Source organism: Xiphias gladius, chromosome 20 (assembly GCF_016859285.1).
Source record: "Xiphias gladius isolate SHS-SW01 ecotype Sanya breed wild chromosome 20, ASM1685928v1, whole genome shotgun sequence".
Taxonomy (NCBI): Eukaryota; Metazoa; Chordata; class Actinopteri; order Istiophoriformes; family Xiphiidae; genus Xiphias; species Xiphias gladius.
This window is the reverse complement of record NC_053419.1, coordinates 21,872,201-21,926,018: the sequence shown is the minus strand read 5'-3', so window position 1 is coordinate 21,926,018 and position 53,818 is coordinate 21,872,201. Positions and strand designations below refer to the sequence as shown.

Here is a 53,818-nt window from a genome sequence, read left to right as displayed (position 1 = left end):
CTTGGATACAAAAGTGAGTGTGCGTGTGTGTGTGTGTGTGTGTGTGTGTGTGTGTGTGTGTGTGTGTGTGTGTGTGACTGAGTGCTTGGGGTTGCGTGTGTGCTTGCTCGTGTGTGCGTGCGCGTGCATTTGTGCACATTTAAGGGTGGGTGGCGGTGGCGGTGGGGGGTGGGTGGGGGGCAAGGCTGTATTATTTCTATGTAAATAGCACTGGTAATAAAACCTTCTCTTACAACTTGAAGAACTGCCTTTCTCCTTAAATATCTTCAGTCAGTGTGTTTTCTGTTTTCTTCAGTGTGCAGTGGTGGGAAGTCACAAAGTCCATTTACGTCTGCAAGTACTGTGTCAAGGTCAAATTTAAATGAAGCTGTACTTTATTTCAAATTTCCTTTTTATGCTACTTCATGATTACACTTCACTGCAATCCTAAAAGAAAATATTGCACCTTTTACTCCACTTCATTGATTTGACAGCTACACATACTACTTACTTTGCAGATTAAGATTTTTTAAACAAAACATATAATGAACTCGTAAAATATGATGCATTTTTTATAAAATAAAAATACCCCACAGTAAATAAAGTGGTTTAATTGTTGGATACCACTTTATACTACAGCATATGCTATAAATAGTTTATGAATTGTAATTAATAACTATATTTCTATTTATCGCTTATTAAAGGTTAATCATAGAGCATTAATAGTGACAACTTTTGGGTTGCCAGATCGTAAAAAAAATCCATTTGGCTTGCACATCCATTTTGCATACAGTAATCCCTTTATTTTACGACTTATTTGACTGGTAATACTCATGGCCCTTTATTTAAATCTGCATTATTTAATTTTGGACATTGGGAGGTAGCGCAACGAGCTGAAACCACAACACTGATGTATTATTAGCTTATAAAGTTGGTATAGTGAACAGGCTAGCAAACAGTTGCCTATTTGCCTATCGTCCAGCAGGCACAGAGCAACATTAGTATTCATTTGGAGAAGTGGCTCTGGGTACTTAGTGAATGTAAGGCCAATATTTACTCCTATTTTATCTCGGTTTTTCCTCTCTACCTCAATTCCTGAGGGAAATGTTTGTCTCTTTGCTCAGTGCTTCACTGTGTTCACCAGCTAGGTGCTAATTTTTTCCGTCTGTCGTTTAGTGTTGTGCAGGTAGCATACAGTGGCTTTTACAGAGATTTTTTTTTTAACAATAATCATCTGCGGCTGGAAAGAATGAGAGCGGCGAGAGTGAACCAAAACAGTAAAGTCACGGTCCACAAACAAAAACAATGAGCTAAAAGATGCTAAAACGCTCAGTATAGCAGAGGGGAATCACAGAGTGGAGTGATTCTCTGTGGGTGGGTCATTGGTAGCAATCCCTTGCGTGTTACATATAGTAATATGATCCATCGTTAATAAAAAAATATTGATTAGTGCAGCTTTAAATTTTAAATGTGTTACTTTTCTTGTTAAATCCAAAACTTTCTTCCATCCCTTTAACCCTGGTAATAGCAGTAGAGTCAGGGTTTTTTTTCTGAGGCCCTCAGATACAGACCCAGGACCACAGGACCAGAAATTCCCTTTTTCCATGAAACTGACTACGGACCAGTGCCTTTGGGCAGCCCTGTCCCTCACTGGGTCCCTCTGACCCCCCCCACCTCCACATCCCCTTATCCTCCTCTTTATCCCCCTCCTCTGGCTCCACATCCCCGCCTCTTGCTGTGGGGCCAGGTGGGCAGAAGGTGGCCCAGGTCTGCAGTAATTTTCCCCCTGACTGGTTTTAATGTAAAGGGTAATGTGAGTGGAGACAGGCAGACACTTTGTGTGTGTATATATATACACACACACACACACACACACACACACACACACACACACACACACACACACACTGAAGTGGATGTGGTCCTCAGCATCTACCCGTCCATTACCAAGAACCTCTACATCGTCTTTATTTATTTCTTCTTTGCTCCCTCTGTTTACTCTCTAGAGTATTTTCCTCAATTCCAGTTCTTATCACTCTATCTCAGCTGCGTTTCTCCAACAGAGCAACACACAGAAACACACAGAAACACACACACACACACACACACACACACACACACACACACACACACACACACACACACACACACACACACACACACACACACACACACACACACACAGAGACATTTCCCAGAGAGAGCAAAGGAGGCAGGCTACTGGAATTAGCCTGTTCTGTTAGAGTCCGAAAAAAAATCGGCTGTATGCCCGTATACACACGCGCCTGCGCTTAGCCACAAACATGTACACACACAAATACACTCGCACACACACAGGCACACACACACACACACACACACACACACACACACACACACAAGCATGTACTCTAGCACTGGGACTTGAGCACCAGTAAACCCTCAGTAACCTTCACCTTCCTTTCACCCAGTAGCATCTGGTTATCACTCTCAGACACACACATGAAGGTGAACACTCACACTTGTGCAGCCTCTGCATCGCACACACTCTCTCACACACACACACACACACACTGGGGCATGCACGCACACACACATACAACAATCCCATTAACATCAGTACTTTTGTAATGGATGTGTTTGCAGTGCTGCTGTGGGAGAAAGGAGAGACCTGGAGTAGCTGTTATAAATCATTCGCTTGTTCCCCCTCCCCCCTATCACACACACACACACATACACACACACACACACACACACACACACACACACACACACACACACACACACACACACACACAAGCACACGCACTTGCACACAGGCCCTCTATTGGCATCAATACATGGAGCTCCCATTCACTTACTCTGCAAACACACACTCTGTCCCTCTCTCTCTTGCGCACACACATACAGTACGTACGTGCAGTCCCGCCCCCCCCCCCACTCTCTTTACCGCCGGGGGTGGGGAAATCCTATTACCCTATGAAGAGGAGGAACACATCATTAATTACACTCACATGCTCCTTTACACACACAAACATGTCTATATGCCAGGTTCAATTGCAACACACGTTCACTCACTTAGATCACAGCTACTCGTTCTGACACAAAACTCCAAAATAAGCTGTATCATGCTGAAATATTTTTCTGTGTTTTTCAACTGTCAGCTGCACCTTGACAGGTGACATCAGAGCTGAGCTGGTTTATCTGATGGCACGCGCGCACAAACGAACAAACAAACACACACACACACACACACACACACACACACACACACACACACGTATCCTCTGCTTCGGCGCGGAACATGTCATAATGCGTGAGAGAGTAAGGTTACGATCACCGAGAGAGATTCCAGGCAACATGGACAGGCAGATCAGGGACTGTCAGAGTGTCGCCCTCAGATTTATCCACAGCCTCAACAGCCTTTTCAAGGTTTAACAGATAGATGGATGCCATAAAGTGATACATGCACACCATAAAATGAACAGAGGAGAAGTAAGCCATGCATAGCCGGGCTGTCAGGCGGAGTGTTTATGCACCCAGGTGGGCAACTTTAGGACACATTAAGTCATGGCTGTCAAAGCAAAAATAGAACAACTGACTTGACTTCAATGAGGGAAGACAAATGTTCTTATGATCCCGAACAGTCATTCGTAGCATTTACTGCATATGAAAATTTGAAGGGTACAGAGTAACGTGTAAATGCAAAAACTGATTAGAGCAATGACCTTACTACCCCTGTGCCTATTACGCCTACCATCATCCCTTTACATTAATTTGTACAAGCTACACACTCAAAAAGAGAAAAAAGTAAAAAAGTAGTTAAGCGTGTTTACAGTCATTTATATACGGTATATATACACGTGCACTTGCACACACACACAAATGTGCATGTTGTTATTTATCTGCAACAGGATAAGTAAACAAGAAGTCATCTGTCATGTACACGGAGTGCGATGGGATGTCATACAATCATCTTATATTTGTTTATTACATTGTTTATTTATTACAACTGAGTTATACTACAGATTTTAGATCATCCACAACATTGATCCATATGAAAATATAGTACATATTATATTTAAAAAAAACATAATATAATAGACACAATATTTTAGGATACAGAAGACAATAAGATTTACAAAATACACAATAAAACAATATTATAGGCCGTAAATGAGCACAGCGTAATAAAAATATCTAAAATGATAAACGTCTGGCCATAAGGAGATCACTTCCTGGTTCATAAGGAGATCAATTTCAGGTTAAAAACAAGGGTTAATGCTACACGTATAGATACATGTCTAAAGTAGAATATATTCCAGTTTAATAGTTTTTTAATAGAACAGCTATCAAACTATTCAGATGTTAAATGACCTTCTTTCCATCTCTCAACACTTTCCCTCGTTCTCAGAGTCAAACCTGTGGGATCTGAAAATGAGGGAAAGTGACAGTTTTTGTCTGGAATAAGACAAAAGAGAAAGCGGTGTTTCAGAGGAATATTTGCACAGCCACAGCGCCACCAAGTGGATCCAGACCGCCACTGTGCAGACACTAGTAAGGTCTGGGTCTGTCTGGTATGGCTTCGAGAACTGTATTTAGCAACAATGAAGAGATCCAAGCTGCAATTCAAGTCTATCTATATCTATATCTGAAGTGGGGTTTTTTTTTGGATCCAGCACGGCCCAACAATTTCTTAAGAACGCGTGCATTTTGGTACCAAGGTCAGGGAATGAAAAAACGGTGGCAGAACATCATGTAAGTGGTTCGTGTGAAAAAGCCAAACCAGAGAACTGAATGAATTTTTCCTTTTTTCTTTGTTGTTACTATACGTTACTGTACATGCAGTATTTTGTCTCTACCAGAGAGAGTTTTATCGTCCCAATATCCAACCTTTCAGCCATAATCGTAGAAAAGTACAGGAAACCCAACTGGGGTTGATAGTTTTTTCTAAATTCTGCTGAAGAAATTTCACCTATTGTCACATGTCTTACATGTCTTTCTAACGTTCCTTTCTTCCAGATAATGGGGGAATACCTGTGAAGGGGATTTTCTTTAACGGACCATTTGTCAGCCTCAGCTCCGCTATCAGGCACACAATCACCCCGAAAGAAAAGGGGCCACATCAGGTGACATGTCGTGGCACACACTGCGTGCTGACTACGAATGAGGAGTGAGCAGTCACATTATACAGGGCACAAGGCTAGTTATAAATACACAATGAGCTCTTAAAGCAGTAGTTAGACATTTGTCATTTTTACACTTTGGTTTCTACTGATAAACAAACAAGATAAAAGGTGAATTTTTTTTGTTTTTGTTTGTTTTAACCTTGGACCTTGGAGCCGGCCTGGCTGTTTCCGCCCTGCTCCCAGTCTTTGTGCTAAGCTAAGCCAAGTGTCTCCTGCCTGTGGCCCAAGATCTAACAGACAGATATGAGAGTGGCATCAGTTCTCCCATCTAAGTCTTGCTGGCAAGAGGGAAAAGTTCCCAAAAATGTCAAAATGATGCCTTCGACAAAATGTTGGCTGAATAATAAAGTGTTCGAATGGTTAATCGCTCTGCACAGAAAAGCAATAACACACTGTGATAGCTGAAGACGTAAGCCACTCTTCCCCTTTACATGGTTCATAAGGAAAAGGGTTTAGGAAAACGTGAATGCGCACAGTCAGTGGTGATTTTGCGTCGTTCTGGAGAAGTTGCTGTTTGTCTCTACAGTTCTGTAATTTTGTTCCAGTGAGGGGTTATAGTTAAACTGGGCCTGGAAATTACGTTTACTAGTTTGTTTCGCCAGGTGTATTTTGGGTACAGCATATAAGGAACAGGCAAAGTGCAGGACCTTGACTCCGGAAACCAGAACTTGATATCTGTGCTTCGTGCGCGGGTATGGTTTAAACATCAAGATCGCTTTGGTTAAGGTTAAGTAAAGATCTTGTCTGTGGTTACACAGACACGTACTGTCTTCAAGTGACTGTTGAACATTTAATCGAGACTTTTGATCTTTCAAGTGCCCAAACCCATCACCGATAAAATGTCAATCATGCTTTAGCTGCGATGAATCGATACTGTGACGCTAGAGCAGCCTTTGTGGGAAACAAAGAAATGTGTCTGTGTTCATTAAAAGCACTTCCGTATTATGGTGATTAAAAAAAATTAAAATTGGGGCGGTGTTATGTTTCTACGAAATTGTATCTGCTGTTGCAAAATATTAGTTTATAAATGTAACTTTCTAGGAGTCAGGTTTGGCTGGGGGTGTCAAAAAGCATTATAAACAAACCTTATCAATCTTGTTTCTTGTCTAGGTTTTCTTTAAACTTGCTAAAGAAACACGGAAAAGAGATTTGGGAAGACAGGGGGATCGTCACAGGGATCAGAATGTTCTTATGAGGACAGAAAGTTGACAAGACAAAGGTTTAAATGAGGGTAAAAGCTCAGGTAAGATTTGGTGTAGTCTAGAAAAGGACGTGCGTGTGTGCGCGCGCGGTTTATGCCTGACACTACTCGGATGCTGCTACTTTCTCTTTTGCTCCGGAGAACCAGAACCACTGTTCGTGTACAGAGTGTTTAAAACCTGGGTTAATCCGGCTCAGTTCAACCCAAACACATTGTCACGAGCGCGAAGCAGTTCACCACCTCTGCAGGAAACTGAACTGACGTAACGAGGTCCTAAACTCCAAAGTGCTGCGGAACAACAAATTGTGCTCTGGAGGGATTTTATGCTTTATGTAGTTGGTGTTGCTCTGTGCGGGCACGTCTTCACCGTAAAACCAATCATCACGACCTTTGGGTTCCGGGGCATCTTAAAATCCAAATGTCCAAACGTGATTCCAACAAAAACCAGCTGATTAATTGAATACCACGTTTCGTACTCTAAATACCAAAGTGTATTGCACAGTATTTCCCTTTCTCTAGAAAGGTCATCTTGGAAATACTATAAAGTGACAGAATATTGGGGGTGACCCTGGTAGCCTTCAAGGACTGTTGTGGTAAATCTTTCTTCAGCATTTCGTCCCTGCGTGGCATTCACTCGTGGACACTGTACTAGGACGTACAGCTCGTGCGCCCGTCGGTAGTTTGAAATCATCAAGTCTATTGATTAAATATCCCTCTCCTCTGATAAAAAATAAGTTGTTTACTTATCCGTTTTAGCATCACCAACCACAACACAATGCAAACATTTATTTTTTTCATTTGATTCTACTGCTCGTAGCAAAAACGCACGAGCTCGGAAGCAGCATTTCGTAACATGCTGTCCTCATGATTCAGCTTTTGAAAGTATGAACTTCTCTTTGTGAGTAACAGAGTTAACAAGGAAGTGGTCAGGAGCTGCACACTGGATGTGATCTGGCAGACATTATTTGAATATTTAGAACATCACGTGACTATTGTATTTGTTCGTTGTGTTCCTCTTGGAGCATGGGAACCACTAATCACCTGATAGGTTAAAATATGCAAAAGCCCTTTCATCTTTCAGTCAGTTTGAATGGAAGAAAGGCTTTGAATTATCTAATAGAAATAAAGCGCTGTCATGGAGACAGAAATAAACTGTTTGGATAAATACCGTGCGCCCGGCTGCTTGAATCAGCCATTAATCTGTTAACTACATTATACTCAAATGGAATTTTACATTTTGTCTGAGGAATGTTGACGCCGAAAACTGTGAAATCATGTGAAAATAACTGCCGCAAACATTTATACGAGCGGATATGCCATTTGTTCGTGTAAATGTTGCAGTGATCAATGTGAGCCAGACCCCTCTCTCACACACGCAGGCAAAAAAAACCTAATACACATGCAACCAAGTTAAAAAAAGGGCTGGTACAGGATACATGCTGTCCCAACAGATTGTGGATATTACAGTATATGAAAGTTACACAGCAACAAAACAAAAGCGTTCCTTGTTTTCCTGCATGGATGAGAAAACAACTGTCTCCTTAATTTTACTATGCATTCCATCGTTGCACTTTTATGTCATGTTGCCTCTTAGTCCTGGAACTGTGGATTTCATTGTTTTGTGGTTAAACGTGCAGAATTTTATTTTGCTGATGAAGTTAGAGGTGTTTTCTCTGCTGCTTGGATCCGGCACCGGAGGAGGTTTGTTTGGTGGCTTTCCATCAGTTTTGGCAACACGTTGATTAGCTTAGCATATTAGTTGGCTTTGGCTGGTTAGCACGGCTGTACTGGCTTGCTAATGATTGCTGTGTACATTTGAGCCCAGAGTTAAGAGATATACCAAAGATAAACTGTTAAATATCACTGTTGAGAAATAAAACAACTCACCCTTTTATGACACGACAGTGCGGTGGTATAGGTTTGCATAGGTTTAGGCACAAAAAGAACATGGGCTGGGTTCAAATAATTACTTCCTTAAGGTTAGAGGGCCTTTGTCATCATGGTTACGGTGGTTACATCATTGATAAACACGTGGTTAAAGTTATGAAACAGTCAAGGAAACAACAATGATTGTCGTTTGGAAACGGGAAACAAACAGCGGTCTCCCTTGTCAAAGTCCAAAATTTCCAAGACCCATCCATCCACCCCGACCTCCTCCACACAATGTCACCGGACTGCCCTCTTTGCTCCTGTCATAATCACTAGCGGTTATATCTCCTGTCCGAACATGTTAGTGTTACGACGTGAAATGCTATGATGAAGTTTAACGAGTGGATAATGCATTTTACGGTGCTAAATTTGTCATCTGATGTGAAATAGCGCGCTTGGCAAACAAACTAACAAGCTAACAACATGCTGATCTTCATACTGTGCTGGGCATTCTGTTCCCGACTATAAATGGCTTCGCAGAAATAGACGCAGGCCTCCTGTCCATCCTTCCTCCCCCCGGCACAAGGCATTGTCGAAGGGTACTAAATATGCCAATTTAGCAAGTTCAGCTCAGTTCGATCAAGTCACACTAACAAATGTGACATGTGTCTCAGAGACTGATGTTAGCCAAAAGGTGTAGCTTGTTTTGCAGAGCTGAGGGGGGTAGTTCCGGGGCACTGGCGTTGCGCCTTCCTGGTGTTATGTGCTCAACTCAAGCAAACGCCAGTCATGGAGAGGGGGCCCACCTGATGACCCTGTGGTCTGCACTCTTACACGCCTCATATTGAAACCTTTTTTTTTTTTTTTTTAAAGTAAAACAGGCCCAGGGGCATGACAATTTATTTAAAGGGAAGTTCCTGATACCAGGGGGCTTGCTAATTAGTGGCTATTTGTAAGACTGGTTGAACGAGATAAACAGTGAGGGACTACTGAGCGGTTCAGGGCCTACCAAACCAGCTGGACCTGGTTGGATTTATACCAACGACAGGGCCTAATGATGGCTCAAAACAGAGTTTTTAAGGAATGTTGAGTTTCCATTTGCGACAGCTCTCCCGCTGTGTCTCTCTACCTGTTTTGCTCTGCCGTGTTTTTCCACTGCAGGTAGTTGTTGCTGCGGAGTAGGGAGGCATGTCTGCTCAAACCTAGAGCATCTTCCCGAGATACTTCACTGTATATTTAAGGGCTTCATGGGGCTAAAATGATCGTGCAGGTGTGCGTGCATTAGTTGTTATGTTTTGTTTTCTTCAATCCCCCTTTTCAGCTTCCCCTCCTCTCCAATTTCTGAAGCTGCACTGACATTGTACACGATAGACGCCTAAAATTTGCCAACTTGAAGTATAAGGGTTTGGAAATTCTCTCAAATAAATATGAGCCATACTGGGTTGAAAGTCATGAAGCTGGTTGTCAGATTTAGTTAAGTACTCTGACAGCAGTGGGTCAATATAACCTCAAAAAACTCCCACGTTCCCCTTGTGAGATGATTTTCACAGTTCCTTCAAAGAAGACCATCACTCAAAACGATATCTGTGACAGCTGCAGCGTAGGCAGCTCTGTAGTCCGGCTATATGCCTGGATCAGGTCCTGGCTTGGGAACCTTGGTTCAGGAGAAAAACAAAGTTGCTAGACTCATCAATTCGGCAGACAACAGAAGGCGACTCGGCAAACAGTCAACAACTCGCACCGTGCCCATCACTCTGAATCCCAGCCTTGGTTCTGGCCGTCACCTCAAAAGAATGTACAACCCATCCTCTGTCTAGCACAACCGGCCTCCCGACCAACACAGAGAGGGGTTTTTTTAGTGAGGCTTTAGTTTTGAATGTGCAAGAGTCGACAAAAACAATCTTACCACAGGACCCGCTCAGCAGCCGTTCTGAAGTTTTCAATCATAATTTCCTCAGAGCTGCTCAACTAAAGGCCCGAGATACTTTCTCGCATAACAGAAAATCAGCATTCAATCAAATTTGGATTGGAAATATCTACCATAATAACAAGTTAACATAAAAGGCAGAATAGGAGATGAACATTTGCATTTCTAAATTTATAAATTGTGTGCGTCTTTGTTTTGTTTTTTTTGCCATAGACTGTAAATAAAGTCTCTTAACATACAGTCTACGGTTTTGGCAGACAGGGCAGCTATACGCAAAATAATGCAGTTCACACTAAGGCCAATGTGAGGCAGTGTGCTGCAGTCACTGGAGGAAAGTGAACTGGTGGTAAGCGTCAGTTTTCGGAGACAGTGCCGTATTCAAATAACCACATACCTCCCTTTATAGCTAAATACAAACCTCTTAACCCAGCTCTTGAAATGACAACTGGACTGCATCAAGACACGGTTGTTAAACTAACAAACACTGTTCAAGCGCTTCTCAGTAAGAAGTGGTGACACTTTTATATCGCTCTCTTTGGTGTAAATGTAAAATGTCATGAATCTGGTGAAACAACAGGTGCTGCTCCACCTTTGGAGAGGGACTGTGTAAACTTCGGGCTGATCTTTGAAGCACTGAATGTAATATTGTTCGACACCTGTCGTTTCATTGTGTTACCCAGCTGCCGAGTTCCCACTTTACATGACTCCGAGGTTTCTGGCCTTGACAGAACAGACACAGCGCTAGACTGCGCGAACAAACGTTTCTCACCTCATTTTGACCTACAATGGTTCATTTATACGCGGGATTTTTAAGGGTGTGGCGCCTTGGATGTGGTCCTCCTTTATTGCAGAAAACAGACTTTCACAGTCAGGGTCAAAATCTTTGAGAAAGACTCAACTTGCATCTAAATGCATTTCTGAAAAATACCACACAATCACATTAAAACATTATAGTGAAGCAAAGAAACCTGCTTTCCTACCGCTGCACTTTCTGTAATAGTTGTCAGTCTGAATAGCAGAGATCAGAGACAAAGTCAAGCTGTGAGGGTTCAGTGGGAAATGTGTCACCGGGGCCTAAAAGCTCCTTTTCAGGGGGCGACATCATCCTCTTGAGGGAGGGGGAGCAGTGAAGGCTTTTCTGTGGCTGACCAGGAAGTGCAGCTAATGGGTCCAGTGTCCAGCTCCGTCTGCATACAAAAGTGTCGATGATTTACAGATGCGTGTCCGAAACCGAAAGCAACCAAATGGATGCAACGAAATTATCCTCTATAACTTGGGAGAGAAAATCAGATGACGTTGTACAGTAGTTTGAAACACATACAATACTCTTGTGCTCAAAGCGGAGAACTGCAGCTTGGACAGAAACCCGACACTTTTGAGAAACAAGGTTAGCAACCAAGAGCTATTTAAGGGTGTTGGCATGGATCACCTTTTTTTCGAAACCACCAATCGTCTGTAGAAAAAAACACTCAGCAGCTGGATTTTTCCAAACTCTAACCTACACTTGGGTAGAGAAGAACTGATTGAAACTAACCAGTTTGAAGTGAAGAACAGAGAAGAAGTGCAGAGTTAAACGGCCAGACCTCAATTGTGTTTATTATCCTGAAAAGTTATTGGAAAGGACAGTGTCAAAAAACTGGAAACAGGCAATCCAGGAGAGGTCACATGAGCGCCACTGTGACGACAGCAAAAATGCCAAGAAAGATAAACTGAGCAATATGTACGTTACATAACATTTTCCTGGGAATGGAGAAAAAATAGCGACATTTCTGATAAATACTGTTGCAGGAGAAGAGAATAAGAAATGCTGTATTTGAGACTTCAGCTCACCGGCAGACTACACTCGGCTCTAGTAGTTGAGCGAAATCCCAAAATAACTGATGTGTGAGCGCTAAATGTCAAGCTAAATATGTTAACTCAGCAAGTCTCAAGTGCTGCCGGCTGCGGGAGGGAGGGAAAAGAATATAGCATGATACAGGTACCACATAAAGATGTCTAATATTAACCTACACCTTTTTTTCATTAATATAAGTGAAAAAGTCTGTATCAGCATGTGCTGAAAGCTATTATCAAAAATGATTTATTAAACGTATATTTGGTAGGTACAGCATTTGCCTAAACCACAGCTTGCACAAAAGAACTTGCAACTTTTTTACTGTGTGGTTAACACTGTGTACATCACCGCGATCAATGGAAATGTCAAAACATCCCAAATAGTAGAGTAAATGTTTCCTCCGGTTAGTTTTCACACACTGTTGTTATTGTCTTGTTACACGGAGAGGATGCAGCAATTAAATACGAACTTTTATTTGATCGTATATGAGGTTTTCTCAGTCTCAAACACTGAAGAATTGACATTATGTGACTCGGAAAGTGCTTCTCCTCCACCGCAGTGTGTCTGACGTTTCGCTTGGTCATTGTTGTAAGACTGTGTCCAGCCCTGTTGACACATCCTCAGATCACAGCGATGAAGGGGGTGAGTGAAATGTTATTACAACCACGTGGAAGGAAGGACCAAAGTATGAATTAAAAAAAACAAAAAACTGGGTCGTAAAAAACGGCCGGTGATTTTGCAAACTCTGTGCGAGGTGGAATTTGAACCACTTACAATAAGAGTACAGTCGTTTGAAGTTTCATTTCAAACAGAACAAGGACCAGGAGTGTTTTAACTGTCCAAACTTCTGTCCAAATCTTCTCTCAGAAGTCAACATCCCTTCAGCTGAGCCAGGTTTTTTTTTTTTTTTTACGGCACACTTGTTCATATCTGTTACAGGTCCTCTCTCACTTTGTCTGTCAGTCTTACAGCGGCCCCATCACCTTGCACCGCGAGCCTCGCCTAACTGCCAGTAGATGAACTCCGATCACGGTGGCTCCTTTCTTCGAGTATCAGACACAGCTGCTGTTGCTTTCGCAATAAGACTACTGGGTGACATATCTCGCTGGCAACGTAGTTAAGAGGTGATTCTTCACTGGTACCAGTTCTATATATGTTTATAACACTTTGAGGCAAACCTGCGTCCGTTTTTAACTGGTTACCGTGAATATTACTTAAAGCCCCTGAAAACTTGGCTTCAAATGACTTAGCAAGGAACAATTAAGGGTTTATGTTTTTTTTTTTTGTTTTTTTTTGATCACACAAGAAAGGGGAACAGAAGAGTTCATCATCCTGTCTTACTAGTTTCTGGCTGGAGGACTAACCGCTGACACTAACACCAGTCAGTCGCAATAGTTTTCGGAGCTTCTTTCTATTTTCACTGAACTTGGCCGTTTATTCCCCCCCCCCGACAGAATTATACATCATTTTAGTCAACAAAGAATTGCTGGTGAGGGGAAAAAAGCTGCTGAAGAGGTTTGTTTGCTGACACCTCCCATGCTAACAGCCGGCTAGCATGTTTGCGTGTTGGCCCGGTCAGCAACAGGACAATAAGATAACACGTTTTGTTTTTTTTCAAAAAAACATAGTATCCCATTGACTCCTGTCTCATATCTGTTTGCAACCGTCCTTTTGTGGTGCAGTTTATACTGAGACAGAGGAAGGTTAAAGTGAATGGTGCGACACAGCTAATAAGCTGTAATAGCGTCCTCCATTTTGGACTCCTGCCACATGTACGTGGGGCACATAAGTTCACCAGAGTTGCTCGCAGCAATTCCATTGACATGAACTGAATTCAGGTGATATTTTTTCCATTTTAAATGCTGGTGTGACCAGACCTTAACACTGGAAAACTAAATCTCAGTCTGCTTCATCAGGACTACGTGGGTGGGATTTGATCAGATTTGATTTGACAGGGACAAAACAACCCACAACCTGCCATCACAATTTAATTTAATCATGACTGGTACACAGAAGTATGTGACAACGAGCCCCACGCAGTACAAACTAGAGAAAAAAACCCGGAAATCTCGTATGAAACCACCAAAACTGTTCGGACATTGGCAGGAAAGTGCATTTATTTAGGTTCCCATTACCTAAAGTAAAAAGCTGATAGAGAGAATAGATTTTAAGGCCTTTAAAGTCCCTGTGTTCTTCAATCAGCACTTTAACAAAGTGGAGACATTCAACCAGTCCTCCGCCTGTCAACCTATTAATCATGTTTTCCTTTCTTGTAGTGCCATTCAATGTCTAAAAATATTTCCGGCTCCACTAACTTGTTTTTCAGCCCACGGTGTTCACTACCACTAAGTGGCGAAACATCTAAATGTCGTGCAGTGACTGTTGGTCAGCCCCGACCATCAGCCATTATCCATATGACGTGTGCCGATAATTAGGGGAGTCAGACCTCGTAAGTTTGAGTCCTATCTTTCACTGCTACGGATTGTCCTCGATGATAACTTCACGATACAGAGAGGGACCACGAACTGCGCTTTACGACTGATAGTGACAAAACACTTGAATCTGCTCTGAGATTTATCTGTTCTCCGTAGCTTTTTTGGTATATTTTCAGAGTACTTCCTGTTTTCGTTGTTGTAAAAACAGTGTAATCGTGTTATCTCAGTGGTACACTGAAATCCCAAGAAATAAGAAGTTTGCTTACACAAACAGTGCTTAGTACAACTACAATTGGGCTGTTAATGCTATATTTGAGTCATTTCCTCCCATGTAATGCACTAACCGCACCTACAGAGGCTGAATCCAAACGCACTCGCTCATGTAGAAAAAGTATGCTGTATGCTTGTTTGTCAACCTGTGCACCGCAGGTCTAAACCCCAAGGTAATAGATTTCTCGACTTATAAGTTCCAGTTAGGCTCCAAATGGCAGCTATTTTAGAGCGATTATTACGTTGACACGATTACAGGACTTAGTTGATTCATCGCGATACGTTTAAGCAGTTACTCTAAAATATCTTCGGTCTTTGTCTCTCATCATTTTTTTTTAACTAAATGAGAAATAAACCACAATATGGGGTTATATGAACAAAAACACTGTGTATAGATGATATGTTTTGGGGGTCGATGGAGGCCGAATAGCCTTAAATCTCACCCAGAAAACAAATAAACAGATTTTAATGATTAACTACTTTGACTGTTAATAACTGACTAAGTATTATCTGTATTGCATCCTGAGTAATGTTTAACCCTGGGGGGGGGCGGCTGTGACTCAGGTGGTAGAGCGGGTTGACCAATGACTGCAGGGTTGGCGGTGCGATCCCCGGCTCCTCCTGTCCACGTGCCGAAATGTCCTTGGGCAAGACACTGAACCCTGAGTTGCATCACACGTAAGTCACTTTGGATTAAAGCGTTGCATAAAATGTAATGTAGTGAAGGCGAGTTGACAAGCTTCACTGGAAGAAAGATTACAGACTGAATACACATAACTACAAGGTATTGATGTGTAGGTTCTCCCACCTGCTTATCTGAATTAGTGAGACCACAGATGAGCTACAGCTGTTCCCACACCCATCTCCCGAAACCCAATCGATGAACACAACTTAAATCACACAGCCCTGTTTTCTGTTCTGAGAAGTACAAAAAAAAAAAAACAGCAAAGGAAACAATACAACCATTTTTGCACATTTGCCCTTGATGCAAATACACAGAGCATCGCAATTTATTTATAATTACATTGCAAAACTCTCTCTTAATTAAAATGTTTCAACATGGGTCAGAGGGATTGGAAACGCATAACCAGGTTAGGTCGTGTTAGGTCTCAAATGGAGCCACTCTTTACATTCTAATCACCATTTATTAAAGTCATTCACTCAAATTACAAAACCAAACATATTTTCTCACTTACCTCTACCTGTAAATGAGAAAATATGTTTTCCTTTTTGTTGGGGACCATTCGTTTCTTTGAATGACATTTGTAACTACCGTAAGCACCACAAATGAAATTCCTTTCACCTCCACTGATGTGGCAGAGAGGGCAATCTAAGAGACAAATATCCCAAAGCCTGGACAAATAAAACCAAAACTATATGCGTGGATACAAAAATGATCACAGCCTTTTTGAAACTTGCTGAATTGAGGCTGAATGTCAGTGAGAAAGAATCCATTTCTGATAAACAACGTACTGCTACCAAACCTTACTGTCGTAGGGCTGCAAATAATGATTATTTTCGTTAAAAAATTTAATTTGTTTGGTTATAAAGCACCGGAAAACTGAAAAATGCCCTTCACACTCCTTAGAACCCAACGTTATATCACCAAATGTCCAAAATCCAGAGAGAATCAATTTCCTAGAAATGAAAAGACAAGAAAAAGCAGCAGATTCTCACATTAAAGAAGTTTGGCATTCCCCCCTCCCCAAAAAAAACCACTCAAATGGTGAAAGGCTTTCATAATTGTTGCAGATTAATTCTCCGTTGATTGGCCTGTCATCGCCGCTGTACAGGATACCGTAACTTTGGTTAACCCTTACGACAGATTGGGGATGCCACTGATTGGAATGACTTTTGTTTTTCCTCCAGCTTCTCCTCAATGCACTGAAGGAGAATGGAGTCCACTTTGTGGTCGAACTTGTTGGCAAACCAGTGACCGTAGTTGAGTAGCCAATGCATTTCTGCTGCACCAAATATGCAAACGCTGCGAACGTGCGTCCCTGTGCAGGGTGGGTATAGGTTGTCCTCCAGGTACTGCCACTTCACCAGCCGGGTCTTGCTCATCAGGTCGGTGATATCGGGCTGGGATCTGGGCACCTCTCCGGGTACGCCTGGCAGTCGAACAAGCGTGGCCCAGAAGTGCTCATCTGGGGAGTAGGTGTCCTCGGACCAGGCTAAAAAATCTCTCACCACAACCGAGGAGTTCAAGTACACGACAAAGTCCCGCGACAAGACGAAATAGGCACTGCCAGAGAATACCTGGATACCGTGAGGTGGTGGGGTCTTTATCTGCTCTGTTCTCACTGGCAGTTTTTGGTATTCAAAGTTGGCATCGGTCAGCTTGTGGTGAAAGGTGAACCTCTGCTTCTTATGCTCAGTGGGTCGGCATGTCTCCAGCATATTAGCACCATTTAAATTCTTCAGTTCTGTCACCAGCTCGATATTGGACCGGAGGGGGAAATCTTGGCCACAGAGGTTGATGACATACTTCCACTTGACTTCCGACCCCAAGAGGTCGGACAGACAATTGAGATCAGCTCTCAGTCGACTGATGCTTGCATAATGCACAGACTCTCGCTTGGAGGCGATGAAGACATTGGGCAAACAGCGGGCCAGGCCCTCAATGGCTGAAATGAACTCAGCTGAGGACTTCTGATCATAGTGAATACAGTAGATATTACTCGGCGAGTACAGCACTTTGATCAGTCTCTCCACTGCCCACGCAGATTTGTGCACAACCAGGGAATAAGCAAGAGGGAAGTCTCTCTCCTCCTCTAAGACACACACATCATCATAGGCTCTGGACTTGATGAATAATGGGCAGTTTGAGGTGAGGTTTGCAAGAGTTTCATCCTTATCCTCCACAACTTTTTGTCTTTGGATGATCAGAGATTTACCCACCTCCACCGGGTCCATGTCATATATCGCTGAGCAGCTGATATTGTACTTGCGGAGCGTCTGAATGTTTTCTAAAAACGCTGGGGGAGGTAAGGATTCAGCGATGGAGCTGTATTTTACGCTGACCAATAGCAGGGCGCACAGAGTCAGCAGTGACAGGAGTGAGGTTATGAACTGCCTTCTTCTTAGTCTCCAAAATGAGTATCTTCTATTCATTCTGTGGCAAAGGGGGAAAACAATGACGTGAGGGAACGGGAACCAGAACTAACTGTAAATTTTAAGCAAAATGACAGGTAAACCTAAGAGATGAGAAAACCCACATAACACCCGTAAACGAGAAGTGTGGCTCTGACTATTACACAGGCCTGCTGTAGAATTATTAAATACACTCTCACCCCGATCCACAGGTGCCGGTCTGCTTTGCAGACCGTTTCATCACTCTAAAAGTTGCAAAAAGGAGGATACGTTCAGATTATATATGCAGCTGTTTCGGTCCTCGCCTGCTAATAATGAACAACTTACCGGCGTCAGAGGAAACGATACGCGTGGCCATTAGTCTCCTGTGCCATTCCACTTTTACGCATGACTGCTGCGACATCTATTGACACCGTCGACTTGACAACACCTCGCCATTAATCGCGTCCCGGCATTTAATCTGCCAACACGGCCACCCAGAGCACGAAGAGGTCAAGAGGCACAACGCGCTCAGAATCTCTGCTCGTGTTGTGTCTCGGTGTCTTGTTAAGGAGGAGAGGGGGGGGGGGGGTAAAAAAAAATAAACCCGGAAAGAGGGAGGGGCTCAGAGACGCTGCTATATGCACTAATTATCCATAACACAGATGAGAGCTGGAAAATGTGTCTGTTCGTGCTTGATATGCCGCCGCCTATTCGAGCCATTGTCGCTGTTACGTGCGGCACAAGTTAAAAGTGACTATGGAGCGCGAGCGAAGGCGCGGAGCTGTGCGCAAATTACGGACATCCCCGAGAGCCGACGGTCCCCTAATAGTGTCCCTGCATCTGATTAACGAGGATGAATGAAAACCCCGTGGCCGGAGTCATCTGAACTCACTGAGAGAGAGAGAGAATCCGTGGCACTCAGGGAAAACTCGAGAAGTTGAAACTGATTTTTCTCGTCTCGCAGAGTAAAAATCTTTCTCCTTCTCTTTTCTTTTGGTAGAATGAAAGTCTGGGGGAGATGCATGGATCGGTCGGCCCGGGTGGGGTTCGGGCCTCCGGAGACGCAAACGTCGAGGAAAAAGTGACCGAAGCCCTTTATGGAGTCGGTAAACACGATCCACTCACAGCCGGACAGCAAAGGGGTGGCGCCTACACCCACTCCGTTCTCCGAGCTCAGAGTAACCCGAATATTTATAGGATGGAAAAATGAAACTATAGACTGAAAAGCATTTCAGACTCAGCTCCATAAAAAAACAAAAAACAAACAAACAAACAAACAAAAGAAAACAAAGTTTTCGGACGCAGTGTTTTTCAGGAGTGAACCCTAAAAACTGATGCGATGATCCATCGGTTCGGTGTCGCTACGTGTCGCCGCAGGGGAACTGAACCGACTGGATCACTACACCAGTCAAAAGCTCGGGCCTCTCCGTACATTGTCGGTTTATGAAGTCATCTTTCCCGTTTGTTTTACAAGAAGCATAGCCCGCAAACGGTTTACCGTCAGACGGGTTTGAACACGCGTCTGAGGGTCTTCATTTGTCAAATTCCGCCTGGAGTTTTGGCCCAGAGGAGAAGCTGAGATTCGAGCTTTGCGTTTCGTCCTTAACGAGCAGCTAAAATCTCAGCCACACAACATAAGGACGCGTCACGTAATGCTTTCTGAAAGTAACTCGGTCTAGGCCAATACAATAAAGCATGCTTGAGAAACACGTCCGGTCGAGATGGATGCTCTTAGTTCGTACAGCACAGCATCAGTGCACATCCCGCAGGCCCCGCGGGCAACCCTGTCGGAGTCTTCCGTACAAAGTCATCGGTGGCATTGAGTGCCAGAGGAGGACTAGTGACTCCCCAGCGGGCGACTCGGGTCGATCCGCGGCTCGCACGCCCACAAAGGCCGAGTGAAAACGAGTAAACGACGGTCACAGCGGCGACGCTTGGGAGCCGGCAGGAGAGAGAGACCCACGGCTTTCCGCGCGACGAATTGTGCAGCCACACCGGCTGCCTTGCTGCTTGCTGAGCGTGGGGCGAAGGAAAGCACAGACCGTTGTCACAGGGTAAAGTCCGCACCAAACATTTCAAGCTGCCTCAGACAACTGCACGCTCTCTTAAGAGCGGATGCTTCGGATCGTCTCTTTTTAGCCACCGAGGAAGCACTAAATCAGGAACAGGGTATATCTCAAGGTGTGTTTCATGCAAAAAAAATTCCAGATGTGTGATGTGCCATGCCCGAGATTGCAATCGTGGAGCCAGGTCATCATCTAGTCAGCGTTATCTACTTTCTAGTCATAGCGAAAGGACGTGTTTCATTTGATTACATTTAGGATTCAAATGTCCGCATGCCGTGAAAAGAACAAAAGTGGCTTTACTGGCTCCCCTCTGTGAAACTAACAGGCAGAGTTTGCATAAGTCTCGTTGGCTTCACACTGAATCCTGCGTGTTAGTCTTCTGAATGGCCTATTGTAAAAAAAAAACGTGCTTTGTCCCAAAACGGGGGTTAGAACCCAGGATGGAAAATCCACCTGTGAATATTGTATAAATAACAAAGCAGCATTTCACAGTAGCCGAGCACCACCGGTGCTCTTTCGACTGTGTTTTGACGGTATGAATGAATTCAGCTCAGCCCAAGAAATAGTGCTACACTCCGCCTTGGACTTATACCGGTAAGTTGACCTTTTGCCGAACGGCAGTGAGCGTCTATCCTGGCCAGTGGGACCTTAAAGGGGGCCCCGGGTGGGGGCAATGGCGTTTGCCCTTGGGCCGTCTGTGCATTGTTCATACTCCTCCAAGTTCCTCTTCAAATTACAGGCTGGCCCCCGGCCCTTCCTGGGGCCTTAAAAACCACCTTACGGGGGATATGGACCACGTGAGCACAGTATAAATGGAAAACGATTAAGGTGGTAAAAGTAGATTTGTGATCAACTGTGTGACTTGTGATATTGGCGACATCAATAGAATTGAGTTGACCGGACCACCAGGTCAGGTAATAATGCAGGACCCTTCATAACAATACTTTAGTGGTGAAAGTTTTTAATATTTGTAACAAATTTGGAATTACGGTTTCTAAATGACCGAAAACCGAATGACACCCGGTGAATCTCTTCGGGTCCCACGGTATTTAACATTTACACATTACTGCATGAACGTTGACTTGTTTAGTTTAGTTTTTGAAGTATGTCTGGAGATCAGTGCCCTGTGGTGCTGAGCTGAGCCCGAGAAAGGCTCCTCCAAGGGCACAGCGAAGTAGACCACCGTGTGAAGGTTTTAGGGACTCCAGATGTTTAGATCCTCACTCGTTCACGCGATACTACGGTCCCAGGTCGACTCTGCAGCATGAGACAACGGCCCCCAAACACACAGCCAGAGTCATAGAGAACTGAATTCAGAGACAAAAGAACAGGGAGTCCTCCAAAAGGTGGTCTGCCCCCCCCCCCCTCAGCATCATGAAGTCAGTCTGGGATCACAGGAAGAGACAGGAGACACTGAGACGGACTAAATCCACAGAGGAACTGAGACAAGTCGTCCAAGACACTCGGACAACCTACCTGCCGAGTCGTGAAAAAAATGTGTGCGAGTGCACCGCGGAGCACTGGTGCCGGTTCAAAGGCGCAGGGGGGGGGGTCCGGCAAATACTGCTTTGATTTCGGTCTTTTTTCTGTTTAATGCGCTTTGTAGGGCGTGAACTGATGAATAAAAACCGCCCATGATGCTTTATTTTCTAAAGCCTCCTCACTTTATTTTACTGCATGGACCCTTTTGCACAGTACTGTACTTCTCATCTCATGTCCCGGGTCATTGTGATTCATTGTCTTTGCATATGGCAGGAAAAACTGGAATCTAAACTCCCCCGGCGGTCGAACAGCTTCGAGCTCTTTCTAATATCTAAGATAAAGTATAGTAATGACACTGCATGGACACACACACACACACACACACACACACACACACACACACACACACACACGCACACACACGCACGCACGCACACACTCACACACACACGATGAATCCGCAACAGCGTCACGTCTCACCACAGCCCCCGACGTATGACGTAAACATGACATCGGCGCTTCCGCAACGCCATGTTGGTTTTTCGTTACATCAGGACGACGTAGCCAGCTGGCGGGGCGATTTTGGGGAAGAGGCGCCGGCGTCATGGGAAGGACTCTCTGACCACGACGAGACTCACCTTTACAAGTGAACCATTTTAAGATTCCGCGTCTTTGGGGTGTAACTACCTAGGTGTTGTAACGCCGGGAGGGAGGCGAGCTGACCCGCAGACGGGCTGAGGCGCTTAGCCCCGGGGCGTGACAGCGAATGTGGCTAATGCTAACCGAGGCTAACGGCAACTCTCGGCGTACGGCCACGAGCTGCGGGTCTCACGCATCGTCTTAAACGTCGTTGTTACCGGTCTCTAGCGGGCGCCGAAGAGAGCAACCGAAGCGGTCGGCGAGCTGTGAACCAAAGGCGTATGTTTCGCGGTAGTTAGCCATCGAGAGGAAGCTATGTGTTACAGCTATTAGCTAAACACACAGACAGTGTTTAGGTTTGGGTCTGGCCATTATCACCTAAAAATACAGCGGCTACATCTTCTGTCTCTCACATTAGCTGGATTACATTTTGTCTCGTTGACTGGAAACGACGTGTCAGTATTCTTCTCCTCCTTTACCCACAGGCGAGGCTGTGACCTTCGCTAGCAGGAAGGCGATCCCGGGGCCATGTTGGCACGTCTGTTCAGGCTCCACGGCCTGCTGGTGGCCTCCCACCCATGGGAGGTCATCGTGGGCACCCTCGCCCTCACCGTCTGCCTGGTGTCCATGAACAGCCTGGCAGCCAGCAGCCAGCTGTGCAGCTGGAATGGGTGCCCCAAAGTCGAGGAGGTGAGTCCCGGTGTGAGAGGCGGGGGTGGCAGGTCATCTCACTTACAGGACAGGGGGGGGCACTCAAGTTGTGTCTGCGTGCTAACGGGAAGACTTGCCCTCACCTGTTCTCTTGCAGAAAATCCACAGCAGCGACATAATCATCCTTACGGTCACCCGCTGCATGGCCATCATTTACATCTATTTCCAGTTCAAGAATCTCCGACAACTGGGATCCAAATATATACTGGGTTAGTACGGTGAGATGCTGCGGAAGGTGCAGCGTGTTCAGCATCGATCTGTAGTAGCACTACTTCATATCACCCAGCATTGCTATGAAAATGCCAGACTGTATATATTTAACCTGCCAGTTTATTCTATTTTTTTCTCATTCTACAGGTATCGCGGGTTTATTCACAGTGTTTTCCAGCTTTGTTTTCAGTACAGTGGTCATCCACTTCTTTGGGAAAGAGCTGACAGGCCTTAAGTGAGTGTTTCATATGCACTAACATGTGTCTCTGCAGCCAGATGGTTGAATACTACTAACAACTCGTATCCTAGTCCATAGTCTCTTTTGGGGTATTTGTAGTAGAGGTTACAAGCACCAAGTGCTTCTTAGAGGGAAAATGAATCCCCCGTCTGTGCTCAGAGTGCTTGAGATTATTGTCACATTACTTTTGTGAGTACATCTCATCCGGGAAGGCGTAGCGACACCTATTAAGTTTTATTATCTCTATCTTACCTTAACAGGAAGCCAACTTTTTAACACTTGTAAATGTTCTGAGGAAATGTTGCTCCCTTTTTTTTTTTTTTTAACACCAGTGCAGAGTTACCACCCACACGCCACTAGATGTGTTGTCAACACAGTTTTTGTATACAGAAGGTGTACACAAGACTAGTAGTATGCTGGTGAGATCAAACTATTGATGAAAACTGTCTGAAGTGCAAGTCAAGGGTCAGTCAAGTGACATAGTGTGCCCCTCCAGCCCTTTTTTTCAGCTCTGTGCAATCGGACTAAGAATTACAGATTCAGTTTTAAGATGGATCTTCAGTTGCAAGATCCAGGGCTGTGCAGCCCGTTCACATTAACCATGATTCATTTGATTCGGTGTTAATGTCAAAGATAACACTGAATTGATCTTTAATTTTAAATTTGTCAGACTACACCTTTCCCCACCAAAAACGTCGGTGTCACTTGTGGAACCTGTGGCTTTTCTACAGTGTAGACTGGGCTGCAGTGAAATATCACACTTGTCTTTTCGCGTTTTTCATTTGACTCCTTTTACTCCAGCGAGGCCCTGCCGTTCTTCCTCCTGCTCATAGACCTGTCCAAAGCCTGTGCACTGGCCAAATTCGCCCTCAGCTCAAACACTCAGGTAATATCACACACCGTGTGCATATGTGTGAAGTGTAACTGGTAAAAGTAGGTGGGCTGTCACCGACTGGTGCTGTGTCCCTGTGTCTTGTGTATAGGAGGAGGTGAGGGAGAATATTTCCCAGGGCATGGCCATCCTGGGCCCCACCTTCACCCTGGATGCTCTGGTTGAGTGTCTGGTCATCGGGATTGGCACCATGTCAGGTAAGGACTGTACCTGCCAAACAGTGACGGCTATGTTCTGAATATTAAATACGCCGTGGTGATGGTATATTGATTGGAAATTGAACTCACTGCAATTCTCTGTTGTTTTCCAGGTGTGCCTCAGTTAGAGATCATGTGTTGTTTCGGCTGTATGTCCGTCCTGGCCAATTACTTTGTCTTCATGACCTTCTTCCCTGCGTGTGTCTCGCTGGTCCTGGAGGTAAGAATGATGGGTGACTTTTAGGAGAGTTACAGTTGAGTCTTGACAGGAGTCGGTCGGGGCTTAATGCGTCTGACAGTTCATTTTTCTGTGAGCGCTTTTGTGTGTTTCTGCGTACAGCTGTCCAGGGAAAGTCGCGAGGGTCGTCCAGTCTGGCAGCTGAGCCACTTTGCCCGCGTGCTGGCTGAGGAAGAGGACAACAAGCCCAATCCTGTGACCCAGAGGGTGAAAATGATCATGGTGGGAAACTGTATCCAGCTATATTACCACAGACGTTAACAATGTATAAGTTAATTAGCTCACTGTGCGGACTTTTAAAATATTTCGCCCGCTGTATAAACATAAGTCTAAAAGTGGCTTTTTTGAAGAAAGAAGAATGAGGTGTGTAAACGGTCTAACCGGGACATTTCATGGTATCCCTCTCAGTCTCTGGGTCTAGCCTTGGTTCACGCCCACACTCGACTGGCAGCGGAGAATCCAGGTCAGAATCGAACGGCGGAGGGGCCCATAGCTACGAGACCGAAGTCTGGTCGTACCATGGGTACCAGGTAAAGACGTTAAAGAGGGAAGATCGCTCATTCTGTAATTACATCTGACTTATTGATTCCTGCGCAGTAACCCACCGATCTCACGTCTTCCTGTCTCTTCACCTCCTACCAGCATGGACATGGAACAGGTGATAACCCTCGGTCTTGCCCTGCTCCTGGCTGTGAAGTACGTCTTCTTTGAGCAAACGGAGGCAGAATCCTCCCTGTCCCTGATGAGTCCAATTATCAGCTCTCCTCCAACCCAGAAGCCCAGGGTGGCAGGGGACTGCTTCAGGAGGGACCTTCTAGCCCAGAAACACCAGAAGACAATGAAGGGTATCTCAGCAACCAACCCCACCTCCCCAGCCGTCTCAGATTCGAAGCTTTCCCCCGAGGCTGACACGGTGCTCAGAGAGAAGGGTGAGACTTGTTATTGGCCCTGCTAGCTTTAATGATGCCTGTACTCACCGGTGTAACTGCTTGACCTGTGCGCCTGTCCCGATTCTTCTACAACAGAAGTCACTCAGGCTCCCGCAGTCTCGGTGAAAAGCGGCCCTTGCGCCGGGGAGTCTCCTGCTCAGACACCTTCTGTTCCTCTAAGTGGCTCTAATTCGGGTGCCCGGACGCTGGAGGAATGCATGGCCGTCCTCTCAGATCCTCAGGTAAGCTGCCAGTGCAGATAGAAATCCTCCATGGGCACAAAGCACAAGACATCTTAAGTTCTGTGTGTGTCTTAAGGTTTAATACATCACTGGTTTGTCCTTGATGCTTTCCAGAGAGGCGCCCGTTTCCTCAGCGACGCAGAGGTGATAAACCTGGTAACCTCGCGCAACATCCTGAACTATAAACTGGAAGCGGTCCTTGAGACTCGGGAGAGGGGCGTGGCTATCAGGAGGGAAATGTTATCACCCAAACTGCCTGTTCCCTCTGCCTTGGCTTGTCTGCCTTACAAGGACTATGACTATTCTAAGGTAGTGGCAGCGTGTACTTGTAAAATGTGTAGTCCTGTTTATTTTCTGCCAGCAGATTCCTTTTCTTTGATTTTTTTATCTTTTTATTTTTGACAAATGAAATGTTCCCGTGTTTCTTGTTGCAGCTGTAGCACAGCTTTTATTCAGCCTGTATTTATGTTCTGGTCCTGTAGGTGATGGGTACCTGCTGTGAGAACGTCATCGGTTACATGCCGGTGCCAGTAGGGGTGGCTGGTCCTCTCCTGTTGGACGAGAAGCAGTTTTACATTCCTATGGCGACCACAGAGGGCTGCCTGGTGGCCAGCACTAACAGAGGATGCAGGGCGCTTTCTGTACGTGAGAAAGATGCAGCTCTGGCTGTGGTTCATTGTGTGTGTGTGTCTGTGCTGTGCTGACTCTGTCATCCTTCCTGTCCAGCTGAGCGGGGGTTGCCGCAGCAGGATCCTAGCCGACAGTATGACCAGGGGTCCTGTGGTGAGACTGCCCTCGGTGTGCCGGGCTGCAGAGGTCAAAGTCTGGCTCGAGACCTCGGAGGGCTTCAGCCTGATCAAAGAGGTCTTTGACCAGACCAGCAGGTCAGAGGAAATGCTGTATATGGATGAGAAAAATAGAAGGATGGATGCAGAATCACGTGTATGAAATGATAACGTGGACACACGGATCACACGTGAATATTTTCTCTTGCTAGGTTTGCTCGTCTGGAGAAGCTGTTGGTGGGCTTAGCTGGGAGGAACCTGTACATTCGCTTCCAGTCTCAGACCGGAGACGCCATGGGCATGAACATGCTCTCCAAGGTATGACCGACTCTTGCGAGGTAGTCAGCTGTCCGTGCAATGTCAGTGTAACGTTTTCTCCAGTCTCTAGGCAGCTCACTCTGTCACTGAACTGTGTGCGCGCTGTGTTCTCCCAGGGGACTGAGCAGGCTCTGCACAGACTCCAGGAGCTGCATCCAGACATGGAGGTGCTGTCGGTCAGTGGCAACTACTGCACCGACAAAAAGGCCGCTGCCATAAACTGGATCCTGGGCCGGGGCAAGTCGGCCGTGTGTGAGGCCACCATTCCCGCCAAGGTGGTCAGGGAGGTAAACGCCTGCAACTTGACTCCTACTCAGCATTTCCAGTCGTAACATCGGGAAATGTCTCCGCACTAGCAAACAGCACTCGCCAACAAACCATTTTAATGTATCTGCAGGTGCTGAAGAGCAGCACAGCTGCTCTGGTGGAGCTGAACATCAACAAGAACTTGGTGGGCTCGGCCATGGCCGGCAGTATAGGGGGCTTTAATGCTCATGCTGCCAACATTGTAGCAGCCATATACATCGCCTGTGGACAGGTAATCCGTCACTCCGATCATTTGAGCCTTAAATGACTGAATTCATGTATGAAGTGTGAAGAGTTTGTCAAAAAAAAAAATTCCACAACAAACCAAATGAGTAGCTGTGATTGCAGAGAAGAAAGGTTTCGCAACTAAGGAAATGAACAGTGAAAATAATCTCTGGACTAATTGTGGTAGTTTACATATCATATTCAGCTGTAGCTGAAGTAGCAGGAGACGGAAATGGTATGATTGAACAATAAACTCTGACAGCTGTATAATCAATTTATCTTACTGACATAAGGTAGTAGTTAATGTGGTGATAAAAATTAAGTTTAAAAGAAAAATAACTTACTGTCAGGAAATGCTTGGACAATATTTGCGTGCTTGTGACACTTTGAAAATGATGACATCGGTGCTGGTGATCAGCGTAGCCCGAAACATTTATCAGTACATCGCCACGCTTACCGATTTTAATATTGCTGTGTTGCGTTTGCAGGATCCTGCTCAGACAGTGGGGAGCTCCAACTGCATCACTCAGATGGAGCCTACTGGTCCGGATGGAGAAGACCTGTACATCAGCTGCACTATGCCCTCCATAGAGCTGGGTACTGTGGGAGGAGGCACCAACCTGCCGCCACAGCAGGCCTGCCTGCAGGTAATGTCCTCCACACTTTTCTACTTTTACTTCTTCAAAATGTATTTTTTCAGTTTTATGTCTCCATACTCCAGAATTTTAATTTCATGGTACTAGTTCATAAGAAGTTTGTCTGAGTGACACCGGACAAGCAAGCCGTTTTTTCTTGAATCCTTGTGTTAATGTCCTTCACTTTACAAATGGATTGAAAGTACATCAGAGGAGTACTGATTTATTAAATTCACAAATAAAACTAACAAAAAAAAAAAATCCTTTATTAAAGTTGTAGTAGTAACAAAACACTAGAGAACTAGTGGCGGTGGCCCTGGCTCTCCAGTGACTGTGTGATGAGGCAGCTGATAAATAAGGAAACACAAACTTGACTGGACTTAAATAAAGTCTGACGAGATGAGTAGTGTAGAAGAATACAACACATCCTTTCAGTGAACTTTTACAGCCAGGAGCACACAGGAGAAGTGCCTGTGGTTATCCAGTCCCCAGATGTTTTCCTAATATAAAGCCCTCCCAATAAATAGTCGTATCCATTTCCTTCCCGTCTTTAGATGCTGGGTGTCCAAGGTGCCAGTCCAAACCAGCCTGGCGAGAACGCCCGTCAGCTGGCCCGTGTAGTTTGTGCTACTGTCCTGGCAGGAGAACTCTCCCTGATGGCCGCTCTAGCTGCCGGGCACCTTGTCAAGAGCCACATGACCCACAACAGGTCAGATATTTTACTCATGTTCTCTGTGGTCTGTAAATCTTGTAGTTTTTCCCCGTCAGTGCTGAATTTGTTCTGTTTTTCGCTCCTAGATCTACAACAAATTTGTCCAAAACACCTTCGTAAAAGTCAGAGAACAGCTTTGTGGCGTTAAATGCCGATGGCCCGTCTTCAAGTCAGCCAGAGTAAAACGCTCCGGATACCGGCACAAAACTCCACTGTGAGAACCGGTAAGGGTCTCCTAATGTTGGGTTCTAAAGGGAGAGCTGTGGGTTGTGGAAATCCAGATGTTAAAGACTAACAGGCTAATAGCCAGACCCAACACATGCTGAAGACCACAGCCAATGTGCGCCTGCTTTGTGTGTGTCGCCCGACTGATTGCAAAAAGACTTTTCTGGGTTGAGTTGTTATGTTGCGATTACTCATTCGTGCCATTTGTCTGCATCTAAACGCTGCAGCGGCGTTTGAGAAAGCCTTCACTGTTGGTAGGCACTGACCTTTCAGACAACTGGGAATCGTGATGGGGTTTGGGTTGGTCAGATCCGCCGTGCTGCACAAAGTCTTGAACAAGTATCCTGTGCCTCTAAAGAGTCGTAAAGCCAAAAGCCAAGAGCTTTTCCTGTCACAGATGGAGAGACACAGCTTCTACATAAATTCTAGTGTGGTTTTTTTCCATCCAAAATGCATGACGTGAGATCCTCAGACAGCTATAACCTGTTTTTTTTATTTTTTGGAACAATTAATGTTTGCACTTGCCAAAAGCTTGCTTGAGACAGCACCGTTACTGTAAACTGACATTTGTAGAGGTTTAAATTGCCAACTCTCTGCCTGAATGTACGTAGTACTACATCAGTGTACGTAGGATATCACCTGCACAATCCTTCCTGAAGTAAGGTGCTGCTGTATACTGTGTATACTGTAGAATGACTGTGGCTGTTGGACCTCTTGGTCCCAGGGAAGAAAAGCCCGTGCCCTTAGATGGTCCTGGTCACAATGTGGTTTGTTCAGACTCTGGATCAACCACCTAGACGAATTGTTAAAGGCAGGTTGCTTTTTTGCGTTAAGGCTAATAGGAAAACCAAAGCCATATTAATTAATTTAATAAACTTTTATGGTACACTGTTGTGTGTGTGGAACCACTGATTTATTGGCATGGTGGAGGTAAGAGGATGGGCCAGCCCTCAGTACTGGCTACGGGTACTGCAGGTTCATGTATTCTCATTGTCATAAAGCAGTGAAGCTCAGAAGTGGCCTTACATACAGTCTGTCTTAGAGAAGCTGAGCCTTAGCATGCTCTAGTTAGAATATTCAATTATAAAGCTATTTATGTCAAAAGATTGTACAATGTTTTATTTAAAAAATAAACATCACGCTGAATCTTAATGTCTAATTTGTCTTTCTGTAATATGAACAAATGGCTCCAAACGTGGAAAACTGGAGGATAAACTTATTTATTTCACTCTTAAAACAGGGCAGAAGTGCCACGTTGTCACAGTACATTTGTAAGTTGATCCCACAGGATTAGTATGAACAAATTATTTACAAAAATGTGTTTCTGATTTTAACAACCTGCAATAACTAAAGTTATATTACAAATGTCTGCTTTTGGGTGAAAGAGGTTCAGCCTGGCGTCTGTCCACTTAGCTGAAAGGCTGAGTATCATCTGGCTTCACTTTGTCTCTCACCCACATCTTTCAGCTATAAGCTCTAAAATCAAAAGGCTTAAGAGTGAAGACTGATAAAACGGCTACAAGTCTTTCATCATTAAGAACGACCCGAGAAAAAACATTTTGTGATGTCCACAAATCGAAATAGTACCCAGGTTAGAAGTACGTCTGGAAAATGATTCAGGTAACAAACCAAATGAGTTATGCTTCAAAAACTTCAATTTCTAAAAAAAAAAAAGGTCCAAAGTCCAGAATTAAGGTTTTCCTCTTAAAGAACAACACTTTAAAAATGTATTACAATGAGCAACTAAAGCTTCGATTAAGGAATTGTAAGTACATAATTCCTCTAAAAATCAACTCGAGTACTTACTAAACTTGGCAGCTCTGCATATGTATTAACATTAGACGGAAAATACATGATACAAAGACCTGACTTGACTATATTAACAATGGTTTCAGCGATGTAACTGTCAGAACACATCACATGTAACAAACACCAGAAATACTGACAGAAAGGTTGAGGTGGCGATACTTAAATTAAATTTGAGTGAATCTGACATTTTCATAACACCAGAACTTGTAAAAATATCCTGCTAGCCCTCAGTAAATGGACTGTAAATTGACTCAAAATGGAGAAAAGACGGTAGTATGGGGAACATAGCCTTGAGGCACTTCACTAGTGATTTTATGGGTGCGCTAACGGCACCCTTTTCCCATCTGAAGCTACATCTTCCTGTAACACTAAGGCATTTGGGCTCGACTCAGTCTCAAAAACGCTTCGCAGACCTTTGGTGGAAATGTTAGTGACACTATTTACAATTCATTTAACATTCAAAATACAGGATGTGCTATGACACTGGACCATATTAACAATGCACACAAAACAAAGCCGAGCAAATAATCTACATGAAAAGAACAAAAACAACATCTGTTTTGTACATTAAATATATGAAAAACTCTTCGACCTGTCCCTCCATCAGCACCAAGATGAGGTGTTTTCATGAGAGAGACAGAGTCAAAAAGGTCAAGTCTTATGTCATAGGGGTCATGGGATGATGACAGCCCTCTGGACTTAATACAAACAAGATGATAGTCATCTCAAATCAATCAATCAAACACGTTTTACTCGCCAAAGTTTGCAGCAGCTTAAAAAGAAAGCTTGGAAATGACTAATTAGGAAAAATATGAAAAAGCAACATAATATAGGAACTAAAAATTTCAGTCTATAAGCGAAGATCTGTTTATTTTTACAACCTCTTATGGAACATACATACATTTATATATTAATATTTGTTAGAAAAGAGACACAACCTGACATGATGGCTACTCTTACAGGTCAGTCCTCTACATGAGCATGAAAGATGGCATCGACTGTGGTATTAGGAGCTGCTGCAAGAACTTCTGGGGAGGGAAAGTAACAGGCCCACTACTTGGTGTATTCATTCAGGAGGCAAATAATATCCTTTTGAATAATAGAAATTTAGTATTTTATCAATAAACCACAATGACGGGGAAAAAAACAGGTCAAATGATTATGATAAATCACGATATCTCTGCCAGGGTTCAATTAACTTTCTTTTCATTTGAATATCTGTTAGGGGTAGAGGGTGTGTCACAGATGTCTGAATGCAGCCACCAGAGGGCGCCATTGTTACCCTTCCTCCACTACTGGAACTAACTTGTAACCAGGAAGGAAAAAAACAAACAAAAAACAGCCCTCTGAGGAGCTTGTCCCATCATGGCAGCAGAGCAGCTTTCAGTCTGAAGATAGTGGGTCCTCAGAGCTTCAGGGGAAGATCTGTCCTTGTGTCTCAACACTGAAAAAGATGGAAAACCTTCACATTGTCATTTTGCAGGGTTATGACAGCGGTGACACATGAAATCATAGAATCAGATTAGTAAACTCCTGTGACTCGTGTTACCTGGGAGCTTTAGAATAAGATGGGTTTGCCAGCAGTTTTTTCCTGGACGTAGGAGGTGAAGCGCTTGAGGAACTTGGGGTACTCTCTCTTAGCCACGGCCCTGAGCACGGAGGCAGGAGCCCAGCCCCCCGGGTTTACTGCACACACACGCACACACACACACAATTCCAACTTCACTAAGCTAATCAACACTTTTGGTCACATAATTTGTCAGAGCAGATTTCCATAGTTTGTCCTTCCAAGGTCAACATCACATAATATCAATTTAAAGAGGGAAAAATATGCCCCCAGCCATGGGTAGGGTGTTGGCATAAGACATCCAATACCAGGTTCTCAAGTGGATTGTTAAAAATGAAAAGCCTTCAACAAAAATGGCCTAATACATTATAAAAAAAATACACCACTGCATTTGAGCACATTTGCCTTTCTCAGTGCACAATAATTCCACAAGTATAACGCAAAGCGAACACCCTGAGGACTGAAAGTCAGCCGATACGCTTTGGTGTATTTCTGTAATATACTGGCCAGAATTTATAAAGGATTTTTTTTTTTTTTTTTACTGTCTACTTGAGTGACTGGAATTGGAGCTTTTATGCCAACACGCTACCCATGGACGAGGGCATATTTTTTCCTTTTTAAAATGACTAATTTTCCCCTCCGAGAGCACCACAGGTTTTGGCTCCCGATTCCTTCTTTTTCTTCACAGGCCAGTTTGATCATCAGGGTTTCTGCAGGATTCACTAAGTTCACAAGACTCTTTAATACCCGTTTAATACTGCATAGAATACAATTTAACAGTAAAAAGTATGAAAGTATAATGGAAAACCAGTAAGGATGATATTGCTTAGAATAATATAGGAATATTATGCCAGAGCTCTTCAGCATTGCCCAGCAGTCTATAGCGATAATCCCTCCTGATATCGTTAACTACATTAACGCAACTGGACCTGCAGGAGTATCAGGAAATGGTTGCATGGATTAAAAATGATTCATTTATTTGCAGTGATTGAAGTTTTTGCTAGAACCGACACTTGCTCACTATGACACACGGAGCTTCCTAGCTAATGTAGCTGGTGGTAGTGACAGTATTTGCCTCAGGTTTGACGGTGCTGACTGAAACGCCACGAAATATGAATCTACAGCCTCCTGCAGCCAAAATCCACTGTCGCAACAGTCCCACTTTTAGTTTGTAGGCTGACAGACTGCAAAACAAAAACGTGTCCTAACTAACACTACTACCTTCAGCAGGCAAGAGAAAATATTTAAGATTTTCATGATTTACATTTAAGACTTTTGATACCTCCTAAGACCCTTTTTTTTGGGGAAGGATTCAATTCCGTGGTTTAAGACTTTTTAAGACCTGCAGACACACTGATCATATGGCCACTGAACCCATGAGCACAGATGCACACTCACCATTGGCCACATAGGTGATTTTACACAGGATGTTGTCTCTGCTGATCTCTTTATCTCCCTCTGGTGGACTAACCAGGGTCTGGCAGATCATGGCGATGTTGATTTTGGCACGGACACACCTGTTGGTTGGCTGTGGAGAGAGTGACAGGACGCAGAATAATGAATGAACACTGTAAAAGCTGCAGACGTGATGCATTTCCTGCTTGGGTCTGACGGGACCCGATGGCTCACCTGTGCATCGTCGTGATCCACAGAGAAATTGCAGACCAGCCAGGTGTCGGGGTCATTCTCGTTGTTGGCCAAGATCTTTCTCATGGCGGACAGGTACAACACGTCCCTCTGAGATGCAGGCCACACGCGCTGTGACAGATTAGTTTCGTCATTTCAGATTCGACAGATCGTATACAAAGGGCGACGATGACAGGCCGATCCGTTCCAGTGTGGATCAAGCGTGTGATTTTGTCTATGATCTTGTGGCACTTACCTTGTGTGTCTGATAGACAATTGCTGCGTTTTCTGACAATGTCTCCACAACATTGAAGTTTTCAATGGTGGCTAAAGGAAGTAGAGAACATGGAGGATTACAATGAGGAATATCTGTTTTCATGGTACTTTAACAGTGACCTGTTAGAGTTAAAAGACCTACTCTCCCAGTCGTTGCGATAGGCAGTGTCCCAAAAGTAGTGGCAGACCTCGTGACCAGTCACCCCTTTTACTGAGTGGGTGGCCTTCAGTGGGTCCAAAACGATCCCATTTTCCTCCACCTCTCTCCTGTACACCTGCACACAAACATTCCAAATTTAAGCAAAACAATTCATAACCACATTTTCTAATGAAGTACTTGTATAGTAGGCTTTGGGCCACTTATACATCCAGCTAAATGTATTTTAAAAACAAATAAAAACTTACTTCAGACTTTTTAAAATAACTTCATAATTTACCGTACAAGTCAGAGAAAACATTAAAGATAGTATTTCAATATCCTAATCATACCTTCATTTCTCCCTCTTCTACAACCAGCTGCCAGTTGGCATCTCCACCAACATCCTGCAGGGAGTAGGTCATGTGACTCTGCACCATCTCCTCCACCTATAAAACAAGGCCAGGGACAGAAGGAGGAAGCGATATTGATTATGTAATGACAACTTGAAAAGGTCCTCAGATACCAGCACGGCATAATGGCCTCAATGTGCCCAGCGAACCGGACAGAGATAGCAAATGAAACGCTGCCTTATAAGCAGTGTTTCATTTGCTTATGAATTCAAAAAAATATCCTCCGCCACCCAAAAACATCTCTTCTTCGGAAGCTGACAAGCTGCTTGTGGCACTAATAGGAAGCATCTTTTATTCAGTAATGTCATGTCTCTACTTGTAGTTTACGCATGGTTCTCGGAGGGAATAAAATAACTGGACTACTTGCAACCACAATCATAAAATAATATAGGACAATAAATGGGACAATAAAAGAGATGGGACAATTCACAAACCCAAGCGGGCTATCACGCTGACACTTCTTAAAAGGCCAGCTAACTTTAACAGAACATTATCAAAGGCTATGGGTGTGGATGTGACATTGTACTGTTACTGTCAGCGACCGAGGGGCTCTGTTCAAACAGCCAGAATGTGGGAGCATGTGAGAAACATTACAGTCTGGTATAAACACATAAACAGTGTCTTTTCTGCTAATCACATGACAGACATCAAAGATAGTGACAATCCTCAGAAAAATTAAAAAGTTAAGGCTAAAATCTCCCTGATGAAAAACTAAACTAAAATGTCGACACAAAGTCTTGATCTACCAAACACACCTGGTAGCACATGGTCTATAAACATGAACAATTATTATTTCACGCACACGGATATAACAGGAGCTCATGCTTTATGCTGCTACAGTGAGTTAGAGGGTCTTACGGCATATTCTTGCATAAGCCGAAGAAGTCACTGGAGATTCGTGCAAACATGGTGTTTAGTCTACACAGGTGAAAAACAGAGGAGGGGTGACTGGCTAAGCCTTGGCAGTGAGTTACCTCTGCGCTGAATCTGTGGACATCATGCGGAGGGGCCCTGACTATCAGGGCAGGGGAGGACTGACTATGAGGCTACAGGGAAGATGAGAACCCAGGCGATGATGGACAGACAAAATGAAGGAGAGGAAGAGACAAAGTAACGCACGTAAAAATGAGAAAAATAAGGAACAGAAAGGTGGAACAGGTGGTAGCTTGTTTAGTTTTAGGGAATGAAGGATATAACAACCTTGTCAGAAAATCTGTGTGAGCCAGTGCTGGAGTAGACGTCTACAAGGGGAACAGGGCTGGATCTCTGTATCCTCGTCTTCTCAGTTTGAGACTGGAAAAAAAAAAAAAAACAAACACAGGTAGCTGCATCATACTTGACACAAAAAAAATAATTTTATTGCCCGATTTGCTGCTGCTGTTGATGCCCACCTGTTCCTCAATTTTGTCTTGTCTGTCAAGAGCAGCTTCAACGGCATCAAAAAATTCATCCTCATTAATGAGGCTGTTTGGACCCTCCTGCAAATAAAGTGGAGATGGAATCATACTTCAAAGGTTCTTACACAACCCAAAATTAACGCGTTATGGAAGAATTTTACAGTTACTTCACCTCATAATCCGGACCTCCAAAGTGAGACTTTTTCTTCAATTCGTTGACGGCCGATTTGTAGTTCTCCTCTATTCTTCGCCTCTTCTCCATCTCCTACACACACAAAAATCCAAAATAAATTTACGGCAACAACTGTGGAAGGGAAGTTGGAAAGATGCAGTGTGTCCAGTATTCTGGTCTAGTATCAAATCACACAATAACTTTCTCTCTTGCGTTCTCAATTTTTGGTCCACTTTAGACAAACTATTACACAATCAATTAAACACCTACTGATCTTTTTAAAGCGAGATAAAAAAACAATCACTATTATCTGAAAAATAAGGTATGTAATACAGGCTTTTCTTTTCTTAGATGAAGTCTCTCATTAGATTATAGAGAAATGTTCAAATAATCCTAACGTTACACACCTTATCCAGTCTCTTCTGCCAGCTGTCTTCCCTCTTCACCATGAGGTCGATACAGTGGGACAGAGTGGCTAGGATCCCAGCTGTGGTGGCCTTGAATGTGATGGCTTCACCCTTAAAGTCTATGCCATTGATTCCCTTGGGACTCAAGGACTGGAACACTGCACAAGAGAGGAGCACGGGGACTACAGCAAATGCTACTTGTTTTAACGAGCATCACATCTGTAACTTTGATTGTTCCTTATTTAGTCACGAATATTTAAGTTTGCAGAGAAGTAAGATTTGAAACCAAGTTTTCGTTGGCTTTAAGTAAGAATTCTTCACTACTCACATTTTTCTTTGCTGCCATTGTTGTTGTGCAGAAACTCTCCATCAGCCCGGGTGTTGGGGAAGTCGTCCTCATCATCCTCCACGACTGAAAAAAGAAAAAAAGGTAGAGATTCAGCGAGGGAAGGCAAACACAAAAACACGGAGCAGGTAGATGCTACACACAAGCTTTTTCTTGTAGGCCCTACTGAAAGTCCTCCAGGGTTCCAGGACGGGGTAGTGCCTTGTGGCCCCCCTCACAACTCAAGCTACACCATACACACAGCGCACCATCAGACTGGCATTACACTGCTGGGCTGCACAACATGACAATGGTCTGGTTTCATCATCAGAGTAGAGAGAGAGGGAGCGAGGAAGAGAGAGCCGAGGAGCAGAGAGAGGGAGGTGAGGAGAACAAAAGCAGGGCTTCATTCCCTGCGGTCGTCCACAGACGCCCAGTGCAGGCTGAGCAAGTGTTCAGCCAGGCAAGACAGGGTGAGGGTGAGGGGGCTTGTAGAATAACTGCTTTCTGAGTTACAACACACACACACAAACACATTCCTTATAACATCCAGTGCATGTTTCTTATAAACTACAAACATTTTCATAATCTTTGTATGGAATATGCACACTAAAGATTCTCTTAGACATATAAGAAGCAAGTTACCCATATTTTTGTAATCAGTTCTCATTACTGGTTCCCAGAATTCACCACACACACTGTCTCATTTTATTCTGCCCACACATTGATGTACCTAATGCAACAGCCATGTAGCACACACAAAACAAAATAGGCTTCAACTAACAATTATTTTCCTTCTAGACTGATCTATTGGTATTTTTTTACATTTCTTTTTAATTTCTCAAATAGTTTTATAAAACCAACAGTCCAAAACAAAAAGATATACAGTTCACATATGACAAAGAAAAGCAACAAATCCTCATGTTTTACATGGAACCAGTGAATGTTTGGCATTTTTGCTTGAAAAAAGGATTGGGGGGGAAAAAAAAAAAAAAAAAAAAAAAAAAAATCAATCAACTCCTGGCATAGTTGTCGAATATAATTCAGCTATACAGTAAAGGAAATTGCTCGGAAAATGGTATTTTTACAATCAAATAATGTTGAGTTCTTATCCAAAATCCACCCCTAAAAACACAAAACCGAGTAAAAGAAGTAGTTAATGGGAGTTTAGGCGACTTTGATTCTTACTTTTGTCTCTCTGCAGCTCATCCTTGGACACGGCATCTGAGCAGCTATCAAAGTATTTCTGAAGCGTGTCCACCTGCCTGCACAAGATATCTCTGAAGGTCTCCATCTCTGCCAGCTTCTCTCTCAGGCTGTGACCCTTCTGAAGAAACAATAAAGCAACAGAGTGGTAAGGAAATACGGTATTTCCATCGGACCATTATGTAACCATTCCAGTGTGCGTGTGCTGACAAAGTTCATCGTTTGAGTGTGCTTCTACAAATATCTAAACATCCCTTGTGTGTACATACAAAACTGAAGGCAATGACTTCTTCAGCAAGAGTAAACATTAACTGAAAACTCACCTTGAAGGAGGATGTGGAGGTGGCAGAGTAGCCGCTGGTGGCTGATGTGAGAGACAGCATGGAGCCATGTCTCCGCAGACTGGACTCTGAGCCATATCCAGAATCAGCCTGTACAAATAAGAAGGAAAAACAGACATGGCAAAAAGGAAACAAGTGGGCAATTTTGTCATAAAACAGCCTTACTAAATAAAAAAGACACTATAATTATTCAAGCCAAAGATTTAATCAAAACAAAAGACTGTGCGCGAATAAAAGAGACAGCAATGATTCAACAGTGACCTCTTAAGCAAACCCAGTGACACAAAACTAAAACTCAGTTATGACTAATTTTTCACTTAGACTAATTCAAGTACCCTCCGTTCAAACCGTCCATCTGAACTGAAGAGTTTTCATCTGGCATTTTTAGCTCTGTTGCACAACCAAACCACCACTCCACTCCATCCAAATATGTATTTGACAGGTTTCCTACTATTGTCATATATTTTCGTGTTACATCCAATTATTTAGAAAGCATTCTATTAGAAACTACAAAAACAGCTTTCAAGAAAGACTTCATAATAATATTCTTAATGTTGTAACAAAGCATTTCTGACAGGTTGCGGTGACATCAACAGCGCCACCACATGACAAAGATTCGGTGACCATGTCAACACAACTGAAACATCAGCTAACTTCCCGTAAACCCGACCGCTTCCCCTTCCCTCTTACTTAACAGCCTGGGCCTCAGAATAGATTATTAGTGACAGCAGAGGAGGGGGGTCGACAGATGCGTGTCCCTTTAAGAGACACTTCCAATTTTCAACCACAAGAGGGCACGAAACGTAAAGGCACGTGACTGGCATTTGTAAGAGCTTAGGGTAACTGTCGGTCAACGACCAGAAGTAACTCCACCAGTGAGCACATGGACTTCAGTCACTGCTGTTTGCCCTTTAGCCAACATACTGCTACCCCACTGACTTCATCAGTACGGACAGCGCTATCTAACCGGGCTGCTTAATCTGTTTGATGACAGAAAAAGAAAAAAAGGAAAAAAAAACAAAAAACATCAAAGCAAGCACAGACTTAGTTGTAGCCACAGTATTTGATAAAAATCAGAAAATAGAACATAAAACTGCAGGAAGAGTAACATTTATCAGCTACTGGGTCTCCTGTCAACAATCTCAACTGTTAAGTATAATATCTACAAGCATGGACATGTTCTTAAGCTGCATGCAGAGCGGCAATACCGTGAAACTGTTGTGTAAGTGTGTCTGGTGATTAAAGCCTCAGTGCACGCACGCACTAGTGACTTTTGACAATAGAGGACGTAAAGCCTGGTGCTGATAAAAAGCTGCCCTGAACAGAAACCGACTTCTCCAAGTCACAAAGTTGTTTTTGTGATAAAAGAAAAAAAAAAAAATGATCGTTTCGCAATAAAAGATGACCTTACATTACCAGAATATGTGTCATGTGGCTGTCACTGCACATGTAAAATATTCAACAACAAGCACAGCCTACTTTAACTTAGACAGTATCCTAGAAACAAGTGTTGTTTTCATATTTTGATGTTTCACTTTCACAAACTATATGCAGACTAGAGTGTGTTGGCCCTGGTGTTCTGTGTCTCCTTGGAGACAAAGGGCTGTGAGTAATGTGGGTTAGAGAGGGAAGTTGGGACCTTCTAGGAAGAGTTTTCAGTGATGACTCATTATGGGTGGGATGATGGCTGGGTGTGCATGTATGTGCACAAGGATGAGTCCCCCCCGCTCTGTCTGAGTCATGGTGGCTCCCTTGTGTGGTGGGACGAGTGAGTGAGGAGGGAAGAGGAAGGGGAGGAGGGGTGGGGGGGGTGGGGTTTCCCGAGCTAAATACCACGAGTGAGCAGCATGTGTTTTGGAAAACAGACTGAAGGTGTGGTGGCTGCTTCAGTGGTGAGACAAACTCACAACTATGGCTCCACTCTGGATTACGTCTGTTTTAGATTATGGCTTTCAAACAGTTTCTTGATATTATGCACTTGGAAACCATTCTTATCTTTCCTCTCTGGCTAGGATGATTAATAAACACTAGGTTACACAGGTCACATGGAATTCTTTTCAGCAAATATAGAACTACATGACCATAAACATATATTTTGTCTTCCCTGCCTCCAATGCCTTCAGTGGTCAACAGTATGGACTGCAAGCTGCTTCCTTTGTCCTTCGCAGTGACTGAACACAGTGGGTGCTACTATTGCTCTCCCTGCACAACACAGCTTTTCACGATGCACCTAAGGGCTGAGCTTATATTTCAGCCCTGTGTAAATTCACATTTTACTGATATTTTAGGCAAACAACAAAGCAAGGAAGCCCTGTCTATTGTCCAGGACTAGCTGACTCTCCCACAGGACAGGTTAAAGTCAACTTTTCAGGGCTGTTCCCAGAAAAATAATTTCAACAGGCTTATCTTTTGGCTGTGTTTTTTCATACAGCTTTTCCAGCAAATCTTGTAACCCTTTTGAGGGTTGCCCCTGTGTTAAAATCCTTTCCATGAGTCACGCACCAATTGTGAACCGACTAAGATTCGACTATCATCAAAGCATACATTCTTGTGCAAAAAAAAAAATTCTATGTGTGTGTGCATACAGTATATGCTCTTTTATGGACTAAGTGAACACAGGTGCACATGTTAACACAAACACAAAAACACTTGCCAATACAGTTTACTGTGCTAAAGGAAGCTGAAGTACTCAGTGAGTCCTACAGTCCTACACACTTGCCAACAAACGCACCAGTGGTGGAGGGATGATTATTGTTCCCTGGACTCCTCCCCTCTCTCTCCTCCCTTCTCTGATACTCTAATAGAAATACACACACATATGCAAACAATGATGATACTTATTTGTTGCAAATGTGACAAGGATTTGGTTTCTTTTGATACCAGCAGTTCACTGTCTGCTGTGTTAGAGTGTGCATGACTTACCCTGTGCAGCTCGATGGAGTCAATCCACTGGTGTCTGTGCTCTGGATCTTGTGCTCTTAGGTACCACACACTGTCGTTTACGCTTATGTCCAGCCGGCACTCATCAAACTCATGAGGCTAAAAAAAATATACACACAGAAAGAGGATATATAGCAAAAAATTTGGTTAATCGGTGTGCATTGAAAATTTACTGTTGGGCCTTTAAGTATCAGTCATTAAAATCAAATCCTCTCGGCTTTGACGATCATATATTGGAGGGTGCTGTGAAATGAGCCCTGTTATGGAAACTCAGTTGGCTTGATAACTATGATAACGCTGTCATACATTTCTTAGCTTGCTGTCATGTTCTTTTCCAAAAGCCAATCTCTTCGCCGTTCAGGAAGTGCAGAGAGGGGCATATGTGAGAGGTGGCGATCCATGTAAATAGCTATGAAAATGACACTGAACAGCAAACTGCTAATCTCTCTCCTGTGCGTTAAATTGTGGGCGGCAATCTGTTGGCTTTTAACAACTGGAAACATGGCAATCCACCATAGTCACAGTGATTCCAATGTTGGCCTATCTCAAAGGGATAGATGACAAAGATGAGTACCAGATGCACAGCAGCCTCCACTCTCAGACACTGTCCCATAGGAGGAGAAGTGGCAGATAACTGTCCTTTTATGGCAGCTTGCAGGACGGAGCATATTGCTAATAGCCCACCAGTGTACTGTCAGTGCTGTAAAACTGCTGCACTGGCATGGCCAGTAACCGAGGACTCTGTGTGTGTGTGTGTGTGTGTGTGTGTGTGTGTGTGTGTGTGCGTGTGTGTGTGCGTGCGCTAGGAGAGGGCAGAGGTAGAGGGAGTGGTGGTGACAGCAATGGTATTAACCTGTGTAGAATTTACCAAACCAGTGCAGTGCCCCCTTCAAAAGGTGCTTGTTATCTCATGAATAGTTAAATATTTTATTCAATCATCTGATCATTATCATTTAACTTCCAAGTCACTGCTGTGTTATTATATGGTCTGAATATATTAATAATAATAATAATAATAATAATAATAGTAATAATAGTAATAATAGACCCTATTTGTCAGATACCTGATCAGAAAACACTGGACCACAAATTCAAAAGGATTACTGTGACACCAATTCCCATCCCATTTATATGAATTTAGGATGACAGAATAGTAGGAACACATTTCAGTATAACCCAATACAGTTCAACAGAACCACAAATTACAGCCTCCAAAATGACCTTTTAAATAAAACAACATCCCGTTAAACAGATTCAATAAAAACTAAACATTATATAATCCTCGCAAAGGGATGATTTGTTGCAGGCCTGTTGTATCATACTGCATTAGTTTTATCTAGGTATACCTAATAAAAATGCTAAGTGAGTGTAGATTAATTTAATCACTGTGTGTCATAGTAACCCTCTCCCTGAACTGGAGAATCAGTATTTCTACTGAAGCACTTGACTTAAAACTTAAAATGGGTATGACATGGATTTATTTAATCACTGGAGTAATATGCAGTGGGGGAAAAAAAAAAAAACATCACTGACAAATGTATTTTTGCATCAGCAAGGTCAATATTTGAAATTCTTTAACGTCTTAAGCCATTTTCTCACTCATACATGGCCATTAAAGGAAACAGTAAATATACAACGGGCGAATAACAACATTAGATGATGCATGGTCTAACATTATGTTTCCATAACAGCATTGGTGCATACGCGACTTTTTCCGCCTGTTTATAATCCTAATATATTATGATTGGGTGGGGATAAAGAGTAAACAAAACGGTGCTGTCTTGCTGTTGCTGCATCTTAACCAAAGTTCTCCGGGATGCTTTCACTTCATGTGACCGTGTATTGCAGTTGTACTGCTCCAGTTTGCAGACCTTGGGTCTCTGTCTAAAATAGTCCCACACATTAGATGATCCTGTGCTAGGATTTGTGGCTGCAGCTTGATTTCTGGGGAATCCATGCTTTGACTGGCCGCAGCTCTCTGTGCTTTGTGTGGTTGTGTAAATAGATGACGTAGGCTGCGTGGATGAGTCACCCCAGCCCTAAGCGACTGTTTAATGTTTCTCTTCTTATGTTTCTTGAGAACCACTCATCCAAAAAAATTTCACAGTCCACCTTGCACTTCCTTGGGTCCTCAACAATACAAACGTGGAGTCTGAAGTTGATCCGATGAGCAATTGTCAAGAAAATCAGACAGGCAGACAGAGAGACAGATGCATTAGGCCTTCTGAAAGGACACCTCTACAGTGAGTCCCAATGCTAAATCACTCTTAAGGTGTAATCTCAGTGAAAGAACAGAATGGTTTATGAGCAAGAGTCTGGCTTGCTCAAGCGTAGTCAAGGACATAGCTGGAGAGGAACTTAGACGAATAGTCTGAATGAGCAGAGACTGTAAGCAGAGAAAAAACACATTGGAGAAGAGATCTTTATATTCCAATCCTGACCACAATACAATAAACACAACTTGGATCTTTGTAGTATATTTGTAATGCACAATAAGTGCAATCATCATCCTATGGAGGTCCTAGGGCCAAGAATCTGCAATGTTGCAAGAACCACCACAGTCCCTCATTTCACTAAGGAAGAATTTGTGATTGTAGTTAACAACTGTAGTGTTTGTTTAATTAAGCCACTTGTCAGTTATTTCAGTTGGTTAATCAATAAGGTGATGAGTTTAAGTATTCTGATTCTACTTTATTGATTATTCCTTTCTACCACTTGTATTAAATCTATGCAAGATTAACACAATTTTATATTCACTGTGCTATAATAAAACAGGTAAATATGATCATAAACAATTGCAATCTTGCGATCTAATATCACCCGGTGAATGAATGTACTCGGAGACAGTCTGACCCCAAACCAATCACTGAAAATTGTATTACTTTAGCAAGTTGGCAGAATAATAACAGCCCACTACGGTGTCTGTAAAGAGGTTTCATTGAAACCGTGTGACTTGGCTGTGTTGCCTGACACCTGGATGGCGCCGAGGCCAGGACCAGACGCTCGGCGTCAGTAATGCACAACATGAGGCCGAATACTGAAAGCTTTCCAAATCTGATGCTCATTTAAAAGTTACCAGCAACGCTACCAGCAGAAGAGAAGAGAAACAAGTGTGATGCACCTACCATCAGTTATAAGAGAAAAAAGATTAGCAGACAACTTCGGCACCCTCCTTCTCCCTCATACCCAGGATAACACTGGCTCGGTTCAAAATACAACCTCAACAACTGGACTAGTGACTACCAGTTCAAATCTGCAAAAGCCATGTTAATTAAAATACAAAGAAACATAAACAAGATAAAGATTTTTTTCTAAGGGTTTTTCGTAAACGCACTTGTTAAGATGGGCAAGAATATAAATCTATACATGCAAAGAGATATATATTTTTTTTTTGTTTTTCTACATGCGCCTATGACTACACTGTACTAAAAGAATGTGAAATTATAGATATAGCTGGGATGTTCCTGCATATAACTTGCAAGTGTTTCGTTGGTAGATGGAATTTTGTTGCCATTTGCTTGCTAAGAAAGTGAGAAAATAAGTTCCTCTTGATCAATGCTGGACTATGGGGTCACGGGTATACCGAGGAGGAGAAATGAAAGCCTGCACCAGGCCTGAAAAGTTTACAGGGATCCGAGGCTACAGAAAACAATAATCTATCACAGGAAGGTCATCTTAGCAGCCTTGCACTTAACAAGAGGACATGACATGCTGAGAGTTATCTCAGCCTGGGTCCTACGTCAAAGGCAAGACGACAAAAAAAAGCTGTAAAAGATGTATGGAGTGTTTAGTGTCTGTCTATTTGTGCATGTGTCTGTAGGTTGATGAAAAAACTACTAGAAAAGTATAGGATAATGTAGAGCAAAGTCAGTGTGTAGAATTTCTGTTGCTCTGTGCATGGGGAAATACCTTTCAGCCTCCTGTGACCAAGTAGGTACTAAGAAATGGATGGATGAATAGTTTAGATATAACTGCACAAAAGTACTTTACATCCCACAACAAATGAAGATTTAGATTATCTCAGTGGGTCACAAAGGAAAAAAAAAAAAAAAAATCCACTAAGGAAAAAAATCATTCCCTGAAAGCTTTATCCCACAATGGTACTTCACAATAAATTCTTAAAAATATCTGTGGCAAAACATACACTGCGGCTACAAGAAATGCACTTCCTTAGGAACAATGTTTAGGTCCACTATGATGTCAATGCGAGGTTAAAGGAGCCCAATGTGTATGTACCACACAATCAACACAAAGGCAAGTCTTTCCCATCAAGACACCAGAGGAGACACACAACAGAGCAGTTTGTCTTTTAATCGAGGCGAATGTATTGAGGAGCCTCTGTCAGCAACTATTTCTGATGTCTGTCAAATGGCCTCCCTTTTTGTGGGGCCCAGCAGTAGCTCAACTGTAACTATATCCCACACTCATGTCATCAGTGTCAGTCTTTAATTCCCTAGACCCTCTAGCGAATAATATTTGTGTCTTGTTTGTTTTGGATTGTTTTTAACTGTATGGTCTTGTAAGGGAGCATGTTAGGGTGGAAAATGTGACAGGAAGGGGAGAAACAACATTTTATGAAATCATTTACCGCTAAAAATATTAGCTGTTTTGTTTAGCAAATAATATGAATGCCAAAATCAAAATGATGAGACAGAACACCTTATTCTGCCTCTATTCTCTCGAAATGTAAACTTCCTACTCAGCTTCAAAAAGACTCCCATTCTGTCCTCTCCCTTCTAACCCCTTTTGAGCTGGTGTACGTGTCTGCAGTCACAATTTCCAGACGTGAATGGATGGGATCTCCGTTTAAAAATGCTTGTGATTTTCAGTACCCCAAAACATAGATGGACTGAAACCAATGCAAACTCAGAGAAATTGTACAAAGCTTCACCAAACCCAACTGAATTTCATTACTCTTTTTGTGCAGTGCCCCATTGCCCTTGTGGAGGAAACACTGACTCACCAAGTGGTCAGAGTGAAAGACAGGGAAAGGGAAGGCTAAATTAACAAGGGTGACAGAAAGAACAACATTCTGTCATTGAAACACACACACACACACACACACACACACACACACACACACACACACAGACCGGGCAATGTGTTTTTTGACCCTCCTGTGACTTCCTCCACATTGTGGGAGGAAGTCACATCTTATGAGGAAGAGTCTCATTTCCTGGCTGAAGACACTTTGCAATTTCCACAAAGCCTGGTGTCACTCTCAACAGTCCGTTTGATCTCTACTTAATCCTTGATTTGTCTTTTTCTCTTCCCCTATCTCTTTAACCATCTCAAGAGGTTTTCTATTTCGTCACATCCAGTGCCCCTGCCTTGCAGAACTCAAAATAATCCAGCCCCAAAACTACTACAGATCCAGTCTGCACTACTCACCAATTCCAGCGAGAGAAAGAATTACAAGTAGGCCAGTGTGCTCTTATTACCTGACTGTGAATCTAAAAATGGTGGTGGTGGTTAGCAGCTTTTGTTGGTGCAGTTGCAAACCCACATTTGCAACAGACTAACTTACAATCCCATGCACCCATATCTTGAAATATCATGACAAGATAGACCATGCCATGTCGCATTAGTGGTAATACACAGTTTGACGGCTGTCCTTGTTTGCTATCACTAGTGTGTCTATTAAATTGTTACTGATATTTAAGCCAGCATTCACCTAGTGTGACGACAGTAACAAGGACATTGCACCACTCTGACTTTGTCAGATGTAAAACAGGAAGAAGTGGGGTATCACTCTTATGTGGTTAATTATCAGGCTGCAAGAGAGATGTAACTCTGAAGCTGATGCATGGTGTAGGGGTATACAATAAGGCTAAAATGAGGGTCTTAGTAATTCCCAAAATATTATATAGTTACATGCATGACACTCTACCTCACAGTGAGCCACTTAATGTAGAGAACATAGGGAGATAAATGGTGCTACAACTGTATTTTAAACTGAGCTGGTTAAAGTTTCTCTTTAATCAAGTCAATTTTTAATGTTGACTTGCTGGATATCCTACTGTATGTTTACTTAATTGGTAATCTACTATAAAAACCTGCCTAGTCCTAATGCTAATGTTATTTATCTGTAACATTAATTCTCTGCGTACATCTTAACTCACAGATATGTTAGTTGTTACACTGAAGGGTATCCAATTCAGTGTCATAAAGTTCCCTAGTAATCAGGATGGCTGTGCTTACATACCTGTGCTATGGTATAGACAGGTGGTTGACACAATGAAAAATAAAAGTGTATAATGTAATCTTATCCAGCAGCCCTGCATGAATATTCCATTTTCCAAGACTACACTGTCCAGTTTTAGTTGAGACTGTGTCAAACAGATGCTGTTTCCAATCTGTTGGCATTTCAGTGCACCAGACCAAACATAAGAAACATAACAAAGGAGAGAAGAGTGGGCCACCAGCAATGAGCTGCAGGAGTCCCGTTCAGTCATGTTATTATATGTTGATTTTTAAGAAATGAATCTGAGCACTTGCCCATCTTACTTGTCATGCTAAAAACCATGTGTCATACATGGTTTTTAGCCATATTAAAATGGTGTCACAATGGATGTGAAAGTAGGTATTCCCAGTTTCTTTTTTTTTTTAAGTATCAAAAACAAAACAAACAAAAAAAAAAACAAACCATAAACCCATCTGGACACATCACTAGTTTAGTGTCTGAGAACACATTGTATCATGGTGCATGTACTGTATATCTGATAGTTAATGTCAAAGCAATGCGGGCAAATGACATGAAGGATAAGTCAAAGAGAGAGATACTGGTGAAAAAGAGAAAGAATTTCTGCTCAAAAAAGGCAATAATGGCTATAACTCTTCATTATTTATGCCCCAGACTTCTAAGAATATTTCCATTGGAATGAGAAATGACTATGGTAGAGCACCACATGGAGGTTAATATTTACATAGGCTGGGAATGGATAAAGCTGAACAAATACAGCTAATAGCAAAGCCTGCTTCATGCTGACTGGAAACAGTAACTTATTCATTTCCCTTACTGTTTGGAGAGAGACACAGACTGAGCCTCAGTCAATGACTGACCTGGGTTCCCACTGAAGCATGATGAAAGGTGAAACATCCAGCATTGAACACTGTTGACACATTTTTTTATTTATTTTATCTGTGCTTAGCAAAGTGATTGATATTAGACATGATATTATTAAAAGTCTGATTAGCATTGGAGTGCCTGCTTCAATATAATGTATGCTACTGCTATCGAAGCTTCAAACTTTTTGGATTTGTACTTCTTGGTCTGCCCTATACAGTGACAGTATTACTAGTCTCATGATGAAGTTTCCGGTAAGATATTACCACATAGCATGCTGTTTTGGAACTAGAACAGTCACATGACAGGGCAGTTACCCTCAAGCGTAACTTGGGACATAATCAGCAGTTCTCTGTAAAAATAGGTTATCACCTGCAGTTGAAGATCTAGTTTGAGAAACTCCAGGGTGAAGTTTCTCAGTGAGCCAAGCCTTAGGCCAACACATGGATCCAGGAAAGAGCTAAGTCTTTTCTTCAGTAATTTAGGAGAAACATATGTTGGACACCTAATGTATGAATCACGTTACATATCACATGCCAAAAAAAATTCTCAAAACTATGTGAGGAGCTAAGGGAGAAAGAGAGGGATTGGACAGAATGCCTATGGAAGCAGAAACAGAAAAGGCTGACGTTGCTCCTTAGTTTTTTCCTTTTGTGCTCCTCAGGTGATGAACTTATTCCGTACATCTTGATTTTAACAGTATATTACAGTGTTATAAAATCATGGCTTTGTTATAATAAAATGTAAACTATTTTTTATAATTTATTCAGGTAAAATCAACACAGTATTTTATATTAAAAAGGTTAAGACAGGACTGAAACAACTGAAGAAACCATGACGCAGCATTTGTATCCTTGCTCAAAGTTCTTCTGAGTTCCTGTGGGAATTCACATTTTGATAAAATGTCAATTGCACAAGTGGAGCTGTGTCCTCAGGCAATTCGAACCAAATGCAATGTGCAACACACGACTAAAATGTATTTTCTGATGTTTTCCCAGCACATTCTGTCATTGCTTGTGACAAAGCATGCAACGTGGGGGGAAAAAAAAAAAGTACGGCCAAAGCTGAAATTCAGTGACGCTAATACAGTGGTGTATTTGCCATGCATGCACACACCTGCCTTATGTGGCCAAAACACACAAATATGATTTTGCAATTACTCTACCAGCCTCCCTCTACTTTCTGATCAACAGTAACAAAAGCATCATTTAGGCAGATACAACTGTCAGTGGCTACACAAACAAATTTACCAGTGAGTTCAGCTGGTGGCAAGAGTTATTCCTTAAATGATTTGTTATAATTTAATCATGTTTCCCCAGATTTTTGATCTGATTATAAGAAGGTTTACACAGCTATGATGACTCAGAATAGCAAAATAATTGAGTCAGTTAATACCGATTACCCCCTACTTACCACACCTATTCAACCAATATAAAGAGAAGGTTAATCTCCCCTTTTGGTACGGCTCATCTGTTAGTCACCTCCATTGCATTCATAAGCAATGCTGCACACCATTTGCTCTGGTGGAACTGTACCCACTGTAGTAATCATAGACATGCGACCACAATGCTTGAAGACCACAGAGCCTGCCTGTTTGGTTTTTGTGAATGGAAGGTCAAACTACAACAACACCTAGCCTACAGAGAATCAGCTGAAGCTGCAGGCGAAGTGACACACAAAAGTAGTTTGTGACTACACTTTGCAATTAAATAAACATTCACAGAGTGTCCACTTAAGTCTTGAATGGCAGTGGATGAGTGCCACAGTAGGTTGTACTGTTTTGGGGGCTTAAATAGCGAGTGTGTTGTTTCCTCTCTTTGCAAATGTAAAACTCTTAAACAACCAACAATGTTCCTTCTTGTGAGACATATTGAAAGGGCCAATATTGCACAAATGTTAACAGCACGTAGAGGCAAGAGTGCTGCTTCTAGGACAGAATATCATTGTTACTTACAGTGATTACAGCTTTACTAAGGCAGAGGGAACCTCGACAGCCATACTCGGTCTCATCCTGGGACTTGTAGTAGCTCAATGTGTTGTTTTTCAGCACCACCCAACGGTCCTGCCAGCCATGGATGTAGTTTGTCCACTGTAAAATAAAAGCGCTTGTATTAATATCTTTGTATGATGAGGGACAAGAAAAATACAAATATCTCTACAATGTGATGGAATATGATATATTTGCTATAAATACCACCTTACTTAAAATGTTCAGTTGTCACTGAGACCACTACTTTAGTTCCTTGTATGTTGGTTAAAATTGTATGCTTAGAGGCCGCATCTTTCTTGCGGTGTTGTTTTGAAAGGTGTACACCTCATATCCCCCAGTTTATTTACATCAAGAAAACATATTAAACACATAACACATATTAAATACAATATAATTTAGTCTGATACAACAACACAACAACCTACAGCCTCAACAGTTACCACAGAGCTGAAACAACAACAAAGAAACACAAAGTTAGCCTTTATCAAAGGACTGTTAAATTAGAGAGTGGTTTCCATTTCTCTGGTAACTCAGTGTATGTTACAAACATAAGATGTATGAGCCTAATCTGAGATTCTTGCGCTTCTGGCAAACCCTGAGTATGGACACGTGGGATTTTATGTAAATTGTAGGCTCATTAATCCTCACAAGATTTATGACGTGTAAAGGGTTTAGTATGATTGAACAGGTGAGCTTTTCTAGATGCAGCTCTGCTTAATCTCACAGTATGCTTGGTTAGCAGGTCAGCATGCAATCCGTTTGGAAAGAGCCAGTGTACAGTGAGATTAATACCACATTAGCTTGCCAGCATCTTAACTAATTAAAACGGTGGTCAGTTTGCATCCCAAAACAAAGTCTTGCACAAGTAAGCAGAAGCAAATGGATAAATAGGTTACCAAGACTTTGTCTAGCAGTAGACTTCACTGCTTGATTACCAAAGAAAAACAGATAACCAGTAGCTTGGAGAGTTTTTGTTTAAACAGTGGTCTCAATGAACAAGCATAGTTTACTTATACTAGTACCCCAACAAATGTTTTCCTGCACCTTGCAATGCTGTTGACAAACCAATTTTTACAGTATCACTGGGCATTTGCCCATAACACTAACTCAGTACCATTTGCTGTATCCACATGGTTATCATAGTAGTCTTGGCACAGGAAAGTACAGCAGGCCTGCTTTAACCTTTAAATTTAGCTCATCTGTAGCCAACCACGAGATCACGATAAAGACCTTTTATACTTTTTGATCAGGAAACACCAATATCGGCACAATGTACCCTAAGCAAAACTAACACCTTCCCCAATTATTTACACTGGTAACAGCATTGTAGAACCAACTGTGATCACCAGATGCTTGCACAGTACCAGTCATTAATTAATATACAGGTTTTAAAATGCTGGATGGATACACTTGGAATTAACTATTAACTTCACTCACTACCACAATAAATGAATCAAAAACTATTTTTGATCGACCTATGAGCTAATGTAGCTAGACCCCGCTATTACGGATCTAATACTGGTGTGCAGCAATGTGAAAAGGTTGACGGCGGTAAATGATCTTGGATAACCTTTCCCTCAAATAGACATGCCATGATTTGTCATAACATTGCGAGACTGCCTCATTCCACCCTGATACGAAACCAGGCGCCTCCCTGACAGTTATGCCCTTAGCACTTGGCAGTGACATTGACCGAGCTAGGTAAACTTGGAGGGAATTCAATTTGTTCGAAAACGTGACTTACCTTACTGAGGACTCCGCTGAATTCGCCAATACCCACGGGATGTCCAGGCTCCTCTCTTGGCTCTAAATCTTCCTCGGAACCGGAGGAGTTCCAGCTCTGGTTATCTGACATTATCCTTAACGCTACGAGGCTAACGCTGTACAAGCCGAGTGTAAAAACAATATGAACCTGGCATATGACGCTACGGTGGCTGAGTTTGAACTGACAGTATTACCTACGATGCGTGTGACAAGCGAAAATGGAGCAACAGCTCACGGAATCATGTTGTGTTGTTATCGACTGGCTAATAGCGCTGAGTGCGAGAGGGAATTAGACCGAATAGCCGAGGCTTGGCAGGATCGATAGCAAGCTCCCACCGCGTCGGTCGACGTTTGTTAGCTAAACTGACCGGCAAACATTTTGCGGTGAAATAATCCAGGTAAACGTTAGCTGTCAATTCTGCCCTACCGCCCCTTTTCTACGGCGTACGTCAAGTCCCAAAAGTGGCAGAAAAGGATGAAATGCAGATAAATGTGCTCAAGCAGGCCTCGGCAGTCCCAGGTACTCCGTCGCTGACTTTCAGAGAAACGTTGTGGCCGTGGCAGCAGTTGTTTACCTCTATAGTCGGGTGACAGCTCTCCAGCTCAACGCCATATTCAACTGACGTCTGGGGCTTCTTCTCGCTGGGTGAGCGCGTGTTCCAACTTGTGTTGTGCGCAGGGGCGCTGGCTCGTCTGACGTCATCAAGCCCACTCCTTATTTGGAACAAGGCTCCGCCTCCTGTTTATTGCACTGAAAATAGACTGAGGAGTCCTAGAACATGAACTGAGGAATACTAGAACACGTACTGAGGAGTACTATAACATGAACTGAGGAGTACTAGAACACAGACTGAGGAGTACTAGAACACAGACTGAGGAGTACTATAACATGAACTGAGGAGTACTAGAACACAGACTGAGGAGTACTAGAACACAGACTGAGGAGTACTATAACATGAACTGAGGAGTACTAGAACACAGACTGAGGAGTACTAGAACACAGACTGAGGAGTACTAGAACACGGACTGAAGAGTACTATAACATGAACTGAGGAGTACTAGAACACGGACTGAAGAGTTCTAGAACACAGACTGAAGAGTACTATAACATGAACCGAGGAATACTAGAACACGGACTGAGGAGTACTAGAACACAGACTGAGGAGTACTAGAAAATAGACTGAGGAGTACTAGAACATGAACTGAGGAGTACTAGAACACAGACTGAGGAATACTAGAACACAGACTGAGGAGTACTAGAACACAGACTGGAGAGTACTAGAACATGAACCGAGGAATACTAGAACACAGACTGAGGAGTACTAGAACACAGACTGAGGAGTACTAGAACACAGACTGAGGAGTACTAGAACACAGACTGAGGAGTACTAGAACACGGACTGAAGAGTACTAGAACATTAACTGAGGAGTACTAGAAAATAGACTGAGGAGTACTAGAATATGAACTGAGGAGTACTAGAACACAGACTGAGGAGTACTAGAACACAGACTGAAGAGTACTAGAACATGAACCGAGGAATACTAGAACACGTACTGAGGAGTACTAGAACACAG

General features: G+C 43.0%; 3 protein-coding genes across 11 annotated transcripts; 1 reads left to right on the top strand and 2 right to left on the bottom strand.

The window, feature by feature from the left end:
* Window positions 1-15,668: 15,668 nt before the first annotated feature.
* LOC120805988 (beta-1,3-galactosyl-O-glycosyl-glycoprotein beta-1,6-N-acetylglucosaminyltransferase 4-like) lies at window positions 15,669-18,841 on the bottom strand. 4 transcript variants are annotated; one of them, XM_040156585.1, is made up of 3 exons: window positions 18,104-18,311; window positions 17,977-18,021; window positions 15,669-17,798 (listed from the first exon to the last, which is right to left on the bottom strand). In XM_040156585.1, exons 2-3 carry the CDS (start codon window positions 18,015-18,017, stop codon window positions 16,493-16,495), a joined length of 1,347 nt encoding a protein of 448 aa, XP_040012519.1. In that variant the 5' UTR covers window positions 18,018-18,021; window positions 18,104-18,311; the 3' UTR covers window positions 15,669-16,492. The 4 variants fall into 4 exon arrangements, with proteins under 4 accessions (XP_040012519.1, XP_040012523.1, XP_040012521.1 ...); XM_040156589.1 differs by lacking the exons at window positions 17,977-18,021; window positions 18,104-18,311 and adding an exon at window positions 18,651-18,841; XM_040156587.1 differs by having other exon boundaries at window positions 17,977-18,311.
* Window positions 18,842-21,795: 2,954 nt separating this feature from the next.
* On the top strand, window positions 21,796-29,969 carry LOC120806513 (3-hydroxy-3-methylglutaryl-coenzyme A reductase-like). 2 transcript variants are annotated; one of them, XM_040157757.1, is made up of 20 exons: window positions 21,796-21,952; window positions 22,431-22,635; window positions 22,754-22,865; window positions 23,014-23,101; window positions 23,906-23,990; window positions 24,088-24,193; window positions 24,307-24,413; window positions 24,534-24,653; window positions 24,840-24,961; window positions 25,074-25,360; window positions 25,457-25,602; window positions 25,717-25,911; window positions 26,085-26,243; window positions 26,329-26,486; window positions 26,600-26,705; window positions 26,822-26,992; window positions 27,103-27,243; window positions 27,725-27,883; window positions 28,426-28,580; window positions 28,670-29,968. In XM_040157757.1, exons 2-20 carry the CDS (start codon window positions 22,474-22,476, stop codon window positions 28,701-28,703), a joined length of 2,613 nt encoding a protein of 870 aa, XP_040013691.1. In that variant the 5' UTR covers window positions 21,796-21,952; window positions 22,431-22,473; the 3' UTR covers window positions 28,704-29,968. The 2 variants fall into 2 exon arrangements, with proteins under 2 accessions (XP_040013691.1, XP_040013692.1); XM_040157758.1 differs by lacking the exon at window positions 21,796-21,952 and adding an exon at window positions 21,986-22,224 and having other exon boundaries at window positions 28,670-29,969.
* Window positions 29,970-29,997: 28 nt separating this feature from the next.
* LOC120806514 (ceramide transfer protein) lies at window positions 29,998-52,904 on the bottom strand. Of its 5 annotated transcripts, none has more exons than XM_040157760.1 (19): window positions 52,224-52,904; window positions 50,444-50,578; window positions 41,406-41,522; window positions 41,215-41,280; window positions 38,466-38,573; window positions 38,125-38,263; window positions 36,940-37,023; window positions 36,612-36,769; window positions 36,205-36,297; window positions 36,027-36,113; window positions 35,836-35,928; window positions 35,610-35,681; window positions 34,576-34,671; window positions 34,229-34,361; window positions 34,067-34,137; window positions 33,814-33,942; window positions 33,583-33,712; window positions 32,167-32,303; window positions 29,998-32,079 (listed from the first exon to the last, which is right to left on the bottom strand). In XM_040157760.1, exons 1-18 carry the CDS (start codon window positions 52,332-52,334, stop codon window positions 32,176-32,178), a joined length of 1,950 nt encoding a protein of 649 aa, XP_040013694.1. In that variant the 5' UTR covers window positions 52,335-52,904; the 3' UTR covers window positions 29,998-32,079; window positions 32,167-32,175. The 5 variants fall into 5 exon arrangements, with proteins under 5 accessions (XP_040013694.1, XP_040013693.1, XP_040013695.1 ...); XM_040157759.1 differs by having other exon boundaries at window positions 29,999-32,061; XM_040157761.1 differs by lacking the exon at window positions 41,215-41,280 and having other exon boundaries at window positions 29,999-32,061.
* Between the last annotated feature and the right edge of the window lie 914 nt (window positions 52,905-53,818).

What these genes read in the sequence shown, in the direction of transcription:
- LOC120805988 (XM_040156587.1), bottom strand. Translation starts at nt 18,017, where the DNA reads ATGAAACGGTCTGCAAAGCAGACCGGCACCTGTGGATCGGG. An exon ending in ACCGGCACCTGTGGATCGGG is followed by an intron (nt 17,799 to 17,976) that starts GTGAGAGTGTAT and finishes CCTTTGCCACAG; the next exon opens with AATGAATAGAAGATACTCAT.
- LOC120806513 (XM_040157758.1), top strand. Translation starts at nt 22,474, where the DNA reads ATGTTGGCACGTCTGTTCAGGCTCCACGGCCTGCTGGTGGCCTCCCAC. An exon ending in GGTCGTACCATGGGTACCAG is followed by an intron (nt 24,962 to 25,073) that starts GTAAAGACGTTA and finishes ACCTCCTACCAG; the next exon opens with CATGGACATGGAACAGGTGA. An exon ending in AGCCACATGACCCACAACAG is followed by an intron (nt 28,581 to 28,669) that starts GTCAGATATTTT and finishes TTTCGCTCCTAG; the next exon opens with ATCTACAACAAATTTGTCCA.
- LOC120806514 (XM_040157760.1), bottom strand. Translation starts at nt 52,334, where the DNA reads ATGTCAGATAACCAGAGCTGGAACTCCTCCGGTTCCGAGGAAGATTTA. An exon ending in TCAGCGGAGTCCTCAGTAAG is followed by an intron (nt 50,579 to 52,223) that starts GTAAGTCACGTT and finishes TTTATTTTACAG; the next exon opens with TGGACAAACTACATCCATGG. An exon ending in CACACAGATTTTCTGACAAG is followed by an intron (nt 35,682 to 35,835) that starts GTTGTTATATCC and finishes TCTTCCCTGTAG; the next exon opens with CCTCATAGTCAGTCCTCCCC.